The sequence below is a fragment of the Fundulus heteroclitus genome, unplaced genomic scaffold (assembly GCF_011125445.2).
Source record: "Fundulus heteroclitus isolate FHET01 unplaced genomic scaffold, MU-UCD_Fhet_4.1 scaffold_57, whole genome shotgun sequence".
Classification (NCBI taxonomy): Eukaryota; Metazoa; Chordata; class Actinopteri; order Cyprinodontiformes; family Fundulidae; genus Fundulus; species Fundulus heteroclitus.
Genome location: NW_023397000.1, coordinates 2,205,098 through 2,277,186, shown reverse-complemented (window position 1 = coordinate 2,277,186; position 72,089 = coordinate 2,205,098). Strand labels below are relative to the sequence as shown.

The 72,089-nt window shown below is 42.6% G+C and overlaps 1 protein-coding gene across 3 annotated transcripts; it reads right to left on the bottom strand.

Moving 5' to 3' along the window:
- Nucleotides 1–36,068: 36,068 nt before the first annotated feature.
- On the bottom strand, nucleotides 36,069–65,912 carry bnc1 (basonuclin 1). Of its 3 annotated transcripts, none has more exons than XM_012853708.3 (5): nucleotides 65,578–65,912; nucleotides 58,668–58,770; nucleotides 52,533–52,768; nucleotides 42,272–44,331; nucleotides 36,069–37,267 (listed from the first exon to the last, which is right to left on the bottom strand). In XM_012853708.3, the coding sequence occupies exons 1-5, from the start codon at nucleotides 65,584–65,586 to the stop codon at nucleotides 36,466–36,468; spliced, it is 3,210 nt and encodes a 1,069-aa protein (XP_012709162.2). In that variant the 5' UTR covers nucleotides 65,587–65,912; the 3' UTR covers nucleotides 36,069–36,465. The 3 variants fall into 3 exon arrangements, with proteins under 3 accessions (XP_012709162.2, XP_035988979.1, XP_035988978.1); XM_036133086.1 differs by lacking the exon at nucleotides 65,578–65,912 and adding an exon at nucleotides 63,360–63,657 and having other exon boundaries at nucleotides 36,069–37,174; XM_036133085.1 differs by lacking the exon at nucleotides 65,578–65,912 and adding an exon at nucleotides 63,360–63,656.
- Nucleotides 65,913–72,089: the final 6,177 nt, after the last annotated feature.

Genomic DNA, 72,089 nt, shown 5'->3' with positions numbered 1-72,089 from the left:
GGAGGGTCAAGGGATGTATACACACCAAGGTTCATGAGATTAGCTCTTATAGTTTTGGAGCTATTTAGAATGAACAGATTTTTTCAATGAATGGGAGTCAATGGCAGCTATATCTTAGGAATCAGCCACACCCACCAAACTTACAGCGTTTGTGGGTCCCCTCAGACACACTCTCTGGGCCAAGTATGGAACCCGTACCTCTTAGACTTTTGGAGTTATTTTGAATGAACAGACGATTTTTCTGGTTTTCATCCCTTATCCTAGTCTGAAACGTGAAAATGACCCAAAATTGTGTCACCCAGGAATACTTTCTACTGACTCAGGACCCTCTGAAACGCACTCTGGTAAGGTTCCCACAAGCACCTCAAACCAAAACACTTAGCGCAAATTTTCAATCTGGCCTGGTTGAGACCATGTTACAGATTGCCACATGTGTCTTGACTGGACACATTCTCACTTACAGACTCACCCAGACCCTATCCAGACCTTAACCACTCCCACCTGTGACGTCACTCGGGACCCCTTGCAGACCACTCGGGACACTCCAAAACACACCCTGGTCAAGTTCCCCTAGAGACCGCCCACCACAACACTTGGAGCAATTTTTGGTGTTTTGGTCAACTCAATGGACCATGGCAAATGAGGTGTCTGCGGACTCAGGGGGAAGCGCTGAGCACGGGGAAACAACTCCCAGCTCCATCCGACCATCCTAGCCAAACTTCAAAAATGAATGGGAGTCTATGGCAGCTATAGGAAGGGGAGGGGCCAGGACCACCAAACTTGACGGGAAGGTGGGGGGCCCCGGGGGGAGTGTACACACCAAGTTTGGTGAGATTGGCACTTATACTTTTTGACTTATTGAGAGTGCCCAATATTGTCCAATGAATGGGAGTCAATGGCAGCTATGTCAAGGAAAGGAGCCACACCCACCAAACTTTAATAGAATGTGGGTCCCCCCCATGGGTCCCTCTGAGCCCAATATGGGCCCCATACCTCTTTTACTTTTTGACTTATTGAGAGTGCCCGATCGACTTTTCTGGTTTTCATCCCTTATCCTAACCCTAACCCTAACCCTAACTGCCCCTGTCGGCGGACGGGGTGGGGAGAGTTATCGAGAAAGTTTTCTCCACCTAACCCTAACCCTAACCCTAACCCAGCCACGCTTCTTCGGCCGGCTACACCGCTTTCGCTTCACTCTCCACCGGTGTGAGCTCCTCGTCGAGTCCGGTGCCTCACAGGCCCCCGGGACTGGCACCCGTAGTACGCCGAAGCCACGTAAACAGTCGAGCATAGTAGTAGTTAAAAGTCCAAAAACACTACATGACAATAACTCCAACAGGCGCTCGGGGTCAAGTACTGATCGGCTGTGTAGATGAGAGATTTCTAGCGAGTTTGGCGGTATTTTTTTATGAAAAATGTCGAGAGTTGGTCGGAGCTGTATGCGTAGCCCCTGCCCGGGGGCGCCGCTGGAAGTATAAATACTTCCAGTAAATAGTACAAATACTTACAGTTTCTCAGGCAATTGTCACAAGTCACATTGTGACTATTGCCTGAGAAAGTTGATATATAAATAAAATTGACTTACTATCTTTCCCTCAGTGGTGAGAGCATGGCTGAAATTCTACACCCTTGAGCCCATCCCAATTACACACTAATGCTTGCGTCCTGGTAGACTGCAAAGGTTATTTGTTTGAATCCCACAGACTGCCATTCTGGGCAAGCACAGCCCTTAGCCCCACAATGCACATAGTGGCACCCCGCTGTTCCTTAAAAAGGGATGGGTTAAATGCAAATGACAAATTTCATTGGAATGTATGTTGCAATGACAAATAAAGATAATATTTATTAATAATTATTATAATTTGGGTTATATGTCTTGCCCGGACATGCATCGAGAGAATGCACTTGACAGTGGATTTGCACCAGTGACCATCTGAGTGCAGGCCACTGCAAAATATAAAAAATATTTTTGATTCAATTTAATATTTTTGTACTCCTGTGTCCATTTGTAAATTTCTTTCAGCAATAGGTCAAAAGCTATTCCACTTAAATGTTTCTAAAAGTAAGTAAGTTAGTTAATCCTGATATAAAAGCAGCTTGGATGAGTAAGGGAGTGCCGCACCTTTAGAGATCATGCTGCTTTTTTGTTAAATAACGTTGCCTACATACAGTACATAGGAGAGACTAAAATAATACATGAGGCTATCTCTGAGTGGTACTCGATTTCTGACACTTGTCAGAACAGCTTTTTTCTTTTTAGAGTGATAAAGAACAGCTTTGCAGTCATACTAATGTACAGTAAATGTGATAGGTAGGTTGAATCGTTGAGTTATGCAAGGCTTTCAGCTCTCTTTAATGGTATGATACTCAGAAATGTTGTGTAACAGATTTCCTCCCTGCTTTTCCATTTGGGCCCATAGATACTTTCACTGTTATTGGTCCATTTGCATCCATGCTCTTTAACCTTGCCTTGCAGTATTGCAGTGATTAATTCACCTCTTCAGTAACTGTGAGAGCTCTCCCCCTTTTTCATGCTTTTTTTGGTCATTTTAAATATTACATTTTTCAGCAATCCAAATTTGAATCCTTGATAATTGGGACTGTAGTATTAGTCTCCCCTAGTTTTTTGCCAGTCTAATAAAAAGGCTTACCCAGTGGATGTTGCATTTTTGGAAAATTTAATTAAATCAAACTAAATCTTATTGATACATATTGGATTCAAGTAAGTGCTGTAAGATGCTTTTACGTATGACATGTCTGCCTTCCCCACCTGACAAGCTCGTGTAGCATAGCTCAACCCATTTCTGTTCCTGTCAGGAAGATCACATGGAAAGCTACTTAATTTTTAATATACAATGAAAACTATGTTTGGTAAAAAAGGTGTAAAATGAAACCTTGCCAGTTCAACCATACAATTTTTTATGTAACATCAAGAATAAAAAAATATGGGCCACTGTATTGCCCCCAAGGTAGTTACTATGTTTTTGTACTTTATTATAAAGTACAAACACGAGGACACATAAATAAGTTATTCAGTTAAAAAAAACAGTAAAGGATAACAACATTGTTTAAATAATTTTATTTTGTAGGCTAGGCTACCAGTGAAGTCTTTTCATGCTTGAGTTCTCTTCCTGCTTTCTCTGATAGGTCTTTTCCACCGCAAACACTTTATGCTAGAACCAGTGCTGTGAACGTGGGCCACAGATCCGGATTTGTTTGAGAGCAGATTTGTGGGTTAGGGTTAATAATTTTATTTACATTTTTCAAATTCCTTCAAATTCTTCTGATACAATTGATATTACAACTACTACTACTATTACCACTGATACTAATACTACTACTACTGTTACTGATACTACTGATACTGCTACTACTACAAATTCCTTCAAATTCTTCAAATTTTGAAGAATTCAGCGTACTTTCAGCTAGAAAAGCCATTAAACTTTTAAAATGCAGTGATATGTTTTGGCAAATATGGTATATCTCAGCTTTTTCATATGTTTAACCATTTTCATATTCCTCCTTTAAATAATTTTGCATTTTAATAAAATTAAGAAAAATTAATGTGTTGCTATGGTTGCTAGGAAGCTCAGTTAGAGTGGCAGCTCTAGCTTTTCCAATTAATTTTTCTTCTCTGAACAACTTCTTCTCACTCGCTCAATTTTCACTCTATGCACTGTTGAGGAAAATATCTTAGTTGTTATATTAATAAGGCAGTTATATGGAGAATAACAAAACAAACCTCCCAGGCCTCAGGTATGTCTCTCCCCTCTGTGAGTAAGAAAACGTGCAGTTGGGTTTTATGGCAAGGGGTAGGTCATTTGGCTTGATCCTTTGCAGAGTAGAACAGTCTCTTTGTTTAAGGAACATGTAGGCAGGCAAGGCAGATAGCTCACAGACCCCCTCCCTCCCGAACTCAGTGGAGGAGGGCAGTCAGTGTATTAAAAGGATGTCTTTGCAAACTTAGATCAGACAAAAGCTGCAATGCCTGGGAGAAGAATATAGGTACACTGGTAATGTAAACTTTTGTCTCCGTTGGGAATTCCTAATGAATTAAATATGCATATTACAATGTTTACCTCTGATCAATGTTTTTCCTCATATACTGCCGAATCTTAAACCGGGGTAAAAATTGGTCTTCAGAGCTAAACAGGATTAGGCCAGTACTTTGAAATTATTAGCACAGAAGTTTTATACCAAAACGTAGGTATTTTTGTCTGGATTCTGGAAATGTATACGTCATTGGTGTGGGATTTATAGATTTTTCACAAATCACCTCAGAGCACCAAAAATTTCAAACGCTCCCCATTGATTTTCTATGGAGGTGTTGTGATAAGTTACACTTGAAAAATTCCAAACAACACTTTTCGCAGCATCGCTACTCCTAAACTGTTTGATGTACAGGCATGAGACTTTCACACATTCATGTCCAGACAGTGCTGGCACTCACAAAGATGGTGCTGGCACTCACAAAAAAGGAATTTTGTCGATAAATATTACGGTTTTGCCACAGGAACAATTTGTTCGGAAGTAGTGAATGTGCAAAATCCTGAAGACGCTTTGGACCTGCATCCTTCCATATGATCCACTTTTTTACATCATCGCCATGCCTTCACTGATTTTTGTACAAACAAAAATAAGCACAGTTGTCCTCCAAAGCCGTCTGATACTCAAGATGAAAGAATTATTTTGATATCTTTCATACTTTCTCAGCTATAGCAATATATCCGGGACAATGTTTCGGGCATTTTTGCATTTTTGTAAAAATTCCCTTTTATTTCATGATTTTTTTGGGCCTTTATTAAAATATTTCCAGCAAACAAAGACATTTGGTCTTGTTGCCCTATCCGTTCAAAATTAAACGCAGAAACATTTACGTCTCTAGCCCTTATGGATGACGAAATATCAAGTGTTGTTCAAGGCAAAGTATTGCCATTATATTCCAATTAGACCTCCGGCCCAAGCATGTCCCAACTAAAACAGAAGGGAAGCACAAGGAACAGAAACACATCAAAGATGCCCTCCCAACCTGTGGGTACCCTAACTGGGCTTTTGTCAAATCAGCAAGAAAATCCAAAAGACCCTCTGCAGAACATAATGGTGAGAAGAATAAACGCAAAAACATCGTCATCCCATATGTTGCTGGAGTCTCTGAAAAACTCAAGAGGATTTTCTCCAAACACAAAATCCCAGTACATTTCAAACCAAACAGGACCCTCAGAGAGAGGCTTGTGCATCCCAAGGACAAAACACCCAAACCTAAGATGAGTGGAGTGGTTTATGCAGTTCAGTGCAGTGAGGAATGTTCTAATCTTTATATTGGAGAAACCAAACAACCTCTCCACAGACGCATGGCTCAACACAGGAGAGCTACCGAGTCAGGTCAAGACTCTGCTGTTCACCTACACCTTAAGGACAAAGGTCACTCTTTTGAGGACCAAAATGTTCACATTTTGGACAAAGAAGACAGATGGTTTAAAAGGGGTGTGAAGGAAGCCATCTACGTTAAGAGAGAAAAACCAACCTTAAGCAGAGGAGGAGGCCTTAGGTTCCAACTCTCAAAAACTTACAACACAGCTATAGGATTAATTCCAGCCAATCGTCAACTTAACTCTCACCCTCATTCAGGTGATTAAAACATTGTTCCTTTAAGCCAAGCCAATAACACTCTAACGACTCCTCGTTACAGAGGAGTGGACCAGTTTCAGTCCAATCTGCTGGCTTAATGGCTTTAACGACCGCCCATTACTAAGTGGTGGACCTGTTTCTGTTGAATTTGCATGTTATCTAAGCCATTACAAGGCCTTTGTTTGGCAGTAGTATAAAGCTTGTTACTTCACATTACTCCAGACTTTTTGAATTGAGAAAGCTCTCTGGAGAGGAAGCGAAACGTCTTCAACTATGGAAAACAAGTCCAGTTGTTTTGTTTTTTACTTTTTTTGGAATGACCATGACCTGGATGACTGAGAATCTTCACCAGCATTCCAATTAGACATACTCTGACCCAAAGTGTGTGCATGCAGTAGGCAGCGCAGGTATGAGTGAGTTTCCGTGACAACGGCACTCTGCTGGCTGGAGACCAGGGATATGCTCCATTGGCTTAGCATGGCACCTTTTGACGGCCACTGCAGGGGCTGTGATGAACGTAGGAATCTGAAATTCGCAAAATAACTTCCTATCAATATTTTTTAATTTTCCAGTGATTGTGGAGCTTAAGGCGGGATTTCAATCTGAAGAAACTCTATTGCCTACCTCCTATCCAATCAGAGATTCCGCCTTCATCCCATGCCTATCAGCTTTAAACTGCTCCTCCTCGAAGCCAATCAGCATCCTGGGTTCATCTTAAAAGAACTTCACATCCTTGTCTCGGCCTTCTGTACAGCGAACAAGCGGTGGCTCCGCCGTCTCTGGTTTGGACTCTGATGACTGGATTCAACCCACCTCCATCCCTTTTTCCACCATCGCAGCAAGCACCACCTGGCTTTCCTACGGTCCTCCTTCAACTCGTCCCTTTTAGAGTGTAATTCCTCTCGAACTCTTACGGAATTCCCTGTCACTCCTTAAAACGGTCCGGCAGAAGACCGCCATGTTGAGCCTGGTTCTGCCAGAGGTTTCTTCCCAAAGGGGAGTTTTAACTCTCCACAGTCGCTTCATGCTTGCTCATCATGGACCATTCATGTAAACCCTTGTTTATCAAGTTGGACATCTAGCTCAAACAGATCATCACATGGACTGAACAAACTTAGTTTATCTCCACTCCGCCACCAGTTTCAGGCCTGTGGGGGAATATCCCTATTCTCATACACCTGCTTATGCATATTGAAGTATAATTCAGTGTGAATGTGTCTTGCCGAGGTCTGAGCGCCAAAGTCTTAAAATATTGTATCAATAAATTCTTCTAATATCCTTTTCTATCCGTGTGAGTTTTTCAGATTGAAATCACGTGTCTCTCACTTTTCTGTCACTTTTTGGATTTCACTTTCTTTCCTATTGGGCCTTGGACTCCAACAGGACCTGGCAGGATGCCCAGACACGACCCACCCGGCCTATACAGCACCACCCACCTGAGTGAAATGGCGCTACACCCCTTTTGGGTCAGATGTCGATGTTGACTTCTCATTTCTCTCTCTCATTTGCTCCTTCTCTTCCTCTTCCTCTTTCTCTTTCTTCTCCTCTCTCTCTACTTCTCCTAGGCTCCTTCTCCTTTCTCTCTCGTGCTCCTTCTTCTCCTATCTCTCCCTTGCTCCTTCTCCTCTCTCTCTCGCTCCTTCTCCTCCTTTATCTCTCTCTCTCTCGCTCCTTCTTCTCTCTTGCTCTTTCTCCTCTGCTCCTTCTCCTCCTTTCTCTCACACGCTCTTTCTCCTAGGCTCCTAGGCTCCTCTCGCTTGCTCCTTCTCCTCCTCTCTCACTCAGTCCTTTTCCTCTCTCTCTCGCTCGCTCCCTCCTTCTCCTCCTCTCTCGCTCTGTCCTTCTTCTCCTCTCTCGCTTGCTCGCTCGCTCCTTCTCCTCTCTCTTCCTTTCCTCTCTCGCTTGCTCTTTCTACTTCTCTCTCTCCCGCTTGCTCTTTCTACTTCTCTCTCTCCCGCTTGCTCTTTCTACTTCTCTCTCTCCCGCTCCTTCTCCTCCTCTCTCTCTTGATCATTTCTTCTCCTCTCTCTCTCGCTCACTCCTTCTTCTCCTCTCTCTCCCTTGCTCTCTCTCTCTCTCTCTCTGAGTGCATGCTGGGAGTGCAGGACTGTGAGAGTGGGTGCGCGTTTCAGCGTGAGTGTGTTTTCTATGTTTTCTATTCCTTGTTTGTTTGTTTGTTCATTGTTAGTTTTGCTGTTTGTGTGTTTGTGGCGGGTGGTTTCCTGAGCGGTGACGCCCGGTTTTCACCGGGGTCATGCCAACTCCTGGAGTTGGGAGTGTGGGGCTGGAGAAGCTCACATGCCGACACAGAGTTAAACTTTGTCCAGCGTTTAATTGCTCCGTCGAGGATTGCAGTCTAGCAATCTGAGAAACTGTCGGCTTTGAAAGTGTGAAGTCCGCTTCTAGAATGTACAATGGGGTCATAATTTTTCTGGATAGTGTTGATAAAGTTGGCGTGGTTGTTGAGCAAGGTGTGGTTATTCAAGACACCTTTGTTCAGGTGGTTTAGGCTAGTTAATCCGGCCAAAAGGATCATCCTGTCTCAAGTCCCTCCATTTAATAGTAATGAAACATTACAAAGAGAACTGGCGAGGCACGGGCAGCTAATGTCACCCGTTAAACTGATTCCTCTGGACTGTAAATCACCGCACCTTAAACACGTTGTTTCTCTAGAAGGCAGGCCTTTATGGTTTTGAAAAATAACACAGAGGAGCTAAATTTAATATTGAAGTTTAGAGTGGATGACTTTGATTACACTGTTTATGCTTCTTCTGAAACAATGAAGTGCTTTGGCTGTGAAATGGAGGGCCATATAGTCCGTTCCTGTCCACAAAAACAAAATGCTAAGGACAACGGTGGAGACCACTTCATCAGTTTCAGAGCATGAACATCCGCAGAGTTCACAGGAGGGGAATTCACAGAGTTCACAGGAGAGGAACACACAGGGTACACAACAGGCTGGGCATGAAGGGGCAGCTGCTTCTGTTGATGCTGTACTGGGTTCTGATGGTTCAGCAAAAGTTAGTTCAGGTGCTGATGTAGTTTCTGATTGCCCAGAAGATCCTAGTCTAGATACCAGGGACTTTGGTGCTGTTGGTTCTGATGTTGCTTTCTCTGGTTCAGTAGTAGGAATCAGTGAGCAGTCACATACTGATAGCATTACCACACAGACCAAAACAGGGGAGGTAGGATGTTCTCTGGAGGAGGAAATGATGGTAGATAAAGAGTTTTCTAATGATACTAAACAGAGGAAACCAAATGAAAAGCGTCAATCCGCTTGTAAAGTGAAGAAAGTTTCTCCTAATAGTGAATGTCAGCAGTCAGGTGACAGTGAAGGTGATGAGGAGAGTGATATGGAGTCTCTGGCCTCTTCACAGACATGGACTCACAAGAAGAGTGGCTACTCTTTAACGAGTATTAAGAATTTTCTGCAGGACACAAAGGGAGCCAGAAATGTTAAAGTGGAGAAAGTTTTTCCTGACTTGCAGCTCTTCCTTGACTCAGTGAAGGTTTTTCTGAGAAGTCCTGGAGTCCTGGGAGAGAAAGCTTTCACTGACCAGGAAATCTACCGTATTAAAAAATTTGTGCAAAAGGTCAAAAAGCAGTTAGAAGATAACGAATAACGTTCAGAATCTTTCTTTTGTTCTGCTCTTTGGTTTCTGTGTCACTACTATTTTTTTATGCTATGGGAGGTATGCGTATAGGCAGCTTGAACTTAAATGGGGCAAAGGATGATTGGAAAAGAGCTTCTCTTTTCAAGCTGTGCTCTCTAAAAAAGTTAGATATTATTTTTGTACAAGAGACACAGTACTGCTGACAATGAGGCTGACTGGAGGATAGAATGGATTGGTGAATCTTTCTTAAGTCATAAGACAAGTAACAGTGGTGGGGTTCTCTTTGACAAAAACTTTATTCCTCAGTCGGTGGAATCTGAAGAGGTCATTAAAGGCCGTTTGTTGAAAATAAGAACAGTGTATGAAAAAGTAAAAATGGTGTTCATTACGATCTATGCTCCAGTTGTGGGAGTGGAGAGGGTCATATTTCTAGATGCTTTGAATAAAGTTATTGAGAAATGTAGCAGTGATGAATATTTATTTATTGGAGGTGATTTTAACTGAACTGAGGACAGCAGGTTAGACAGGAACCATGCAGAGCCTCATGCCACCTTTCCTCCGTCCGTCCGTTTTCTTCCGCTTATCTGGGGTCGGGTTGAGGGTGTAGCAGCTTCAGTAGGGAGGCCCAGACGTCCCTCTCCCCAGCCACTTGGGCCAGCTCCTCTGGGAGAGTCCCAAAGTGTTCCCAGGCCAGCCAAGAGACATAGTCCCTCCAGCGTGTCCTGGGTCTTCCCCTGGGCCTCCTCTCGGTGGGACGTGCCTGGAACATCTCACCAGGGAGGCATCCTGCCCAGATGCCCGAGCCACCTCAACTGGCTCCTCTCGATGTGGAGGAGCATTGGCTCTATTCTGAGTCCTCCCCGGATGACTGAGCTCCTCACCTTATCTCTAAGGGTGAGCCCAGACACACTACGGAGAAAACTCATTTTGGCCGCTTTTATCAGGGATCTCGTTCTTTCGGTCACGACCCAAAGCTCATGACCATAGATGAGGGTAGGAACGTTGATCGCCCGGTAAATCGAGAGCGTCGCCTTTTGGCTCAGCTCTCTCTTCACCACAACTAACCAGTACAGCGCCCGCTTCACAGCAGATGCCGTACCAATCTGCCTGTTGATCTCCCGCTCCATCTTCCCCCCATTCGTGAACAAGACCCCAAGATACTTGAACTCCTCCACTAGGGGCAGTACATCCTCCCCATCCCGGAGAAGGCACTCTACCCTTTTCCGGTTCAAGACCATGGTCTCGGATTTGGAGGCACTGATTTTCATCCCGGCCGCTTCGCACTCGGCTGCGAACCGCTCCAGTGAGAACTTTAACTTTCCTGCATTTAAATTCTGACAAGACAAAAGCTGTAATCTTTGGACCAGAGTGCTCAAAAAATAAACTTCTAAATCAATCACTTAATCTGGATGGCATTAACTTGGCCTCTGGTAATAAAGTAAAAAAATCTTGGTGTTATTTTTAACCAAGACATGTCATTTAAATCACATATTAAACAGGTTTCCAGAGTTTCCTTTTTTCACCTCCGGAATATCTGCAAAATTTGAAATATATTCTCCAGACTGATGCTGAAAAACTAGTCCATGCATTTGTTACTTCAAGGCTGGACTATTGTAATTCTTTGCTATCAGGAAGTCCACAAAATGCAGTTCAAAGTCTTCATCTGATCCAAAATTCTGTGGCAAGAGTTCTGATCAAAATCAACAAGAGGGATCATATTTCTGCAGTTTTATCTTCCCTTCATTGGCTCCCTGTTAAATCAAGAATATAATTTAAAATTCTTCTAACATATAAAGCCCTTAATAATCAAGCTCCATCATATATCAGAGCTCTGATTACCCCGTATGTTCCTGACAGAGCGCTTTGCTCTCAGACTGCAGGTCTGGTGGTTCCTAGAGTCTCTGTAAGTAGAATGGGAGGCAGATCATTTAGGTATACTCTCCCGTGGAACCAACTCCTAGTTTTGATTTGTGAGGCAGACACCCTGTCTGCTTATAAGACTAACCTTAAAACTTCCCTTTTTGACAGAGCTTATAGTTGTCAGGGTTCTCTGTGTTGGCTGCTCTAACTCTACTCCTCAGGTGTGTCTAGTTGGCTGAGGAGGCGTGGTCCACACCTGCAGCTCGTTGCAGGCGGCTTCCTCTGGCTTCTTAAGCAGAGCACTGGCAGATGGAAGACGCCGGAGCCTTAACCAGTCGTGGTACGACGTGGCCTCTGTCCCAACTCTCGGAAACCAGCTTGTGAGTTTTTTTGTTACTCTTCTTTTTTGAGTAATTTTTTGTACCTCTCTGTTGCTCCAGATTTTGGTGCTTGGATGCACTCACCTGTCTTGACGTCCCGTCCGAAGAAACAGACCAGCAGACCTGTCTGCTCAGATTTTGCTCTGGTGCTCCCCTCATACTTCCTGGAAGTTACCCAGCGAGGCCTGAGATCCCCTTATCCCGGGTTCTGTTGGTTCTGTGCTCACTCTGGTCAATCCATCTGTCAACCGCTGCCGATGAGGTCGCCTCGGATTCCTCGCCAGCTACATCTGCCGCCCTCAGCCACTAGCCACCTATCTCCATCTGAGTAGTCACATAGAGTTCTCCTGACGCTACTTCTTCCCGGTTAGGTCCGCCCAGCCTAATGGTAAGCAGCGCAACTCCTAGCAAGTTTCCTGGCTCTTATTTCAGAAGAACTCACTTGCTCTTTCTTACAGACTCTTCAGCCGTGACGTTCTGACCCAGCCGAGTCACCTGTAGTTCCGTCCATAGACCTGCCTGTTTTCCTTTAATAAAAATCTTTAAACTGTGCATTGCCTCCCGTTCGTATCTGCATGTGGGCTCGTCATCTGAAAACCATGACAGAAGAAGGCTCCGGCCACCAGAGTCCAGCGGATACGTTCGGGCGGCAGATAGCCGCACAGCAGGAACAAATGCAGTCGCTAGGTTTTGCTGTCAATTCTACTCAGGAACAGCTTCAGAGATTAGCCGCTCAGGTTAGCCTACTTGTGGACACAGTCACTTCCGCGAAGACGTCACCTGTCACTCAGGATCACGTTACCCCGCCTTCCGACGCTCCGAGCATGGAGAATCAGGTTTGGACTCCACCACTTGAGGGCGCGTCACCTTGTCCGGAGAAATTCTCCGGTGACGGTGGAAGTTGCGGTGGTTTTCTTTTCCAGTGCAAACTGGTGTTTAACCGTTCTCCCCAGACTTTCGCCTCTGATGAGGTAAGGATATCTTATGTCTTACGTCTACTAACGGGTAGGGCTCTTAGGTGGGCCGAGGCTCGATTCCCTGATTGTCAGTCGTTTGGGATTACTTTTCAGGACTTCATTGCTGAATTTAAGACAATTTTTTCACCTGAGTTGGATTCGGCACAACAGTCTCGTCATCTCCTCACTTTGAAACAGCGCGGTCGACGCGTATCTGATTTTTCCGTGGAGTTTCGTACGTTTGCTGCTGCTGCGGGTTGGCAGCCGAGACCGTTAAAGGCAGCTTTCTTTCAGGCTCTAGACGAGTCGTTAAAGGATGAGTTAGCTCGGGTTGAGGAACCTGAGGATTTTGAGGAGTTTGTAGCACTTGCTATCCGTTTGGATTCTCGATTACGCAGCCGAACCCGTTTTAGATCCAACCTTGCCTTGCAATCATCCACCTCCACCTCTTCTACATTTACCAAGAAGGAACCCCGTTCCTTTACACCTCCTCCTGAACCCATGCAGTTGGGGCAGGTTGGTCTTTCCAATAAGGAACGTCAGCAGCGTGTCTCGGAAAACTTATGTCTTTATTGTGGAGGTGAGGGTCATTACCTCAGAGATTGTCCTGTTCGGCCAAAAGACCGAGTCCGCCGCTCTTAACGGGGGGATCGGTGGACAGGTTGGGATCTATTCCCCGGGAGGCTGTTAAGGCGTCATTTGGTTCTCGTTGTTGTTTACCAGTTACTTTAATATTCGACCAGGAAAGTTTTGATGTTTCAGCTCTAGTAGATTCAGGCTCTGATTTTAATCTCATAGATCAGGCGGTTGTGGACCAGCTTCGAGTACCTGTCGATCTTTTACCCGAGCCACTCCAGGTCTCGTCATTAGATGGGCAGAGATTGACTCTTATTACCCATCGCACCCGACCATTGGTAGTGATAGTTTCCGGTAACCATCGGGAACAGCTTTCCTTCTTTGTCTTCCCGGTAAAGCGTTCACCTGTGGTTTTTGGAATAACCTGGTTAAGGGTCCACAATCCGCAGTTTAATTGGGCTGAGTCCCGACTGGAGTCATGGTCACCTACTTGTCATTCCCGTTGCTTGCAGTCCGCTCGGCCCGTAGCCATCTCCTCTACTTCCTTGACAGATTCCGGAGACATGATTGACCTCTCTCGCATTCCAGAGGATTACCACGACTTACGGCAGGTATTTAGTAAAACTCAGGCTTGTTCTTTGCCCCCACATCGCCCATACGACTGTGCGATTGACTTGTTACCTGGGGCCCCTCTACCGGTGAGTCGGCTCTATAACATCTCCAGGTCAGAACGTCAATCGCTTGAGAAATACATCAGTGAGTCTTTGGCTACGGGGTTAATTCGTCCTTCTTCCTCCCCATTAGGGGCTGGTTTCTTTTTTGTGGGCAAGAAGGACGGAACCCTTCGACCCTGTATAGATTATCGAGGGCTTAACCAGATAACCGTCAAGAATAAGTACCCGCTTCCTCTATTATCATCAGCCCTCGAGCCAGTCCAGAATGCCAAGATTTTTACTAAGCTTGATCTGCGCAACGCTTATCATTTGGTTCGGGTGAGACAGGGGGATGAGTGGAAGACGGCTTTTAAGACTCCGTTAGGTCACTTTGAGTACCTAGTCATGCCCTTCGGCTTGTGTAATGCCCCGGCAGTTTTTCAGGCATTGGTTAACGACGTCCTGCGGGATTTTTTGAATGTTTTTGTTTTTGTCTATTTAGATGACATCCTGATTTACTCTCGTGACCTAGAACAACACAAGCAACATGTGCGACTTGTTCTCCAGCGATTACTAGAAAATCGCCTGTTTGTAAAAGCCGAGAAGTGTGAGTTCCACCAGACTTCAGTTTCGTTCCTCGGTCTTGTTTTGGAAGGCGGTCAAGTGAGGTCAGACCCAGAAAAAATAAAAGCAGTAACGGAGTGGCCAGTTCCTGAGTCACGTAAACAGCTTCAACGTTTCCTTGGGTTCGCTAATTTCTATAGGCGTTTTATCAGGAACTACAGCCAGATAGCTTCCCCGTTACATGCTCTTACCTCCACCAAGGTCCCTTTTATCTGGAGTCCTGAAGCCGATGAGGCATTTAATCGACTTAAGTCCCGTTTTTCCCAGGCTCCCATACTCGTTCACCCTGATCCTGCGAAACAATTCACCCTTGAAATAGACGCTTCAAACACAGGTGTGGGAGCGGTCCTATCCCAACAGTCTGAGATAGATAAAAAGTTACACCCTTGTGCATTCTTCTCCCGTCGCTTGTCCCCTGCCGAGCAGAACTATGATGTAGGTGATCGTGAACTGTTAGCCATTAAGTTAGCCTTGGAGGAGTGGCGGCACTGGCTAGAGGGATCCGAGCAGCCCATCATAATATGGACAGATCACAAGAACCTCTCCTATTTGCAGACAGCCCGTAGACTCAACTCAAGGCAAGCCCGTTGGTCATTATTTTTTTCGCGTTTCAACCTCACCATAACCTACAGACCAGGCTCCAGAAACATTAAACCAGATGCTCTGTCTCGTCAATTTGCCCCATTTGAACAAGAGAAGGAGCCGGAACTTATTCTTCCCCCCACATGCACTGTTGGAGGTCTGCATTGGGATCTGGAGGACAGGATTAACCAGGCCCAACTATTAGATCCGGATCCTGGTACGGGTCCACCGGGACTAAAGTATGTTCCCCAATCTGTTCGTCCGGAGGTTTTACGCTGGTGTCACGATGCTAAGTTTTCCGCCCATCCGGGCATTTATAGAACCCAGTCTCAGGTGTCCCGGCGATTCTGGTGGCCATCGTGGACCAAGGACGTCAGAGACTATGTTTTAGCTTGTCCTGTCTGCGCCCAGAATAAGTCTTCTAACCAGCCACCTTCTGGGTTGTTGAATCCTCTTCCTATCCCCAAACGTCCATGGTCCCACATTGCCATTGATTTCGTTACTGGACTCCCTGTTTCCCAAGGCATGTCAACGATTTTGACTGTTGTTGACCGTTTTTCGAAGTCTTGTCATCTCATTCCCATCCGTAAGCTACCTAACGCCCTCCAGACTGCCCAACTCCTCATTAAACATGTTTTCAAGCTCCATGGTATCCCTGTTGACATTCTCTCTGACCGGGGTCCCCAGTTTATTTCTCAGGTCTGGCGGCACTTTTGCTCCGCTCTGGGTGCCCGTTACACGCTCACCTCCGGATACCATCCTCAAACCAACGGCCAAACTGAACGAATGAATCAACAATTAGAGACCACTCTCCGTTGCCTCACGTCATCTTCACCTACCGACTGGAACAAGTTTTTGCCTTGGGTAGAGTATGCCCTGAACTCTCACATCACCTCAGCCACGGGACGTTCACCTTTTGAAGTTGCCTTAGGATATCAACCTCCACTCCTACCCACAGACGAACTCAGGATTCCCTTCACCCCCGTCAACGACTATATTGCTCGCTGCCAGAATATATGGAAAGAAACGGTTACAGCACTCACTCGCACCGCAGAGCGGAGTAAGAGGTTTGCTGACCAGCACCGCAGACCAGCTCCCCATTATCGCCCCGGTCAGAGGGTTTGGTTATCATCCAGAGATGTATTGACTAACCCATCCGCCAAGAAGCTTGCTCCCCGGTTTACTGGTCCCTATGAAATAGAGACAGTTATCAACCCGACCACCGTCCGCTTACGTCTTCCCCCTCACTCTCGTGTTCATCCCACTTTTCATGTATCCCAGATTAAGCCCGTTTTGGACAATGATTCTTACCCTCCTTCCGGACCCCCTCCACCCTCCCAAGACAGTCAGAATCCTCGCGTCATCAGGGTTGTGGATGCCCGTCGACGAGGTAGGGGTCACCAATACCTCGTCGATTGGGAGGGTCGCAGCTCTGGGGATCGCTCATGGGTGTCTGCAGCTACCATCGCCAATCAGGATTTGATTCGGGATTTCTGGTCTACTCAGCCCAGCACTTCTTCGTCTGGGCCGCCAGGAGGCGGCCGTTGAGGGGGGGGGGGTAGTGTCAGGGTTCTCTGTGTTGGCTGCTCTAACTCTACTCCTCAGGTGTGTCTAGTTGGCTGAGGAGGCGTGGTCCACACCTGCAGCTCGTTGCAGGCGGCTTCCTCTGGCTTCTTAAGCAGAGCACTGGCAGATGGAAGACGCCGGAGCCTTAACCAGTCGTGGTACGACGTGGCCTCTGTCCCAACTCTCGGAAACCAGCTTGTGAGTTTTTTTGTTACTCTTCTTTTTTGAGTAATTTTTTGTACCTCTCTGTTGCTCCAGATTTTGGTGCTTGGATGCACTCACCTGTCTTGACGTCCCGTCCGAAGAAACAGACCAGCAGACCTGTCTGCTCAGATTTTGCTCTGGTGCTCCCCTCATACTTCCTGGAAGTTACCCAGCGAGGCCTGAGATCCCCTTTCCCGGGTTCTGTTGGTTCTGTGCTCACTCTGGTCAATCCATCTGTCAACCGCTGCCGATGAGGTCGCCTCGGATTCCTCGCCAGCTACATCTGCCGCCCTCAGCCACTAGCCACCTATCTCCATCTGAGTAGTCACATAGAGTTCTCCTGACGCTACTTCTTCCCGGTTAGGTCCGCCCAGCCTAATGGTAAGCAGCGCAACTCCTAGCAAGTTTCCTGGCTCTTATTTCAGAAGAACTCACTTGCTCTTTCTTACAGACTCTTCAGCCGTGACGTTCTGACCCAGCCGAGTCACCTGTAGTTCCGTCCATAGACCTGCCTGTTTTCCTTTAATAAAAATCTTTAAACTGTGCATTGCCTCCCGTTCGTATCTGCATGTGGGCTCGTCATCTGAAAACCATGACAATAGTCAGAGTGGCTTATGTTACCTTGAGCTACCTCTATAGTTATGCTGGCATAGGCTTAGGCTGCTGGAGGATATCAAGGTCTATTTTTCTCACTCTACTGTTCTCCAATTTGCATTGCTTGTCATCATTTCAGCTTTTAACATTTTGTTCTCTCTCTTGTTTTTTTTCTTTATAGTAGGTACACCTGGTCTGGTGTTCTGTTAGCTGTGACATCATCCAGGGAAGACAGATCACCTGCTATTACCATCTAATATTGAACAGATTACTGGATCAATGTGTGCTTCTGTGCTTGTTTGTCTCTCTTGTTGTGTCTCTGCTGTGTTTTCTGTAACCCCCAGTTGGTTGAGACAGATGACTGTTTATACTGAGCCTGGTTCCGCTGGAAAGTTTTCCTTCCCGTTAATGGGGAGTTTTTCTTTCCACTGTCGCTTCATGCTTGCTCAGTATGAGGGATTGCAGCAAAGTCATGGACAATTCAATTTTATTTATATAATCTGTATAATCTGACTCAATCTGTATAATTTGATTGAATTTGACTTTGGAAAGTGCTTTGAGATGACATGTTTCATGAATTGGCGCTATATAAATAAAATGTAATCGGAGATTTGCGTCATAAGTTGCGACACACGTTTCTTGCAGCTTGGCGTAGCGCCAAGCTGGTCACTGTTGTAAACAAACCAGTGGAAGGGTTGCCTACATGTTTGCTTTGTAATGAGAAGTTGCTACATGTTTGCTTTGTAATGAGAAGTTGTCAAACAAAAAAAGAGTAATGTGGAAAGACATTCCCAGGTAAGGCATGCTGCATTTGCAGCCGAGTACCCAGCTGGGAGTGAGAGAAAAATTGTAATTGTAATGAACTGAGAAAGCGGACCCAGAATTCAGCCAGACGAGCAGAGGTTTAGTTTGATCTTCTTTATTAACAAAAAGCAAAACAGGAAAAAAAAAACAAAAAGGACCGTCAATCCGAGAGACGGCACAGAAGCGGACGGATTCTCGGGGCAGACCAGGCAGGACCAGACAGAACGGGATGGCACAGATTTCTGAGACAAAGTGGTTCAAAATCCAAAAGCAAAATATAACAAAACTTGCAAGAGGAGAACTCACCTACACTCAACAAGACGACCTGGCACTGATGTCTGGTCTCAACTGTTTATATGGAGGAGGAAGCAGGTGAGACTGGTCAGAGATGATTGCAACAGGGGTGGAGTAAGGCAGGTGTGCAGAGTGGGTAATTAGACCAGACAACAGTGCATAGGATCAAAACAAGAAATAAATCAGAAACCAAAGTGTTAAAGATTGGGTTTACCGGCCTGCTGTTACATGTCTATTGAAAACGCATCTTACCCCAGTTACGGATTTGGCCGCAAGTGAGAAGACATTAATCAAGAGCTAGAACAGTTTAAATGCATATTTAATTAATAGAAATTAAATATGGAGACAGAGTATACATTTACCAATCAAGATGATTTCCCCGCGCGTTCGAAAAGTCTGTCTGAAGTAAGCTTTGGACAAAGACTCTTTTTATCAACTTTAAAACTCCTCCTGCTGTTATTCTACCCAGGGAGACACCCCCACTAAGATATATTTTTTTAATTCTCAACAACTCCCTCTGTTTTGATCATAACTAGATCAAACCAATAACTAGGCTAAACTAAGTCCATGTCTTGAAACCCTTAAACAAAGTGTAAATGGTAAAATGTAATAGTGTAACCCATTGTGTCCTCTGTTGGCGACTTATGAAATCAAATTAAGTTCAAATTTACCCCTTAAATGTAAAGTAACCCAAGTATAAGCTAATAAGCTACTAAACCTATCTGAATCTCTAACCTACTAGAATTAAGAAAAGTAAGCACCTTTATCCGAGAGGTGCATGGCTAAGATAAATATGCAACTACCAGAAACTGTTATATGATCTAAATATGACTTTAAGAGTCCTAACCTGTATTAACAAGATATCTTTTTAGAAATTAATATAACCTATGAAAGCACTACACTCAGATCAAACCACAGAATAAAAACCAGATTATCATGCAATGCAAAACCAAGATTCTATCAGTACTAGCATTTACCATCCAAGGAATATGTAACTCATATGGGAATTACAGTGATTACAAAATTCTTTTTCATTTTTTTTACACAATGCATTCAATTGTTGTCATGATGTCTTGCGTCTCAGAGATGTCTTCTCTTCGCCCTTAAAGAAGATGGGTTATAGAGTCAATGTTCCAACCACGGTCTCCACACAGATGTATGTGAATCGTTTTATTAAAAATAAAAAACAAAAACAAAATAAACATCCAGCTGCCTCATCCGTTGAGTGGCTATCGGCGTCTCGAGCTGCCCTGTCACCCGTTGGTGCAGGTGGGCGGTAGTTGAAAACCCTTCCAGTCAGCCAGTCTGACCCGAAAGCTGGCCAGGTGTTGTTCCCTTTGACCCTCAGGTGGCTGGTACACTTGGCTCCTGGAATGTGATGGGCCCCTGACCTCTTCGGCCCCCACATCTGCCTGTTGATTACCTTAGCGCGCATCCTTCGAGGTTGGGGGTCGGTGGACTCCCCCTCCCATTCCTGGACTCTCCTAATTTTATGTCTCCAATACAACCTGAAACTTCCACGACAATCTTTTAGATATCAAATGTCATGTGCGACCTGTAATTCCGGAGGTTGACTTCGGTCAAGAAAAGCTCCTTTCAGTCATATGGAATCATATCCTATAATGAAATTAACTGAACACTTCCACAAGAAACACACTTCAAAGCTTTTTCACCCCATTTTCAATTTGTACTGTGCACAGAATTTTAGCCAATTGTGTTTAGAATTATCCCCATTAATCCTTACCACCTTCCATTGTTCCATCTCCATCCTATGGGAAACCTATTTTAGAAATGTAATAGTTAATGAGACACTTTATCGCAATTCCACTTTCCCCGTCCTTACGCCGTCCTATAAGAAATGCAGCAACCACACAAATACGTTAATCTCTGGTGAGGATCCCCTTGTCTGTAAAATCAAAAATTAGTTAATGCGGTTTTGAAATCAAAGTACATTCATCCTGTAAGAATGTCAGCATGCTTTTTGGAATTCAAAAATTACCAGACATTGCACACAAAACTTCTCAGCATGTCACCACTCCATTAAATTCTGTACCCTTTACTCCATACTCAGATGTCCATGCTGCAAAAAAGTATTTTTAATCTGAGAGAAAAAGCAAACCCCCATTTTGTTCACCTATCGTTTTATCAAGTGTAAAAAACCCTGATCCAGTTAACTGCGACAGATATATGTGGCTTTGAATCCTATTTTAACAGGGTCTTTAATAAAATTAGTTTAGTTATACATTAAGTTACCCTCTGTTTTTCTCTTTCTCTATTTTAACCAGTTTTTCGTAGTATATATAGTTGTTCTATTTCATTTAACATTCACTTTATTGTACTGCTAAGACTGTGGGCCTGTTTCCAAAACCCCCCCTCGTAAAATCCTCCTCTAGCAGATACGGGCTTTTCCGACACTTCTAATTTATGGTCCAGGCTTGTATCTTTGGGAGTCAACTAAACCAACATTCGGAGAGTCTTTGAAGAATTCTTTTGGGGTTTTTAAACAACTGTTATCTAATTAACAACGCAGTGACATACCTCCCCTTGGGTCCTGCAAAAGAACCCTTCATCCGGGTCAATTAACGGTATCTTCTTTTCCATTCTGTGTAGTTTTTTATTTTATCCTAATTTGCCCATGGAACAAAAATTATTTTGTTACAAAAACTTAACTGCAAGTGCTTATCTGTGTTAAAGTATGCAGAGGTTGCATAAGATCGATGTATCTAGATGGAATAATAACTACGAGTGTATGTTCTCAGTGGCACACAGCAATTTGACTTTATGAGAATGCTGGATGTTCCATTGTATTTACATACTGAGACAGGGTTTGTGTATCTGGGCAAAAAACAGATAAAACTTTGTGTACAACTTAAAAATACCTGGTAATATACAAATCCTGGTGACAAGCTGGTTTATTGTAGCAGGCAACTGCTATATGTACAATAGAAAAATCTCAATACTTGTGAGCTAATAAGGAATAACCTAACTAATTTATGTAACCTAAAAAGTGTGTCTGGTAATGAATAATATTTGGTTTAAAAACAAGACGTCTCACCCAATGCACCGCTGTGCATACAACGAGAGGCCCCACATCGTAAAAGCTGATAACTCCCAGTTTGTAAATTTATGGCATGCAGCTGTAAACCAGAGACAACTCACAGAAACCTAAATGTGAAAGTATCACCTAAAAATATTCCTACCCCAGTGAATTTTCTGCCCATAATTGTGATGGTAAAATACACCTGCTGCTGTTTAATGGTGATCTACATGGTTAAAACTCACGTTTAAAAGGACCCATCAGTTATATAACAGAAAAGTAAATAGACATCACTATATTTTCAAAACCGCAAACCTGTGCGCTGGGGTATGCTCAAGTGGCTGCCTTTAGAAAGTATTAACCAGCTCCAGTTCCGTTTGCCTAGGAGCTCAAACATGGAGAGACAGACAGAATATGAGAATACTGACCATCCAAACACATTCCATTAAATTTGGTCAGTATCATATGGCTAGAAATAACTGTCTGTGTTTTACCTTAAAAATGTTTATCAGTCTGTGGTTCCTGAGATGGACTCAGACTGACATTTTCAGCAGATCAGGCAGAGAGGAGATTGGAGTTTAGACTTCGCACTCACAGCTTCCATGTGTGTAACTCCACATTTCGTCCCCCACGTGTTACAGTGATTCGCTGTCGACGCACCTCAGTGACAAAGTTCCACAACTCAGAAACTGGATGAAGTATGCAGCTCCAATGTATGCAGACAGTTATTTCCCTTGACAGCTTAGGATCTGTGCTGTTCATAGGTGTTGGCCATTGTTCCATGGTGTGTAAACATTGTTCATGGGAGCGTTATCCCCTTGCTGGGGTACTGACCTTCTGGAGGTGAGGTCGTATTGGGACTTCATGCCAGGCTGACTTGCTTGTGATGTGAGACAGCCTCTTGCTCAGTGTCTGGCGTAAGCGACTATAGCAGATGTGATGGGTGTCCCATGGATACACATATCGGCTGTAAATGCTCAGTTTTATTCCTCCAACCCCAAATCGGCACCGATCTGCGCCTTATGTCATCCGTGTCCATACTCCAGAACGAACAGACCTGTAACAAAATAAAAGATAAAAAAAGAAAAATAGGGGGGAGGGAGCTCCCCCTGCTTAAATTAAAGTAGAGACATTTCTAGGTGTAATCTGCTGCTTACTGTTACTCCCATCCTATGTTGTTTTCCAATAACTGTAATTTTACTAACTTTTAGTAATTAACAAACTCAAATATTGTGTTTCACCCCTCCTTTGAGTCACAGGCAAATGGTGTATAAGATATTGTCTCAGCGAGCGTATCAGGATTTAAGTTCATCAGCCGAAACACTGAAGAGGACAGGCTGTCTAACATTATTTCTCTAAATAATCCACCCATAATGGACAGAATTGTTTTAGGATCCACACCTATGTGTTTGATCCATCCTACTGATTGTCATCCGGTAAATGTTGAGAGCCCCAGTCAAACTTTGCTAAAGTGTATAAAGAAAATGTTATGTAACTACATCTATCGAGGAAGAAAGTATAAAAAAACACTAAAGTTACATTTTAAAATAGCTCTAAAATCAGTTTTGTGCCTTTGTTTAGAAAATTATAAGTCAAATTCTGCCAGCCACGATCGATCACCAGCAACTGATGTTGAAAAGTTTATTCACCAGAATTTGCACATTGCCAAATGAACAAAGAAAAAAGATTCCTCTGCCTCTAAATTACTGTGTAACAAGGGCATCTACATTTGTGGGACTATGAAAATATGGTTACATACAATGAATACTTTGGGGACCATCCTGTGATTACCCCACAATATTTTCCATTCCTACTAATTTCTACTGTTCTGTAATATCAGTATCTATGATAAAACGATGCAAACCATTAACATTGGTCATAAATTCCTCAATTGTAGCTGCTTCCTTTGAGGATAACTTCAAAACTGACTCATGACTAAAAGCAGGGTTAACAAAATCTGTCAAATCAGCCGCAATATCCTTTTGCCCACATTATTAAAGTACAGTTTAACCTTAACTTTTAACTCTTTTTGTTCTGCTTACTCATGTTTTCCCAGGCCTGCAAATGAGCAAAAGCTGATAGAGTTTACTACTCTCTATTAATCAGCTAGATTGAAGTCTGACGGATTATATCTATTTATTTATTCATTATAACTAGGGCTATCAAACAATAAAAACCTTTTAATCACTATTTAATCGCAAATTATATTTTATGTTTGAAAGGGTATACATTCATTAGGCATTTTAAAATGCTATTTTGCAATAGGTAATGCTAGTTAGAATTACACTCTAACAGAAGGCATCTTCCCTTTTTTGTTTTTTTCCAATTTATAATGCCTCTGTCATGGTTGGCTTTATGTATGTTGCCCACATACAGAAGCACACTCGGGAGAAACAGGTAAGTTTTAAAGGTTTATTTAAGAACCAGGAAACGGGGGAATTCTGCCACAGCGGAGGCAGCGTCAGGCAGTGGTCAGGGATCAGGAAACCGGGTCGATTACTGGGAGGGAACGAGACAGTAGTTACTTCGGGAAACGTGAGGAGGACCTGATCTGACTAAGCTGGATGTGCTGCTGGACGCAAGCTTACCACTCAGCGGATGGAGAGCCGTCCGGGGAGGAAGCAGTGGGGACTCAGCGCCAGCCGTGTGATGGTGGCCACAGGTGTCCGAGAGACCGGTGGGTCGAAGGTGGGGCCGGGTCCGAGCAGCACCGGGGAATCCAGAGGACCAGGACGGCGAGAGGAACCAGATGACCTTCCGGAGGTGGTTGGGGTCCAGAGGAAGGGAACCAGGAGTAGTGATGTTACGTGATGTGTCGAGGCGTGTGTCGAGTAATGGAGGGGGCGTTTCCGTGAAGCGCGTATCGAGGCTTGCTTCATTTAGGGGAGGAGCCGAAAACGATGACGTCTGAAGCCTCGCTGCCCGGCTGTACCACGTGACTGCTTCGGGAAGGGGCTCAGATTTTGGCGCGGCTTCGACAGCTTTAAAAACCCCACAGGCTCCATTCAAAATGTGGGTTGTTGTAGGCGAGTTGCGGTCAGTTGTGAGAGTGGATAGAGTTTGGATAGTAGAGTTTGGATAGTTTGGATAGCAGAGTTTGGATAGTGGTTATTTAGTTTGAGACAGTTTGGTGTTTAGAGAGTTTAGGAGAGAGATAGATAGACAGGAGATTTAGGAGTGTGAGGACAGGATAGGAGTAGGATGGAGGCGGTGAGAAAGAGGAGGATGTCCCCTATGTGGGAACATTTTGATTTGATAAGCCTTAACAAGGTATGGTGAACTGAACATTTGCAGATGCATTAGGTTTGCTTATGAGGAACTGTATTTTTCACTGTTTCTTATTTTCTGTAAAGGTGAGGTGTTTTACAGACACACTATCACATTTTGTGCATGCTGATGTTTGCTTGTTGTGCAAATAAAGACAGGTAACAGACACTGTATTTATTCCCTTTTAACCAGCCACCAGAAAACAAGAGCTGGATGAAGCTCTAGTCTCCATGATAGTGAAGGATACCCAGCCTTTCACTATTGTGGATGACGTTGGTTTCAGGACATTTGTGTCTAAGCTGGATCCCAGTTATGTTCTCCCTACAAGGCAGGTATGTGTGGGTCCATGCATGAAACGAATGACTACATTATTGTATGTGTCACAATTCAGCAATATATATATATTTATATATTTGTTTGTATATTAGGCTCTGAAGGCCATGGTGGAGGCCAAATATGAGTCTGCTAAGGAGCACGCTAAGGCTAAAGTAGAGAAGGTGGCTGCTGTTAGCCTTACATCAGAAATGTGGACATCCATCAACATGGATGCCTACCTGGCAGTGACATGCCACTTTGTGGAGGAGAACGAAAAGCTGAGCTCGGTGTTGTTGGGAGTGCAGGCATTCCCCCAGTCTCACACTGCTACAAATATTGCTTGTGTGAAAGCCTCCCTGATGGAGGAATGGGGAATCTCAGGCAAGGTGACATGCATGGTCACCGATGGTGCTCCTAATATGGTGGCATGCATGAAAGAGCTGAAGCTTCGCCACCACATTTGTGTTGCTCACACCCTTAATCTTGTTGTGAAGAGGGCGCTTGACCAGCACCCTGTGCTCTCTGGCCTCCGGGCCAAAGCAAGGAAGCTGGTTGGCTACTTTAGAAGCAGCACCACTGCTATGGTATGTTCTTTTCTTTTATTCCAATATATAATGTTAATAGTTTGTCTGTACTCCTACTGCAGTGACCTAATGGTCTACTCTTCTGTATCTTTAAAGGAGAAGCTTACACAAGTGCAGCTTCAGCTGGGCAAGCAAGCAACCAAGCTGATGCAGGAGGTGGAAACCAGATGGAACAGCACCTACTTGATGCTGCAACGTCTGGTGAAGTTGAGGGAGCGAGTAGGAGCGGCATTGGCTGGATTACACACTGACATTCCCTTTTTCACTGCCAGTGAGTTTGACATTGTTGTAGCATGCCTTTCATTACTCTCTCCTTTCTATGACGCCACCACGGAGCTCTCTGCAGAAGAACATGTGTCGGCATCAAAAGTTATCCCCCTCCCGAAGATGATAGAGAATGCCCTTCAGGAGGAAGACACTAAGTCGGCACCTGCAGTAGCAGTGGAAATAAGAGAGCAGCTCATCAGACAGCTCAGGCAGAAGCTGCACATGCTCCAGTCAATGAGCATCTTGTTGCTGGCTACACTCCTGGACCCACGATTTAAATGTATAGCATTTTTCAGCAACACAAAAGCGGCTGAAGCAGTGAAGCGCTTGACTTCAGAGTGTACCACCGTCATCCAACGAAACCTAGAAGAGAACACTCACGAGATTCCCCAGGCTTCCACCTCTCAAGAATTCACTGGAGGTAATCTTTTATATTACATTTTAAGATTACTTATTCAGATTACTTATTCCTATTACAACACTTACTAACATGACCTGTGGTTTCCATTTAGGTAGCAGACTTTGGCAAAGATTGGACACTAGTGTCATGGAGGCAAAGAGGACTCAAAATGTGTCAGCAGATGCCACCGTAGAGGTCCAGCGCTACCTGTCAGAGGCAAACATAAGCAGGCTGGAGAACCCTCTGGAGTACTGGGCTAATCATCGGTCTCTGTACCCCAATCTGTACAAACTTGCACTTATTTATTTATGCACCCTGGCATCATCTGTGCCTTGTGAGCGTGTCTTTTCAAAGGCTGGAGAAGTAGTTTCAAAAAAGAGAAATCGTTTGAAACCAAAAACTGTGGAGAAATTGTTGTTTCTTAATAAAAATGCATGAAATCATCTAAGTTACACAAGCATTAGCGTATTCATTACCCCCTCCCTAGTTCCATAAGCACTTTCACTGTCCTCTGCCTGATTAAGCCCATTCCATATTTTTAGAGTCACAGAAAAACATTATTACACAACATGCCACATCACATGACACTACTATTTAGGGAATAATTACACACAGAATACATTCAAACAATATTTTATTTTACACGTGTATACAAAATGTATTTAGACAAATGATTTCATCCTACACCTTTTGTGAAGTCATTCCCAAGAGCCATAATAGAAAAAAAATCAATGCATCACACATGTTAAGATACAGCTGGCTGTGATTATACACCTCGCCAGTAGGTGGTGTCGTGTGCACATGAAGCATCAAGAAATGAACCCTTTCTCGAACCAGTTGGCTCAAGTGGTTCAATGCCTCATGAGGCTTCATCTCACCATCACTAACCAGGAGGTTAGCAGGTGAGACCAACACCAAACGGAGAATGACGATGTTTGGAACTACTGCCACAAGAGACTTCACTGGGTCACGAGAGGGAGTGGACCGACACGAGGAGGTACCTGGGAGACACAGTGGTGAGTGGTTAATTCTTAGTGGTCGTAGAGAACGAGAGGCCGAGGCTAGTTGCATACCACAAATGATAACAATCCGGCGTCCTCTCGCCGTCTGCGTGGTGTTTAAGTAGTGCCACCCGATGCTGCTCAACTGCCCGCAGGTGTGGGCAGTTGCCCACCAGTCAACTCTGAACACCTGTGGGAAAAGTCTGAGGCAGCAGAGCCGGCAGCAAGCTGCACAGCCCTGCTAGCTGAGTCCTGACAGCCTCAAACAGATGTTTAATGTTCTCCCAAATTTTCAACAACTTTTCCAAAATTCTAACCTCTTTCTAACTTTTAGGCTACAGTTTAAAATAAAATGTTTCTCCAAAACTCACCAAGATGCAGCTGGCCGTGCTCTCTCTCCAATGCAACTCACCCAATCAGCTTGCAGCCAATACCTCAAATGCTTTACTGCATTGAAAGATCTCCTGCACTTCAACAAACATCATTAATGCATCATCCTTTTTTCCAAACCAAAATTAAATCTGCTCCACAGTCACTGCTCTTATTTTAAAGCCCATGCACATGGAGAAATTCACACCATCCTGGAGACATGCACGCACACAGAAATACCCACACACAGACACCCACTCTTTGCAGATCGCAGGCCCCACCAGTTTCTCTTTTACTCACACAGCATGGATCCCAATCACAACCGAGACATTCAAAATATTAGACAATATATAACAAACATAACATTTAAGACAGACAGCTGGCGCGACACAGAAGGACTACCCTTAGACCTTTCCATGGTTTCGACGGAACATTCCTTTTTCTTTAAAATCACCTCAGTCTAACTGTCGTGCTCCAGAACCCAGTTCTGTCGCTAGAGAACAATCCAATTGTCCTCCTGTGGCCCCTTTTAATCCATTTCTCTTTTATAGCAGCTCACCATTTAAGGGTCTTGCTGTCCTAGCCTCAACTTAAAGATGTTACGTATCTTGGCAGTTCCTATCCCCTGATACTTTTTGAGTGTCCCTAATTCTCGAGAGGTAGAACACACCTCAGCCCTAATATCACCAGTTTGACAGGCTGGTTTCCGTGTGGCCAGTCCCCGGACATATTTTTTTGCCTTTATGTTATATCTTTTTTATTTTGTTTTATTGTATTTTTCGACAGCCTCACCACTTACGGCTTCTTGGCTTTTAATCTATTTAAGTTTACATGGACATACACATAATTCCCATTCAATCATTTCTTGGTTTCAACATAAATTCCATTCAAACCTAGTTATACTGTTCAGCCTCTGATATTTTGAGAAGAGAGTATCTTAAACCACAGCACCACTTAATTTAGCCTGTACAAGGTGACAGGACAAGTGGACAGAAACTACACCAAACTTACTAAGAAACAAAATCCCTCTAAAGTACAAATCTAAAAACAGAAGATAAAGCTAAGACTAAAACTGATGAAAAAACTGATGAATACTGTTAGTGTTCACAAACTAACAGTAAATAAAAACCCAGACAAAACAAAAACTCAAAGTAACCAGAGAACCTAAAGCAGGAGAGTAAAATAACTTAAAAATAAAACCAGAACAGAAACCAGAATATTACAGTAATTGCATTGCTGCTGGAGAAATTAGAGGACCGCAAGGATAGATTTAAAAAGTGGATTGCATCTCCAAACTCCACTACAACTGCTAGTTTTGTTGCAACCCGGGAGATAATAAAACGTGGAAAACTGAAAAAAAACACAAACCACCCAGTATGAGAGGATCAGAAAGGGGGTTTGTGGCTTTACTACAGAAAGCGTTGGAGCGAAATCTGCTTGCATTTCATTGCATTTTGCACCAAGAAGCATAGTGTTCACAAACATTCCCACCGGAGTGTGTGGAGGTGATGAAACTTGTCATCAAGATGGTGAACAAGATAATTGCCAAAGCATTAAACCACCATCAGTTCTGTGCATTGCTAGATGAAGTTGACAGCAAATATTCCGATCTCCTGCTGCACAACAAAGTCTAATGGCTGTCCAGGAGTGAAGTTTTACGCTGCTTTGTTGCTTGTTTAGAACACGTGAAAACATTCCTGAAAAGCAAAGTCCTGATCTACCTGCAATTGGAAGATACAGAGTGGCTGGACTTTATGGTTGATATGACAAGTCACCTAAACACGCTGAATAAAAGTCTCCAGGGGCGGGGACACACTGCACTCCAAATGCTCGAAGATGTTTTGTCATTCGAGCGCAAGCTGACTGTATTTGCCAGAGATGTGCAGCGAGGCACACTCTCTCACTTCCCCTCCCTCAGAGAGTTCATAGAAGCCCATCACGATCACACACTCAGCCGTGATTATTTACAAGGTGCAATCGTTGATATGCAAACTGCATTTGGGAGAAGATTCAGCGAGTTCCGAAAGCAAAAAATTACGCTATCTTTCCCTGTCACACCCCTGGAGATTGACCCGTCCTCATTGAACAAATTCCCAGGAGTAAATCAAGCTGACCTTGAAATAGCCGATATAGTTGACAAATATTTATGGGTGTCCATGCTCAAAAGTCTGACAGCCCAGCTTGAAGATGTCACATGCCAGCTTGCCCAGAACCACAAATGGAGCGAAATTAAAAGCGTCCCAACACCTGAGAAACTTGTGTTTGACACATGGAATGCTCTTCCTGACAGTTATAGGAACATGAAGAAGGAGATTTATCCATCTTTATATTAGAGGTGGGCGATACCGGGAATTTTGAATCGATCCGATACCAAGTAAATACAAGGGGCAGTATCGCCGATATCGATCCGATACGATACTTTCAACATTTGATTTTTATTTTATTATTACAATATAATAATAATAATGTTATGTTCAGTGTTTTTTTCCTAATCCACCTCTTATATCTTTCAATCCTCATGTAATTTTGTCTGTATTGTGTGCACCTGCTTGTTGCTTTAATCCTATAATTTTCCCCGTTGTGGGATAAATAAAGGATTAGCTAATGTTATCTTAAATAACACTTTTTAATAGGATATATGTACTGGGTTCTTTCAAGGTCTTAATTACATTTTCTGTGTGGGCTCCAGTAACATATGATAGATAATATCTACTTTGAAAATTAACATGAACTGCTGCTCTGATCTACCTGGATGTCCTCCCAAGGACTGAAACGCCTCAGTCAGTGACGTCAGTCTGTGGGTCTGGTGTGTCGGGGCAATCAGAGAAGTTTCCTCTGTCGCTTTCACTCTTTCCTCTGTTTGTTGTGTTTCCACTAAATTTAACCAGCTTTTTACTAAACATATTTCTCTCTTCAAGTTTTTGCGCTCTGGCGGTCTCTCTCTCTCTCTCTCTCTCCGTGTCTGAACAGGAGCCGCGCGCGGCGGTTGTTTGTGTATGTTGAGTTGAGAGAGCACAGTGGGCGGGACAGGCTGAGCCTGCGTGCTGATTGGTTGGCGCCGCTGAGACATGTACGAGAGGGGAGGGGGAGCAGCCAGCAGCTAGCAGAGCAGAGTGCCGGTGTTGGCACAGAAGGGGAGACTGGTCTGGTGAATCTGCTGCAGTCAGCGCGCGCGGGAGAGAATAAAAAGGATCGATCCTGTTAAAAGAATATTGTTCAATATCAATACCCGGGTTGGTATCGATAGTATCGATCCTAGGATCGATCCGCCCACCTCTACTTTATATCAATATACCTGTTCGAACAGATATTCTCAAACCTGAAGTACATAAAATCCAAATACCGCAACCGCCTCACAGATAAGAGCTTGCGGTACTGAAAATTAAAGTTACATCTTACATGCCCGATGTTGAGAAGCTATTCAGTGATGTCCGAAAACAGAAGTCACATTAAATGGGTAAGAACAAGATCCTGTCATAGGCAAATATTTTGTAACAAAGTGGCTGTTTTACAAATATAAATATTTGTAATGAAATATAATACGTTAATATTGTTATGGAAGTTAAATTTAAAGCCTCATCATACAGCCCATGTTACCTTTATTATAAGGCTTTGAATTTTTTGCGGCTCCAGACAGATCTGTTTTTTGCTTTTTGGTCCAGCATGGCTCTTTAAACATTTTGGGTTGCTGACCCTTGCCCTACGCTCTTTTGCACATGTGCAAAGAGAATAACTTCCAGGGAGGAATTTTTTTAGTTTTTCTTACTTTTTCTTCTTTATCTTATTTTAGGTGGGATGTTTATTTTTGTATTTTGTTGTTTTTGTGTGAATATTGCATGATTCGGAAGGAATAACAAATAAAATGGTTAAATCGGATTTCAATGGACGCTTTGACCGCTTTAATCGTGCACAATGGTCATGTCACATAGAGCAAACATTTTATTTCATTTGAATATTTTTTTACTCTATACTTCACTGTGCAATCCAACAGAGTTGATGAAAAATGGATCTGTTTGCAGTTTTTTTTCACCTGCAGTCATGTTTTTGCAAGAAATAAACAATGTGGCTACCATTGTCTTTGTCTATTGTCTTCGATGGATCCACCCGAGGACGCATTGACAGCATAGATGCGTTAGAGCTCACTCACGTTATTTTCTAATGCAATATGTTTTTCGTGCCAAATAATGACAGTTGTTATAAAGTGAACCATAAAATTTTGTAGGAAAGGATGAAAACTATTTTTTCTGGTCCTTTTATACTAATAAAGTGCATTCAACGGCACGTTATTTTGTTACCACATGGGCAAAGGAGCTGACAGTACAGGTTGTGCAACCAGTACAGATCTGGTAGTGACAGTCATTAAGAAGGTCACGGGTCATAAATCATAGCTTAGGTTATAGGTCTTAGATTATAGGTCATACGTTTTAGGTTTTAGGGTATAAATCATGGTTCATAGGTCACACATCATAAAAAGGTCATGTGGTGATGTCATACTGGAAGGGGGAGGGCTCGGGGGCAAAACTTCCTGTCAGATTGTAATGTGGGTGGGGCTTAATGATTTCATGATGGAACGGGTGGTCTCCTTTAGTATTATTAATAATATTATTATTAGTAGTAGTAGTAGTAGTGGTAGTAGTAGTAGTAGTAGTAGTATAAAATTTTTGGTTTGAATTAAACACAAAAACGTTTTTGCCAAAAGTTTGTTTGTACAATATATAATAGCAGGACATCCATGTTAATGTGTTTCTTTTCACCTTTATTCCTGAAGTTCTATTTAAACTTCAGAACTGGTGGAGGAGCTGTTGCTTAATTCCAGCGGTCAAGAGGCGAGGTACACTGTGGACAGGTTACATATCATAGAACAACACAGAGATATACAAGACAATCATGCACACAGTCACACTTAAGGATAATTTTGAGTAACCAATTAACCTAACAGTCATGTTTTTGGACTTTGGGAGGAAGCTGGAGTGTCCGGAGGGAATCCATGCATGCTCAGGTTGGACCTTGGGTTCAAATTCAGGATCTTCTTGCTCCACTGCGCAGCCCATAATTTTCCATGAAATAACCAAATAAATGAGCTCAACCTCTTCACGTTATGCTCATCCACTAATTCCAAACACTAATAAATTAAATAATTCTTTCGGTCTCATTATCCTCAATAATGTGCAACACTCCTTTCTGCACAATATTAATCTATCTGAACTATTTTTGGTTTGGACACAAACAGTTGAAGCTGGAGTGGCACAAGATGGATTCTCGTGTTTGTGAATGCACAAATACTCTGAGAATTAATTTTGCAGGCAAGGTTAGTCCCAAATCTTCTTTGCAGATAAATGTTTCTGTGATGATATGGTCCACTGCATGTGGCATCCTAAAACATACTAATAATAACGTCCTTGTTTAAAACTCATTGGAGAGATGGACAAGATGGAACAGTTTAGCAGAGGATAAAAGTTTGATGGTAATTCAAGACTAAAAGAAGAGGAATAAGTTAAAACGCACAACAAATCTGGGCATTAATTTTGCAGAACACTATGTTCAATTGACTTGATAAGGAAGATTTTCTATTTTAATGGTGTAGGCGCGTGTGTGTGTGTGTGTGAGAGAGAGGGGGGGGGGGAATTAATCCCTGTTCGCTCCCTATCTAGCATGTTTATTCAGTGATTTGTAGAATCTTATGAAAAATAATTAGAGTGAGTCCTCCAACTTATGGCTCTTTATTTAACTGCAAACAAATGTGACAGTAATTCTAAAGAAATGTCTACTAACACATATCAGCTTTCACTGTTATTTTTAGACAAATCTGTGTAAAGAAAAGAATGGCCCACTGAATTTAAATACATAATACAAAAATGTGTGATACAGAGCAAACTTATTGTGGAAATAAAAGAACAACACAGTGTTCTTGTTTTTTTTTATTCAAGAACAAAATATCAGTGTCAAAATCTTCCTATTTAAAACAATGTTTTTGACTTCCTTGACAACAAATGACTCGTTTACTTAATATCCAGTTCAATAACCATTTTGTTCAACAGATCTGTTTATTTATAGTGTAAGTGGGCCCAGTAAGGAATTGTATGGTCCCTGTATTTATTTTCAGTGTTTGACTCATTCACAGTACATGCTTCTAGCCTCTAGACCTGGCATCATTGTGCAATGTCTACTTAGGCAACTTACTGCAAAACACAAATAATACAAGTGCAACACCTCTGCTAAAACAGTCAGGGGAGCAAATGTATTAACAAGGATGCCACAGAAGCTGAGGATTGTTAACCTTTGAGCCAGTTTTCTATATTATTTTCGTAATTGTATTGTTCTACAGTGATGGCCACACTTTATTATTGCTGTTCATCACAAATTAAATAAGCATTTGCTTTTCATCACAGCCTCTGTGTTCAGGCTTGATTAGTGAAGACCCTGCTGAGCTCCTTGGATACAACATATCCCTCAGAAAATATGAACGGGATTTTGCACCTATTTAGGAAGAGAGGAAATTCTTTGGTTGATATTGGCAGCATATAACACAGAACTGTACAGATCTAACATGTAACAGCAAATATGGTCACACTCACAATACTAGAACTTTTAAACAATGAAACTTATTGAAATACTTTTCTGATTAATTAAATTATACATATAGGGGCTACCTAAAAACTGCTTTTAATAAATCCATAGCAAAAACAAATCCCTTCAATAACATGATTTCCTTATTCGGCTATTGCAAGGAGAAAAGGTGGGAAAATGCAGCACCTAAAAATATATTTTCAGGGATCTTCACTGGAACAGCGGGTTAAAGGAGAACAGAAAGATAAATCAGTTCCACTATACAACAGGACAACATAATGTAGATATTTCTTTACAGACACACTGATTGTACTTTATGCTTCATGAGCGAACACAGAGAGGAATTAAATGATCTGCTTTTATTTTATATGTTGTGCAATCGCCATGTGGAATAACTTTTACAGGCGCCCAGGGACTGCCTCTCACAGGAGTGGGGCTCACTGTATAAAGAGTAGCTGCCCAGGTTTATTGTCCTCTTTTGCCTGCTGCTAAGTTGGAGCAGCATTGGGGAGAACAGTCTCATCTTCCTCTACTAAGTATCCGACTGGAGTTCAGCAAACCACCTCATATGGAGTCTGGATCGAAGCTAAGTCTGCAGCCTAGCTTCTACGTAATCAGATGCTCCAGTAAAGAGTCCGTCCATACTGAAACCAGCCTTACGATTTTTCTCAGCTGTTGCAGGAGAGCTGAGTATGCTGCAGCCTCCAGAGAAAGAACACAGCCATGCCAGGGCGGCCATGCAGAGGTCCCTGATGCTTGAAAGGCTGTGCATAGAACCCTCGGTGCGACCCCCCCCCTTCACTAGCCGAGTGCACCTCTCCCCGGAGCCATGTACAGCTCGCCCAGCCAGACCTGGCTTCCCAAATGCCGGCTGTTTCCCCCTTTCGAGCTAGCTGCCTACTCGCTGCTCAGATAGGCAGCTTTACCTTGGAGTAATTCACTGCAACAGGACACTCCGTCGCCACAACCAGTGATAAAAGCAGAGAAATATACAGGGAAAGTTTAGAATAGCTTACTTAAATGTGTTTTCACAGTGTTTTTAAAGCTTGACCGAGCTTCCGCTAATATTGTGGACACCAAGCTTTGCCTATGTGGTTTGAGTGTGTTTTTACAGCTCTAACAAACTTTATTTCCTGAAAGGTTTTATACACAGATAGAATATTAATGTTTATGTTATCCAGTCCGGTCATTACAACCAGGTAGAGCTTATAAGTGCTTTTAAATTAGCTTTGAAAGTTCGCAAGCATAGCCCTATTTGCTTCCCAGATAACATTAGTGCTACCCCTGAGTCAACACAACTATGGTTCATTTTAAACATAATGCTTGTTTTCGTTTCACTAAGCCATTGTTTGATAATGCTATGAGCGTTAGTATATCATTAATAGGGAACATTGATGTCAGTTTAATGTTGTTTTGTATAACTTTCGGATTAACTCATCAAGTGAGCGATCACAACAGTGCCCCTAGCTTCCCGGAGGAATAATTGCATTAATAAAATCAAGTACCCTAAAGGCATTGATTTTCAATGAGCAAATCATTCTTTAAAATGTTATTTCTCAAATAATGTTTTGTTTAACTCGTGATTTGCATTGTGAATGGGTTGAAACACATATCAAATGTTGTTCTGAATTAGTTAAGCTAATTTGATCTCATTCCACATTCATTAAGATGAACTTTGGTTCTCTAACTTGGATCTGCTGTGAACCAGGATTCACTGAATAATTCTGATGATGGTTTTTTAAACATTTTATTTATCTTCTTGTTTCTTTTGTGTGCACATAGTTCCTTAGCTGCTTTTTATCTTCATTTTGCTTCGTAGTTTTAGTTAAGTTTCACTAGCCAAGTAGAGGGGATTTGTTGATTGAAATATAGTGTTAATTCAGACAAACAACAGTCTATAGTGATGTTCTCTGGATGTTCATTTTATTTCTGTAAATAAATTCTTGAACTTGAAGAGAAGTTGTCACTCATTTATTCCATATGTGTGCAGAGTTTGCTGTTTAAATAATGCAAGTTCTCAAATCATTCTTTCAACTATTGTCCTAATATCAGCTGTTTGGGGTGATATTTACTGGACAATACCTAACAGACCAAGAGTTATTTAATACACATTGGATAATGGTGCATAATGGCACAACATATACAGCAAAATAATTCCTAACTTTATATTTTTTCTTTTGAATTTCCCCTATTCCAAACATGATATTTTAGTGGATTGTGATATTCATCTGTAAAAGGGCTAATTAGTGAGCCTTCTCCCTGATACCCCACCCTCAAAATGAAAAGAAACATGACCAGTTTGCTGCCATGTAAACCCTGCTCTTTACTCCTGTTTGACTGTGGGCACTGAATTAACACATATGTTCTTGTGCAGGTTTGGGTTCTGACTATGTCTGTTTCTGCTCCGCACAGAGGAGAAGGATGTATCACAACCAGGGACCTTACACTTATGAAGCAGTCGGAGATGTACAGTCTTGTAATGAGCTCTAAATGTACCTTTGTTGCTGTACACCTTTTGGCAGATGTGGCATGTAATCGGAGACCCCACTCCCTGAAGTCTTTTTTGTCCGTTCCTGCTACAGCCTTGATTGCTGTGTATGCCAAGTGCTAGTTCCTCAGTCTCAGACCTCCCCACACCCATCCCATCACAGCTTATATCACTGTCCTCCAGGGGGAGGACCTCCTCATCTTCTTCACCTGCCTCCCCCTCATCACTCTCAGCTCCATCTGAGTCCCAGGAAGACTGACCGCTGCCACTTCCACAAGGTAGAACAGAAGTTGAGGTTCTCAGGTCAAGGATTGTCCCATCATTCCCATTTCTACTTTTGTCTCCCTCTCCTAATCCTTCCAACTCTGGTATGGGTGATGTCTCAGCACTGCTAAGTGTAGCAGGCACCTTGCTCATAGGAAACACCAGTCCCATGCGATTATGTCCCCGGAAGATGACAGAAGTCTGACAGGTTGGGTCTTGATGCAGCAGATCCTTATCTTGCAGGTTTTGGCAAGGCTCCAGGCACCGAGAGTCTCTGTCTCTGCAATGTGATAAAGGAGGGAAGGGTGGGGTAACTGGGCTGAGTAAGTCTTTGGCCAGCAGCTTGTGATGCAGCTTCAAATTTGCACTGTGTCTGTAGAATAATAAATAAATGTGATTAATTCAACAATGTCACTATATTACTGTTAAAAGCAGTATTTCTATATTATGCCCAGTATGTACAAACCATATGGAAATAACAGTGCCATAGTTTAGTAGAGTTTTTAGACCCAAGATTCTTTTCACTGCTAACACATTTTTCAGGGGTAAACAGGTGTTCATAGTTTGATTTAGAAAAGGAACATACTCTACCCAATAATAATCATAAAGTTAAGTCTAAAATTATTAATAAACCTTCCAGATTTGTTTATAAAATGTATTTTTATAAAAGATTAATAAAATATTTTTTTCTGACACATAATGGAACTGGTGGTTGCTATAGAGGCGTCCAGAGGTGCAGTGGCTTCTTGAGCTCCCAAGATTAAGCCTTGTTTTAAAACCCATTAGGCTGATTTAGACACTATTTTGGTGCTTTGTTCACAAGTGAGAAACAGCTTAACCGAACTGATGGTCATCAGAGACAGTACATATATTTCTATAGCACCAAAGCTGAAATCTGAACTTGGCAAAAAGTGGCCCCTAAGGACAATGGGCTGGCGCAGCAGAGTGAGGGGATCAACAGTCAAGAGGAAACGTTGTGCCCGAAAACAGATAAGCATCTAGAAAGCTAGAAAGCCACCGATCCCAATTCTCTTTTTGGCCAATGTCCGCTCACTGGATATCAAAGTGGACTTCGTCTGAGGCTGGGTGTTTCTAAAAGGATGAAAAGATGTGCTGTTTTTTTGCCTAACGGAAACCTGGCTTAACAACAACATGCCAGACTTCGCCTTCCAGATCAACGGCCTTCAGCTTTTCCAAGCAGATCGCAATCAATGGTCGGGAAAAACATGGGGTGGAGGACTCTGCATTTACGTGAATGAAGGTTGGTGTACAAACTGTGGACTGGTAAAAACCTTCTGCTCTGAGGCGATAGAACGTATCACTGTGAAATGTTGGCCATACTATCTGCCACGGGAATTTACTGCGGTGTTCGTCACCATTGTTTCCATCCCGCAGGGTGCTAATGCAAGCGACGCACCAAAGGAGCTGTATGACACCATGTATGACACCATTAGCTCACTGCAGATTTTTTGTAATTTCCCTTATTCTAATTAAATAATAAGGGAATTTCCATTATTAAAGTATTTCTGATTCTGATAAAGCACCCTGAGGCATTTTACGTGGTTTCTGGGAACTTTATTCACGGGAAACTGACAGACACTCTGCCCAGTTTTTACCAGCATGTCACCATTCCCACGCGGGAGACAACACTCTGGACAGTGAGTACACTAACATCCACAGTGCATACAGAGCCGTTCCTCGCCCTCATCTTGGCCTCTCCATCCTGCTGGTGCCGGCATACTGTCCACTCATGAGACTGATTAGGCCAACAATGAAGACAGTAACTGTGTGGCCCAGGGATGTAACCTTTGTGCTCCATGACTATTTTCAATGCACAGATTGGCAGATCTTCAGAGAGGTGGCTACATATGATGGTGAGGTAGACTTGGATGAATACACCTGCTCTGTTCCTGGCTTCATCTCCAGGTGTGCTGATGATGCCATCATCACCAGGACAGTAACCTCTTATCCGAACCAGAAACCCCGGCTCAAGTGAGAGCTCTGTTGAAAGCTAGGAATGCAGCGCTCAGGACAGGCGAGGCATCAGCACTCAGAGAGGCAAGGAGAGGACTGACTGCAGGCATTGCGAGGGCCAAAGCCATAAACGCCCAGAAAATTGAGGGTCACATCATCACCAATAACCACTGGTGCATATGGAAGGGCATCAAGTGCATCATAGACTACAACATCAGGGATGTACAATGCCCAAAGGACCCCTCATACCAGATGCACTCAATAAGCTCTTTGCCCTCTTTGAGAATTCTAACACCATCATCAGACTCCAGGTTACCCAGTGACATGCCTTTCTGTGTGACTACAGTACATGTGAAGAAGACTCCAGGGAATCAACCCCCGTAAGGCTGCAGGCCCTGACAATATCCCAGGGCGGGTACTGAGGGACTGTGAACACCAGCTGTCTGAGGTGTTGGCCGACATCTTCAACACCTCACTATTACTAGCATCGGTCCCCACCTGCTTAAAACTGCCACTCGAGCACTTGGGGACATGGTCCCCAAGTGCTCCAGTGACAATAGTGACAATAGTGACAATAGTGACAATCCTAAATGACTACCGACCTATAGCCTTAACCTTTTGTGGTCATGAAGTGCTTCAGAAGGCTGGCCTTGACCCACATCACGGACTCCATTGATGTGACTGTGGACCCCCATCAGTATGCCTACAGGAAGAACCGCTCCACTGCTGATGCAAACCCACACAGCCCTCACCGATCTGGAGAGCAGGGATTCCTACATCAGTCTGCTGTTTCTGGATTTCTCCTTGGCTTTTAATACCATCATCCCATAGACCCTGGTGCAGAAGCTCTTTTCTATTGGACTCGGTCCCACCCTGGGGAACTGAGTCCTGGACTTCCTGACCAAGAGAACTCAGACTGTCAGGACCCATAACGGCATCTCCATTACCCTCAGCACTGGGTCGTGTGCTAAGCCCCCTCTGGTTCACTCTGCTTTCGTATGACTGCTATGCAATACATTCCAGCGGTCATATAATGATATTTGCGGACGGCACAGCAGTGGCTGGATGCATCACAAACAATGATGACTCCATATACAGAGAGGAGGTGGAACACCTGATGCAGTGGAGTAGAGAAAATAACTTCTGCATCCACTTAAAGAAGACCAAGGAGATGGTGATGGATTTCATAAGGGACAAGTTCTCCGTTCCTCCCCTTAAACATCGGAGGAGGAGCTGTGGAGGTGGTTTCGCTCTACAGGTACCTGGGTGTGCCAGTGACCTCACCTGGAGTGCCAACACTTCCCATCTGGTCAGGAAGGCACTCCAGTATTTCTACTTTCTCAGGAATTTGTGGAAGGCTGGACTTAGGAATTCCATCCTGAGGAGCTTCTATCACTGTGTGGTAGAAAGCGTTCTCTAGACCTGCATCACCGTATGGCATGGCAGCTGCACAGCTGCTGAAAGGATGGCTCTGCAGAGGGTAGTTAAGGCAGCACAGAGGACTGTTGGGAGCAGCCTTCCCTCCACCTTGGACCTCTACACATCATGATGCAGGAAGGGAGCACTCTGCATCACGAAGAACTCTACCTGCACTCCAGCTGAACACAGACTGCTTTCATCCCCCCCCCCCCTTAGGCAGACGCCTGAGAAGCATACAGAGCAAGATCACCAGGCTCAGAAAATATTTCTACCCTGCAGCTGTCGCACTCAATGGACTAAATACAGCTCTCACTTTTGACTGAACTATTTAAATATATTTATTTGGCTTCTTAAATCAGGATCTGAGTTTTGATTTCATACCACAAACAGCAAAATGTGAACTGTGTGGAATTAATCTATATAATGTTACAGTATAATGTTACACTTAGTGAGCTGAGTTACTGAAATAATTGAACATTTCAATAATATTCTGGTTTACTGAATTGGTCTGTAGGCCTTGGGTTAGGGTAAGAACCTCTGAGTACATTCAAGCATGTATAGTTAGATCCTTTCAGATTGCACTTTCAATTCCCAAAGAGATGAACTAATTATTTGCTTTATCAATGAGAAAGTGGATTGTACTGCTTTAAATTAAACCTGATAAGCTTTCACGGGTGAATTGATCTTTAATACAGACACTGGCATAGCATAATTTCTAACAACTCCTGTTAGGAATCAGAACAAAACTTCCACGGAGGCAGATGACATAATGTAATGAAATTAGGGCTGGGCAACGATTAAAATATTTAATCGCGATTAATCGCATAATTTGCCTGATTAATCGCGATTAATCGCGATTAATCACATTGTATTTATAAACTCCAAGAATGAATTCAAAAGTAGTGTAAAGAGCACTTTTATTTTAATGTTCTGCTGCCATATGAACAAAAGTGTTGTAACATTTGTAGCACTTATCAGTAACACATATTTAGTGTAAAGCTCAACTTAAACATGTAAAACAAAAAATAGCAATAATAATAAATTAAAGCTTATTGCCACTGACAGGAAATTCTCTTTATGGGGAAAAATCTACCAAAAATAGGCAATTTCTGAGGTAACCGCAGGGAGCAGCATTACCATTTTATGTTCAATACCAAAGTTTAACTTGGCAGTGGTTACAAATAACTTGTTTCTGTCATATTCGATGCTGGAAGAACTTTAAACTGAAATGCTTGCTAACTCGATATGCTTGCGTTTATTTGACGTTGACACACGGTTTTTTGTTGTTGCTTTCTCCCGTGCATATAGTGAATGGCAGGGAAAAACAGGCAAAAACACATGGATACTTTGAAACGAGAAGCGACTTCACCGACGGCGTCGATGCAGACTCCGCTCCGCACAAAACTTGTTCAACTCACCGCCTCGCCTAAGCAAATTGTCGGCTTAGTTTTTTTCCGGCCAGCACCTTTCTTACTCTGAATCCGAGGTTTGGCTGACAGCGAGGTTATTGGCGCATTATCGCCACCTACTGTTCTGATTCAAACCCCTACACCGCAGCAACAGACCTTCACAAAATAAAAGCATGTGAGCAACATGCGGTAATGCGCGTTAAAGAAAATATCGCCGTTAATAGTCTAATGAGTTAACGCGAAATTAACACGTTAACTTGCCCAGCCCTAAATGAAATACATCCCAAAATACTCAAGGGATGGTGGAAGACTGCTAGTGGAAGCCTACTGCAGCTATTCATGTTTCTGTGATTGTTATGTTGCATTGCTGTTCCCATTACAGCTCCTGGACTGGTTTAAATTTATCAGAACATTTATGCATAACCCCATTCTTGCTCTCCCTATTAGCAAGGAATAAGAAGTTTTGTTTACATAATGGGACCTTCAAAACTTGAATGAATATGTTCCCTCTCTATAGACTAAATCATTTGATGTCTTCACTTACAACATACAAAAAAAACATAGAGTCGCCTCACCTGTCTCGGCTTCTGCGGGATGGAAAAGCAGCGTTGCAGCCACCCACTGTGCACATATGCAGCTCCTTCAAGTGGATGTTTTGGTAGTGGCTTTTGACACTGTAATAATTTTTAAAGGTCTTACTGCAAATCTCACAATGTTGTGGAAGGTTAGCATCAGGTTCAAGGTAAGACAACCCGAAGACCCCATAATCTTCTGCACATCTATCAAGCCCTCCCTTCTCATGTAACAGGAGGCCACCCGCATTAGTAACCCTGTTCCCAACTTCATTCCGTTGCTCTAGGATCTTATTGGGTGCATGCAAGGAGTCTGAATTTTCTGTGTCAGCTTTTTCTTCACTGCAAGTGGATTCAATACCAACTGAGATTTTGCCGCATTTCAAGAGTCTCTTTTCTAATGAGGATAGTGAAACGGTGATGACCCCTGTTTCATTTTGCTCTGGTCTGTCATGTTTATCATCCCTTTCAGTTGAGTATCTAGCAAAGGTTTGGTCGATTCGATATTTGCTACAATCCCTTTCCTTTTCTATGTCAGTGTAATCTTCTCTGGCCTCAGTCTGCTTGTCAGGTTTCTTATTACACATATGCTGCTCTTCTTGGTTCCCATCACAGTTATCGTTGTCCCTAGAGTGCAGAGGAACCTCCTCTTCACAGCTGCTTCCATTTTCCATCCGCTCATCTTGCTCTATTACCTCCTTCTCTATTTTTATTGGCATACTTGACTTCCGTGATTTTTTCTTTGGTATAGGATCTGTCAGACAGGGTTCAGGTGCTGTGATGGGTTTGACAGGTACAGATGAAGATACAACTGGAAGAGAAGGTAGTGTTCCTGGGGTGTTCGCAAGTTCTGCTGGGGCTACCAAACTTCGGTAAAAAGGCAAGACTGGCTGTACAGTTTTCAAATTAGGGAAAAGGATGCCAGTCTGGCCCATGCTGGAAAAAGAACTGGTGTGGAGCTTGGAAACAGTGTCTACATTATTCACCATGTAGTTGGGTGCTGACTTGTGGCTATCTGAGGAAGAGATGGAAATTGTATTGCTATATTCGGGCCTCTTTTCTCCTTGTGAACCTTCATCAGCAGACAAGTTTTCCCGTAAATCTTTGTCCCTGTTGTTTCGGTTCATGGGCATGTGTAACCGGGGGTTTGGGTTGGCACTGTGCCGATTGCGACTGCGCAGCGAACTGAACACCATGTTGCAGCCCTCAATTGTACACTTGTGTTTAATCTTTAGGTGAACTGCATTGTAATGAATTTTAAGTGTTCCTTTGTCATAAAATGTTTTCTCACAAGCATTGCAAAATACACGACCCTTCTTCAGAGAGCCTCCACCCCCTGATACCCCTCCAGTGTTGCTCCCATTCCTGTTCATTGACTGCAGCTTTCCCTCAGGTGACATTTGTGGGACATCAGATGTCATGGACGGCGTGCATGGTGTTGATGATCCATCTGAGTAGTTGTCACTGGTGGAAAAATCCTCAGCCTCAATCTTTGTAGTTGTGGAGTGTATGTTTACTGTTCTTTCTCCAGTTTGGTCCAAATTAGATGTGTATAAGACAATGCTAGAACCAAGCAGGCTGCTCTCTGTGGGATGTGAAAGATAGAGGGGGTTGTCCCTACCAAGATTGTCCCTCACTTCATCTTTCCTCCGAATGTGCTGCTCAACTGAAGCACTACATGGCTGATGGTGCTCATGTTGCATTGCCCCTGGTGGTAAGCTTAAATAAGGTGCAGACACAGGGCCTAACAGCTGAAATGGAAGCACAAAGGCCATGCTATTGATGAAGTTCTCAAAGTGGTGCATACTGTTGCCACTAATCTTTTCAACTTCAGTTGTAGAGAGATTGACAGTTGCCTGAGGGCTGTTACGCTCAATAAAGGTGCGGATATCTGAGTTTGCGTGGGTGCTGGGAACCAACACTGCCTGTCCCTCCTTGTCCTGTAAAGCCATAAGCTCCACAATTGATTTTGTTTCACCAAAACGCAGAAACTGCTGGAGAGTAGCAATCTCTTCCTCAAAGGTCATGATAGTCCACCGGTCCAATACCTTACCAGCAACATCCTAAAGACAGAACAGAAGAAAAGGAAAAAGGGTGGATGAGGACAATATGGGTTAGATTGAAGGAAAAAGTGAAGGGGGAGGGTAGAGCAATTTCATCAGCAGCTTCAAAACTGTATGTTGAGTTGCTCATACATATTCATGGAGCTGCTTATATGAGACACCTTATAAAATAGATTGGCAGCAAGGCCTAAAACAGAAATTGGAACAAGTGAAAAGTTTCATCGCAAAACGCGATATGCGCCAAATTTGAATTTTTTAAACTACCCGTACCAATTCATTGCTGATGGAGAGGGCAATGTGGGTGCTGAATCATTTTTCTGCAAAACAAGTTAAATCCCACAGACACGGAGGCTCTAAAACACGGCTTCTTTTCAAAACGCAATACAAGCCTGAACGTTTCCACACAAACAGCAATGCATCCTCTCAGCCAATCAGCACACGCATTGGTCCGCTGCAGAAACAAAGAAGACGAAGCCCGCGCTCGCCGCATTGCTAACAAAACATTGCACAAAACTGGCTCAAACACAAGAAAATGAACACTTTTGACGGCTTTGAGGAACCAATACTACTCGCCCCTCGCCCACGGAAGCGGGGGCGATCTACGGAATTCCACGAACGCGAGAAAAGGCGCAAAATCAGGCATTCTGGTGGCGGAAAAATTCCCCAGATTTCCTGCGCTCACAATGCTAGAGACAATCCTCATCTGTGTCATGCCGATCTCATTACGGACGCCGACCTGGCTCTAAATCATGCTAAATTCTATGACAATCCTAGTAAGGTAGTCCAGGATGCCTTTATTCTGAGTTTAATGGACATTTCTGAACCAAAACGCTGGCATGTGCAAGATGAAAATGTTCGAAAACACAAGGATGTCACTGTGAAGTACACACTTCTCTCTGAGAAAGAACACCCAAAGAAGATTCCAGTTTGCAAGAAAACTTTTGTTAAAGTGTTTGGTAAGTCAGATTTGTTTTCTTGTTTTACGTAGTTAACTTTTTGATAACGTCAGCAGCGCCAATTCTGCAAGCTACTAGCTGCTAGCTAGCTGCTAGCTAGCTACTAGCTGCTCGTATCCCTAGTGCTTAAAGTGGCTGCCTTTCGGTGTTTATTTAGGTTAAGATGATTATGAACATTTAGGCTAAATTTATTTATGTCAAGCTGTCATTGTCTCATGAAGTGTTAGAGAGGATGGGTACACACCATAATATAAAACGTTATTTTGTCACCATCACAAATAAATTTATTTTGTTTTTGTGTATCATAAAATTGAGAAATAAGACAAACACACATTAAACAATACAGACAGGAAAAAATCTTTGTCCTCTTAGTGTCTACTTTTTTGAAAGTACTTAGTTACATTAAAAACAAACACAAAAGATGGGTCAGGAATGATGGGTAAGAAGATGTCACAGTAGCATATCGCAATATTATTATTATTAATATTATTATCATGATTATTTTAGGAGACAAACAATTTAGATGGGGAGGACATTTTCTACATTTATGTTTAGTTCTGTAGGGGAAAGCCGATTGAGTAAGCAGTTATGCATCTGTTTGGATGAAATAGATCTTGGTTTCATGACATGTATATTCTTATTCTAAACTGTGCTTTTCTTGTGTCATTTCAGGCATCAGCAAGGACAGACCATCCCGCATCGCCCAGTATTACTCCACCAATGCAGAGCCTCGTCCTGAAAACCGCAGAGGGCTGCGCAATGCTGAAGAAGCGGTTAGGAAGCGAGAGCAGATCAAGACACACATACAGACTTTCACCTGTCGTGCAAGTCATTATGAATGGAGAGGAGCCCCTGGACGCAAATATTTGCCTTCTGATCTTTCAGTTTGACGCATGCATGAACTATTTAAACAACAGAACCACGACCAAGTCAGCTACTCTCTGTACTACACATTTTTTTCCAAAGAATATAATCTCGGGTTTGGGCACCCAGCAACTGATGCCTGTGCTACCTGCACAAAACATCGACTCTCTATGAAGGATCCAAGTTTGACAGATGAAGAAAAACGAACAAAAAGTGCAATGTTCATCCTGCATCGAAGACAAGCTCTAGTATTTTACGACCAGCTGAATATTGTGGACCCCACTGCACTCACCGTTTGCTTTGACATGATGCAAAACATGGCTCTGCCACGAACACCGATCGGGCAGGCATACTATTCAAGGCAGCTCTACCTGTATCTGTTTGGCGTGATGGTACATCATGGTGAAGGCAGTAATCAAACGAAAAATGATGTCCATCTTCATGTGTGGATGGAGCATGAAAACAAAAAGGACTCAAACACGATTGCCGCTGCACTGGACGACTGCTTTCGAGTTCGGTTGAATGGTATTCTGCATCAAAAAACTAAACTCAGACTGTTCAGTGACTCTATGTCACATTTATGGCACTGATTGGAATGCACGAGACTTTAAATCTGAAACACAAAACTTTGTTAAATCACAAAGGTCATTCAAGCTGAGTGACGCCCGGATGCTGTGTATCAGGAATGATCAGATTGGTTACAAAACGTCCTATTCTGCAGAATATTGCTACCATTCTGTTCTAAAACGTGGAAAGCAATGGAGGAAGTTCAACCCAAAGCCTCTTGAGATGGTGTCTACTGTGAAGGCAGCAAAAAAGACTGATGTTGAAAACCTGTCTGAAATTGGAGCTTCTGCCGATGTCACTGAGTTCTATCGTCAAGCTTTGTCTTGTGCAAGTTATAACACCGATGTTGACAGTGATGTTCATTCTAACCGGGAGACTGAAAATGAGGAATGAGGAGTTTATGAAGGTTGTTTGTTCTGATGATGCACTTTGACTTTGTGTCATTTGTTCTGATGATGCACTATGAATTTGTGCAATTTGCTTATTCTGTTCAGTTAGGATGGTGAAATACTAAGCTACTACAGTTTTACAGTCACTACACAGTGTTTTATATATATATATTGTTTTAAAAACGTAAATCTCAGGAAGTTATGTTGGTTTACTGACAGTTGAATGTCTGGGGGGGGGGGGGGTCATAAAATCAGTTTGAATAATATTCAAGCAGTAGCAATGTGAAGATGCTGTTTTATAATCTATTTTCAATCCAAGATGGATATGTCTCACTTTGTGAAATTATTTGCACTTGGATATGTTGCGTTTTGCAAAAAAGGTTATGAAATTTAAATTTTTCTCAAAAATTGTACATTTTCAATTTATTTTTAATGCAGTATTTTTATGCACTTATGAAATAAAGTCTAAAAAAGATTATATGGTTTTCTTCCTTTGTTATATATGATTATAGTAAAAAAGTAATTTTTCTCAAAAATGCTGAAATGGATATATCTCGTTTTGCGATGAAACTCTTCAAGTGCTAATTCAAGGGGCAGTGCAGAACCCTGAAGAACCCTCATTATACAAACATGTAATTTGTCTTGATCTAATTATTTATTTTGCCTGCAATGTATCTGCAAAGAATGTACACAATGACACACTCGAACAAGGATCCATGTTTATGAACATACACACACCCCCCCAAATACATTAAAAATAAAGCTGTGCATAAAATACCTCACACATACTTGCTACAACACGGGTTATTAGACAGAGCTTTAATGAACCAGTAGGTCTTCTCGCCCTCCCAGGCCAGCATTAATCACATGTGACTTTGATAAGAAACCTTGAAAGGAAAGAGAAGCTTCATGCCATAACCAAGATACATTTTTTATTAGAGAGTATTCGTTGAGGGTTCAGACTCTGCATTTGCTAATAAATGAAACATTCAACATTCAAATCAAACATTTCGATGATGCACAAATAGAAGTGAGATCTTGTGCTGTCACAGAGCCTAAACCCTGGCTCTCAGTCGGATTGGCATTAACCTCAGTGGAATTGTGGAGCAAAATACATTATATTTACAAATCTATCAGCTTACTCTGGAGATTTTTCTGAATTGAGGTTTACACAGCAGTAAACTGGCAGCTTCTATTTAGGACATGAGGAGTTGTTGATATTGGTGGCTACATTTAATCTCCAAAGGCTTTCCTAACTCTCCCTGTGTCTTCCCACCCTTAATCAGATTCATAGTCTTAACTGCTACCTGGTCTCCCACCACGCAAACGTGTTTCCAAGGTATCTGACAAACCCATATTAAACAGAAAAGACGGGATTTTGTTCTACTCTCTCCAAACTTTGTTCCTGTGACTATACAAGAGCCTATTTCATATATAGGGTAAAACTAGAAGTGGAAGTGATGTTTTTGTTCAACATTTTATGATCTTGTAATGATAATTTGTCTATTTTGGAAGTCTTTTTTCCTTTAAATGTCACCAATTTTCCAAAACATGTATTTTGTAGGTCTCCTTTAAATACACGCCACAGGAATAGAGACTTGTTGATATAAAACATTGTTTGGGGAGACAGTAGCACAAGGAGTTTGTCCTGTAACAGCCGGATTATTGGTTCGAACATCAGCTCTGACCATCTCAGGTGTTGTGTCCTTGGGCAAGACACTTCACCTGCATTGCCTGCTGGCGGTGGTCAGAGGGCCCGGTGGCACCGATGTCTGGCAATCTTGCTTCTGTGGAGCCCAGGGCAGCTCTGGTTACAATGTAGCTCACCACTGTCAGCATGGGAAAGTGTGAGTGAATGGGTGAGTAACTGAATGTAGTGTAAGGTGCTTTGGGGTCCTCTGAACTGTATAAGGTGCTATACAAGTACAGGCCATTTACCATATAGAGAAAATAATAAACTAACTTTACAGTAGGAATAATCTGACCCAATCTGTATAATCTGAATGAATTTCACTTTGGAAAGTGCCTTGAGATGACATGTTTCATGAATTGGCGCTATATAAATAAAATTGAATTGAATTGAATAAAGCCCTTAATAATCAAGCTCCATCATATATCAGAGCTCTGATTACTCATACGGAGTAATCACAGAACAGAGCCTAACAGAGCACTTTGCTCTCAGACTGCAGGTCTGCTGGTGGTTCCTAGAGTCTCTAAAAGTAGAATGGGAGGCAGATCCTTTAGCTATCAGGCTCCCAGTTTTGGTCCGTGAGGCAGACACCCTGTCTACTTTTAAGACTAATCTTAAAACTTTCCTTTGTGAGAAAGCTTCTAGTCAGAGTGGCTCATGTTACCCTGAGCTACCTCTATAGTTATGCTGCTATTGGCTTAGGCTACTGGAGGACATCAGGGCCTATTTTTCTCACTCTGAGTTCTACTGTTCTCCAGTCTACTGTTCTCTAGTTTTGCATTGCATTGCATTGAAATGACTGTTGTCATTTCAGCTTTTAACTTTCTGTTATCTCTCTTTTTCTTCATAGTAGGTACACCTGGTCTGTGACATCATCCAGAGAAGACGGCTCACCCGCTATTACCATCTAATGTAGAACAGATTACTAGATCAATGTGTGCTTCTGTGCTTTTTTGTCTCTTTTGTTGTGTCTCTGCTCTGTCTTCTGTAACCCCAGTCGGTCGAGGCAGATGACCGTTCATACTGAGCCCGGTTCTGCCGGAGGTTTTCCTTCCCGTTAATGGGGAGTTTTTCTTCCCACTGTCGCTTCATGCTTGCTCAGTATGAGGGATTGCAGCAAAGCCATGTACAATGCAGATGACTCTCCCTGTGGCTCTACGGTTCCCCAGGAGTGAATGCTGCTTGTCGGGACTTTGATGCAATCAACTGGTTTCCTTATATAGGACTTTTTCGACCAATCTGTATAATCTGACCCAATCTGTATATTATGATTGAACTTGATTTTGTAAAGTGCCTTGAGATGACATGTTTCATGATTTGGCGCTATATAAATAAATTGAATTGAATTGAATTGAATTGAAAAGTGCTATATAAATAAACTTGCCTTGCCTGACCCTTGTTCCACTGAATGTGGGAGCAATTTGGTGCAGGTGCACAGTACCTTCGCACGTGATTGCAGAAACTTTAGTCAGAGTGGTTCCTCCTGGTGTGCTGTGGAGCATTTTTTAACCATCACAGATGCACCAGTGCTTGTTGCTTCTGTAAAATATGTGGCATTTAAATTTTAGCCACTCGCTGCAACGACTCAAAATCAATTTGGAGCAGAGTGTATTGTTTAGGCAGGAAGTCAGTTGATGAAAAGCAGAGTGAATTTGGTCAAGTTTACTAGTAAAAGACTACATGTGCAGACTTTGGATCGCATTTTACTCTGAAACGTCAATACGTCATTACCTGCAGCTCCAGCACCAAGCCACCATAGGATCTCACTTGATATTTGACACATCAACAGATTCTGTTCACAGTTGTTCAACAGCCATAAAAAACATGAGCACTGAATTTAAAATACAAATCTGAAAAACACAATATTTGAACTCATTTACCCATGATAGATCCAAAGAAAACAACGTAAGGTGATTACCTTACGTTGTTTGAAGCACCATAGAGAGCATTCTGACCAGCTGTCTCTCTGTGTGGTGTGGAGGCTGCAGTGCCTCCAACTGGAAGAACGTGAGGAGAGTGGTGAGGGCAGCAGAAGGGATCATAGGGGCTCCTCTTCCCTCCATAAAAGACATTTCATCTCAGCGCTCTGTGTCCCGAGCCCGAAACATCATAAAAGACCCCTCACACCCCCACCATGGACTGTTTTCCCTGCTACCTTCTGGGAAGAGGTTCTGCAGCATCCGCTGCAGGTCCACTAGGTTCTGCAAAAGCTTTTTCCCTGCTGCCATCAGACTGTCGAACTGCTGTTGAACTGCTGAACTACAACCCATAAACGCTGCACAATATTTGCATATTTGCAAATTTTGCATCATTGCATCTCCATCTAGCATTACAAATGCTACCGAACTCTTAGTCATTAAATGCTTTCTTGCACAAATGCCCTTTGCACACTAAAATTCTGTACATACAAATGTTTTTTTTTTAAATACTCACCTGTATACTGTGACTTTCTTCTGCATTGTTTACATTTCAATTGTTTTACTTTTAAATCACTGCTGCACCTTATGCTGTATTTTAAATCTACTATAAATTATAAGCTGTTTTCTTGCACAAATGCCCTTGCACAATCAATTCTGCACATACAAATGGTTTTTCTAAAAAAAAAAAAATAATACTCACCTGTACACTGTGACTTCTCCTGCATTGTCTACATTTAAATTGTTTACCTTTAAATCTCTGCTGCACCTAAAACTGTAATTTATCTTTTACTGCAATTTACAAGCTGTATGCAACAGAATTTCGTTCTGTACGCACTCTGTGCATACAAAATGACAAATTAAGTTGTCTAAGTCTATATAACGAGCAGGCACACAAGACAGGGTTGGTCCTAGCCAAATAACCACATTACTGGTTTAATGTTATTTTTAAAGCCACTACTATCTCACACAGAAGTGCGCTGTTCTGAAACACTCCCATTTGTATAGGGTACCTGGCAGCAGGCACGGTTTAGCCATACCACAGCACACCAACTTCTACATTCAGTGGAACACCGGGGTTAGATCCTCCTCTTCTGTTCACTTCACTGTTCCTACTTCCTGCCTCAGCACCATGGGGAGCAGAGCTTTCACCTGCTATGCTTCCAATCTCTGTAATTCTCTCCCCAGACATCTGCAATATCATTACCCTCTACCAATTCAAATCTAAACTTAAAACTCATCTGTTCACTCTGTTATCGCTTGTTCACTGCAACTTTCATTTTTTGTTTATCTTATGTTTATCTATTGTTCTGCTTGTTCTGTACAGTGTCTTTGAGTGTTCTGAAAGGTGCTTTTTTAAAATAAAATGTATTATTACATTAAACCTTGTTAATGCTTAAACATTATTGTCAATAAAAAGTTGATGCATTACTGACATTACACTGACATGGTTTGATATGTCAACAATAACATTCTGCTTCAAAGCTCTTTTTAAAGTTTACCTTGTTGATTAAAAAGACTAATTGTGATATGTAGTCTTTATCTTTACGCTGTCTTGACTCTGTTCATTCTTTTGAGAAGCAGTTTAAGACCCACTTGTTCCAACTGACTAGTTTTTAACTAGACTTATGCTATGATGTTGTGTTTATGCAGTTTTATCTTTTGATTTTGTCTTGTTTTATGGTTGTTTTAAATTGTGAAACACTGTTTTTTTATTCTGTGAAAGGTGCTATATAAATAAAGTTTACTTACTTACTAATATCCCTCAAAGTGAGGCATTTACACTTTCAGTAGAAAAGGTGTTCTCCACACCACTCACCTGTAGCATGTATCCTCTAATGTAATCCTGCAGTGTCCAGTCGAGTGCATTGAGGATTTGGATAACCTCCTCTTGTTTCAGGACAGAGAAAAGACGGTCTAGAAGGATTTTGAGCCTGATTGGGATGGCTTGGGTGCCATACAGCATCAGACTGCAGATGTCGAACACCACATTGGATTGCACAATCTCCACTTGGCTGCTCTGGAACACATGGTGCACCTTCAGCTTGCTCAGGGCTAGAATATATAAACCAAATTTTACTGGATTAGATGGCATGAAAAACTTCTTTTAAAAATACTGCAATAAAATAGGAGTAAAGGGAGACAAATAATTTTTTTAATAAATAAATGTGTCAGGGATTAGGCTATAAAATAGGATGTTACTAATATCTCAGTTTTTGCAAAAATGTAGGTAATATAAGCTACTAAAATGAAATAAAGAGACCAATTTCAAGGGAGAAGGAACAGATGTTAGTTTCATTAATTAAATTACTAAAACCACTTTGCTGCTAAAAGCAAATAAACAAGTTATTCGAATTAATTTCTGAAGTGTAGTGAAATACAAGCCTTGTGAGCATGACAAAATAAAAGAAATGACAATGATGTATTTAAAATTTTTGTTAAATGAACTGAAAACATAACTATGCCACAGCACAATACCACCTTGTTAATTATAGTTCCAACTATATAACCAGATGCACCATATATCTCAGCTCGGTGAGAACCCAACCAACAAAGTTCCGATGGCAACAGAAGTCCTCTCCATGTGCCTGTTTTTCAAAAGGTTTGTACAATTTAAAACAGGTAAAAAGTGATTCATTTGTGCAAAGCTGATCGTCAAACCAGGAGCAAAGCAATTTGCGTTTATAAAATGAGCAGAACAGTGAGGACAAACTGTGCCTTCGTGAATACGTGCAATATTCCAAAGCTGAAAATGAGGCACAATCTTTGCCTTTATATTAAGTACCTCCGAGAGTCAGGTTCAAATTCACATGCATACAATGCCTGTGGTCCTTTAGGCCAGAAAAGAGGCACTTATATAATGACAGAAGAAAGATAGAGTCTATCCGCAAGTGAACATATTTGAGCTGTCAGAATGACAACAGTAGAATAATTTTAGTGGGAAAAAGGACGGCTGCTAGGCACAGCGTCTGTGGGACCACAGTGGGGGCGGGGGCGGGATGGGGTATTAATCTTCATGGACTTAAACCAAGGCGATAAATACCAAACTTGGTCCTAAACATTGTGGCATGCTTGCAAATAAACAAAGCTGAATATTAATTAATTGAATTAACCATCTCCTAAGAACAGCCTGGAGGCTGTAAAGACATTACAACCTGGAAAAATTTATTTTACATGGAGTCGCTGAGAGGAGAAAAGGGGCTGGAGGGGGGGAGGGCTCTGTGCAGGTCTGACCACGCACTTGTGTCTTTGTGTGTTATTCTGGGACTGGTGGTCATTCTAGAACAGCAGGTCCACAAGTGACCCATAACTCCCTCCCTTGTTGTTCCTATGCGGTCCGTTTATCCATGCAGGATAGCAGGGGAGCTGGTGCCTCTTTCCAGCAGTCAATGGGGGAGAGACGAGGTAAACCATGGACAGACCGTCCGTCCGTCTGTCCGTCCGTCTTCTTCCGCTTATCCGGGGTCGGGTCGCGGGGGCAGCAGCTTCAGTAGGGAGGCCCAGATTTGTTTATGTTATTATTTTCATTTAAATTGTTCTTATCATTGTTACCTCCAAAGACTGGAGGGAATTTTCAGTCAACAGGTGCTGAAGAAGCTCTGATCAGCTGTGACATTTTACATGACCACCATCAGATACCCGAACCAGTGGAATAATGATAAACAGGGATAAATCTGATTTGTAAGTTGTACAATTTTCTTTTTACAGTGAGACATTTTTGGAGAACATCTGCTGACAAAATAAAACTTTTTCTTTATTTTAAATAATAATAATACATTTTATTTCAAGCGCCTTTTAAAACAGTCCATGACACTGTACAGGTAAAAACAATAAGTGGTTAAAGCAACCATTAATTGTTATTGTCTCTAAGACAAGATTTAACAGCAGAAATTCTTGATTCATTAAAAATGGTTTTGTGTGTCCTTGATACCAAGAGAGATTATGTGAAGAAATTTGATCTTCCACTTTCTTTGAAAAAAGCTCCCGAACTGCCAGTAGTAGACGCAGTTTACTCATTTAAATGGGGCAGACTTAATCTGTGTTGTACTTCTCATCCACTTGGGACGTAATCTTTGATGATCAAGTGCAACACGCCCACTTTTTGCTCTTACAGTTTAACGCAATTTAGTGGGCATTATTTTGTATCTTTGAAAATCAGGCCCTATGGGTCAAGATATAAAGTTTAATTTTACATGGCGAATAGAAGAGTTGAGTTATTCACAAGCGTAAATAAGTCAATACAAGATTTTTCTAGGTTAAAATTTGGATCTCCCCAGAATGAGTATTTAGCCTTTAAAATCTCTAAAAGTAAAAACCACTGCTAAACTGACCTTAGAACTAAATAAATTTATGGAAACATGAAAAGAAGTTGTTTGTAATACCAGTGACTCACAGTGGCATGGTGTCATGCGGCTACTTTCCATGATTGACCAAGAAGCAACAAACACAGAGACAACAGTGTAATGTAAAAGGTTTATTGAAGATAGAGAAGATGGGGGATGTGGAAATAGTTCTGGGGTTTGGCTGGCTGGGAGGGCTCTGGTCTTCTACTCTGGGAAGTTAAAGGGTAGAGGTAGTCACTGACAAAAGGCTTATTGGCAAAAGTGTGTGGCTAAGGCTGACTTACTGGCAGGGTGATGAATGGTTAACCAGAGGGACAGAAAAAGGTAGCAGTTGCTGCTGTTGGACTAGAGAGGTGTGGCTCGGAGCTTGTTGGTTCTCCCATGATGAAGGTTGGACAGGCCTGATGGTGTTCAAAGCCATAGACCAGGGGAGGCAGAGGAGCTGCAGCCAACTGGAGTGACAGGAAGGCTCTTGGAGAACTGCCAGAGGGGTGAGTGATCTTTCTGAGGAGAGTTTTATGTGTAGCCAGACATGAACAAGGTTTCATCTGAGAGAGAATCAGAGGAATTAGTTGAGGAAAACATGGACACAAGGAACAACCTGGCACAGGCATCTGGTCAGGCACCACTCAGATGAGCTTATACCTTCCATCTGTTTCCAGTTGCCTTAAGTGCTCCATCTAATTCGTGTGGCTGGAAAATACCTCTGGCTGGCGTCCACCTGTGACACCCTGCTGAAGAAAGATAAGAACAACACCACACCTCAACTGCACCGAACTGCATACCCCCCTAAATAATCATCGACGGACCAGGCAGGTGGAGGGGGTTTGATCAGAAGGCACACGGAACGGGACAGGACAGGCTTGATCTCGGAGACTTGGAAGACAGGATGAGCTTGCAGGAAGTCCAGTGGCTCAAGGCAAACAAAGGATGGTTTGATGATGATGGTTTGCCCTGGGCAAGACCCTTAGCCCCAGATTGTTCCCTGGGCACTGTGATAGCTGCTTACTGCTCCCCAAGGATGGAATAAATGCAGAAGACACATTTCATTGGAATGTACAATTGCAATTAAAAAATAAAGATTTCTTCTTGAGGGGAATTTTCTGAACGGCAGCCACACCAGGCTGGTAGGTAGGGGCCTGGATCCTCTTCCTGTCAAGATGCTTCTTATTTTGAGTTCTGTCCAAAACTGCCTTAGTTTGGTTCCAGATATTCTTGCATACTTTTTGCATAGCTTCTAAGGGTGACTTACTGGTGGTGGTGGAGATGTGGCTGTTGTGGATGTAAAAGCCCAGAGAAGGGGAACAATTGATTGTTGTTGGTTATGAGTAGAGGTGTGGCTCAGGGCTCATTGGTTCTCCCACGATGGAAGGTGGACAGGCCTACTGATTATGAAAGACAGGGATGCCAGTGGAGTCAGAGGAGCAGTGGCTGACTGGAGTGTCGGTAAGGTTCTCGGGACTCAGAACTGCCAGAAGAGTGAGTGATCTTTCCAAGGAGATTTCTAGGTGTAGCCAGACTTGGACAAGGTTTTACCCAAGAGAGGGACAGAGGAATTAGTCGTGGAAAACTTGGAAACAGGGAACAAATTGGAGCAAGGATCTGGTCAGGTACCTGGTCAGCTAATACTGTGATGTCTTTCATCCATCTCCAGTCGCCTCAAGTGCTCCACCTAGATGGAAAACACCTCTGGCTGGCTGGGAATGGTTGTTGAGTCCTTTACTTCTGCTCTTCCGGTCGAACAGGGTATGAGGGGCTGGGTGTGGGAAAGGCAGTGCTTCCAGGTTTAGTGGGGTGGGCTCTGGTTGACTGATCCATTCGGATCGTGTTGGCCCCGTCTCAGGGTGGACGGGCTCTTGGGTCATCAGGGCTGGGATTGATGTGGGGGGGTTGGGGCTGGAGTATGGACTGGACATGTCAGGTTTGGGGTGATCCCCCCTATCCTGATGACGGGGATCACCTACCAGATCTGGGGGCTAGATATCCTTCTGGGGTGCCAGTACCTAGACCTGGGAGTATTGGATGTGTGTGGTGAGTGTGTGTACAGTGTCCATTATTTAGATGGATGCTGTACACACAGCGTCCATCTATTTTTCTTGTGTGGGTAAAACTGTCTGCATGTGGGGGCACTAGGGTGGGAATATGTGAATGTGACTGTGTACCTGTTTTTTGTTTTTCTTTTTGTCATATTGGGTTTTGGTCTGCCCCTCTTCTGGGCCATCATAAGTCTCCATCAAGCATGGAGCCAATCCATCCATCCAGCTCCCCTCTGTTGGCTGACTTGCTGGTGCATTGATAGTTCTCAGCGCCCAGGGCGCTGACACACACCTGGCAGTTGCTTTGTGGGGCCTGGGCTCCATGTGAATTTTTTGGGGGGATGTGTGTGTGTGTGTGTGTGGGGGGGGGGGGGTCCTGGGGCTCTCCTCTGCTCCTTTATGGGATGGGGGAGACAGCTATCGCTGTGTTGGTTCATCTTGGGCTCATCTTGGGTGTCTGGTGTCCTGCCTTGGCGCTCTGAGGGTGGGTCTTTGGCTCCCCACAACCATTATTGATCATTTTTGTTATGGATAAACCTTACATATACAAATGCACTCTTGCAAACACCTACGGGTGCTTGGATCCAGGTGCTTACATATTTTATACAGAGAAAACCCTATCCTATCATTAGCTTTGGCTGTCACTTTAAACATCTTAATGTTTAGTATTAGTATTAATATTAAATAATACTACATATTTTCACTGATGTTAACAAGGCGTTGGTTGTTTGTACCTGTAATACCTTATTGGTTGGTTTTGCTGTTAATTTTATATATCTCTCTGCAGGTGTAGAAACAGACTCAAAGGATGTTATCTTGTACTCTCTTTTTCGTCTACTCTTTTTTGTCACCTTTTCTTCCTTTTAACATTTTGTCTCACCCCTTTCTCTTCCTTTCTTTCTTTTCTACCTTCCGATGTTGTGTCCATTGAATTACAAACAGTCCCAAAAAATATCAAAAAAATCTTTTTGCATCTATCTATCTATCTATCTATCTATCTATCTATCTATCTATCTATCTATCTATCTATCTATCTATCTATCTATCTATCTAGCTAGCTAGCTAGCTAGCTAGCTAGCTCAAAAAAATAAAGGGAATACTTAAACAACACAATGTAACTCCAAGTGTTCCCTTTGTTTTGTCCCTTGTGTGTTTGTTTGTATATGTAGTTGTTTTCTGTTTGTTTTAAAACATAAACATTTTCTAAGGTACAACTTTTGTGGTTTTTAGGGGAATTTGAGGACCTTGAGCATGTCACAGGGCTTGTCTTCAAGCTAAAGCCTGGTGCATGTAAATGCACATTATGATTGGATTAATTAATTGCGTGGCCATAAAAACGTTGTATTTGATTTTTTTTTTTTTTTCAATCCGAAATACATTTCCATCCAATTAAAGAATTTTGTGCATGTAAACATAGCTACTGACAGAAACAGTGAACAATAGAAAAGCTAATTCCCATTCATCCTTCACCTTTTAAAGGCAGACCTCAAAAGCTTTCAAAACATGTATTCTAAATTTATTTATGTCTTTAATGTGTGTGTGTTTCTATGGTAAAACTGTTGTTCCAGGTCTTACCGTGTGCTACCCAGCCATGTTTGCATTTTTCACACTGCCTCCTTTTCAGCTTCCCGGGCTCAAAGCTGTCACAGTTACAGTTCACCAAGGTACAACAGATGGCCTGTAAATTATGAAAATGACAGAAATTTAAAGAGGAAACAAAAAATTCTGTTGGCTCAGTTTCTTTTGTTCAAGAATAAGTACTTGATTATCACTTTTTTATAGAAATGATTTTTTTCTGTTAATCCAGAGGGCAAACATATAAAGATGGAGGATGGAAATATAATAGCATCGTAGATGTGTTTTTGACTGAAATGATGACATGAAAAATTTACAATTGTGAGATTTCCAAAGGACATAAATGCTTGAAGTTATTTAGTTTCTTGGGAGCAGAAGATGACTGATTTACTATAGAACATGTCCTCTCTGTGGCAACAAGACATAAAACCCTGAGCACTCTAACATATATGTTAGAGTGAATTTCTCCATTGTGAGATCAATAAAGACTATCTTATCTTATATATATAGCTCATGGCATATTGGCTTTAAACCTGTCTGCCAATCTATTTTTTGATAAGTGCAAATATTTCAGGAAGTTATTCCAGGAAAGCTAAGTGGTCAGAATAAACAGGATTATTGGTGAGATATACACATCAACAATAATTCCTTTGTGTTGAGCAGAGGTGCATTCAGATGCAATTACAGAAGAACATATTTTGTTTCTGCCTTAGAGAAACAAGACTAGGAGCAGAGAAAGCATCATCAGATTTATGATCAAAGGTGCTGTTCTTATTGGTACATCCTGAAAACCTTGGGATGGCTGTACTCCAGCACCTCTCTCCCGCTGCATCTATAATAGATGATCAGTTGAGTTTTAGTATACATGAGCAGCATGCTTAGCTTCTTGCTCGATCTCTCTTCCCAGGCAGACAATGAATAAGGTGTGGGTGGATTGGTTGGTAGCCTCCGCCTCTTTATTTAGTCACTTGGTTCTATGATTGAAGCTGGGGATGTTCTTGTAATTCTGAGCCACATGAGTTCACCTTGCACTAACCTCTCGTCATTAGTATGAATCAAACTGCCCAGGGATGAAGTTGGTGGCAGCTTCCTGGCTTTGATACACAAGTAACTTTCAGTCATGAGACGTCCTCTGGCATTGCTTTTTTTTTCGATCAGTTTCTGTGTCTGAATTGGAAAACCAAGGTTTCTTCATACAACTGGTGAGGTGTAAAAACACATTTGCTCATATCTCAGACGCTTAATCCCATCATTACAGAGCAGCCAGACCCAACACAGCCCAATTACACTAATCTCATCCCACTGTAAGTGCACACACACCTTTCCTCTGCTCCCCAAGATACATCTCAATCAGGTGAGCTGCACTGCACACACACACACACACACACACACACACACACACACACACACACACACACACACACACACACACACACACACACACACACGGATTATAATTCAGTGTCCTTGCTCTTGTTTTGTCTTAATTAGTAATTCATTTCATGAGTTCCTGAGAGGGAGACAAATAAGAAGTAAAGAAGATGAAGACAGGGATACTGTATGGCAGCGAATGCCCTGCCCCGTCTTTTTCTCTTTGCCGTTGTCACATCAAAGCCATAGCTGTTGGTATGCATCAATGAAGCCAATGACAAGAAGACTAATTGCAGAAAATGATTCAGGTCCTTCAGCACTCTCAATGCCAAAGCTAATGGTGCTGCTTTCTTTACATCACTAAGGTACATCAGCAACCCACCCCCTATTCCCTCAGTAAATCTACATTCGCATGTAGATTCACTAGAAAATGATTGCCATACATGCAAATTTAACAAGGCCTCGCCAGCAGGTCTATAAAGCTTGGAACTCCACACTACTCCAGATAATTTGAATCGAGAAAGCTTCCTGGATGGGAAGCGAAACGTCTTCAGCTTCAGAATAGAAGTCCAGTTGTTTTATTTTTTAACCTTTTTTTGGATTGCTCATGACCTGGATGACTGAGAATCTTCACCAACAAATGTCTCTGATCAACAGTACTACCACTCACTGACATGTCAATGAATTGTTTGTCAAATAATCACTGTCAAAATTAAATCTCTGATAATTGATGGAAAAAAATTAAAAAAAGAAAAATAGAAATAAAAAAATATTATAGGTTCAGCATAGAGTTGAGCTAAGTATCACTTTTTGGAAATGAAAATGGGATTGAAATGTGTGTGAGTGTGTGTGTGTGTGTGTGTGTGTGTGTGTGTGTGTGTGTGTGTGTGTGTGTGTTGAGAACATTTTGCTAATTTTACTAGTAACGTGAGGAATTTGATGTAGTGTGAGGACCTTTTGTTGGTTCTCACTTTTATTCTGGTCTAAGGGTTGGGTTAAGCACTATGGTGTCAATTAGGTAGGCATAAACCAGTAATGGTTGGGGTTAGGGTCAGGGTTAGGCCATAGAAAGGCTTGAAGATGAATGGAAGTCTTTGGAAGACAAGGCACAGTCCTCACTATTGACCTTAAACAAGAATGTGTGTCTGTGTGTTTGCGTTTGTGTGTAGCCACTGAAAAGTCTTATGACTGATACTCTATTTTAAACATGTGGAGAAATAAAATAAAATGTTATGAAGCGTTACAGCCTTGACTTTGTAGAATGTCTTTAACTCGATAGTTTCTTCATGGCAAGTTTTTTAATGCATTGTCAGATTACAGAAGAGGGAAATGTATCCATGTTTTATGTCAGTTTTAATTCTGCTAATCTTGAAGCTGTCAGTTGCAGGCAAAAGCTTCCTTTTTGTAAGACTGCACACAGGTCATGTTGTGTAGGATGGACAGATGGATAGCTAGAGACCATGGTTAATAATGAATAACTGTCAAAGGTGGAAAAAGGTAGGCATGCATGCCATAAAAAGTGCTCACATGTTCATGACCCACCTCTGGTTGATAGCTTACAATCTAAGGGTCTTACTGTGCTCTTTGTAAACAGCTTTGGAGAGTAAAGGGAAGTAAACAGCTACTTGGACAGAGAATGTTAGCGAACGAACAGGAACTTGTGGGCCTAATGTGGTGGAAAGCTAATCAATAAGCAGCATCTTCACACTACCTTTCTCACTGTGGGAAACAGAAGTGATGGTGCCAAAGAAGAAATTATAATAAGACAAACGGCAGTTGAGAGGAAAAGGAAAACGCAGGTGTTTACTGTGAATCAATTGGCAATTAAATACTTAGTAGGAAAATTTAATTATATTCAACTAAGTGATACAAAAAGTTAGTATTAAATTTTGAACAGTTAAAGAATTTAAATACATTTACATTAGTTTGACACAACAAAATATGAAATAGTTAGAATTGCAAAAAAATAACTTATTACTTGTACAGGAGATTGCATACTGACAAATTAGTAACAAATTGTTGTGATTGTTGAAATAAAATGTTCTGAAGTCTATTCTTAGACTATATTGAGACCATTAAAATGTGCTAATCCATAACCAAACGCATTGGACTCCTTCAAAATTCTTCTTGCAACTTATTAGAATGACTCAAGTCAAACATATAAAATAGTAACAGGAATGATAATAGTAATGATTATAATAGAACTTAAAATATAAGCCTTGCAGTTTTGTTTAAATGTGAAAGTTTTTAGTCTGACTCAAAACATTATGTTATTACTTCCATAAAATAAATGAACCAAAATTATATAATGCTTTCCTTGTCATCCTGACCACTTAAAGCATTTGCATCAGACCCACTGTCACCGAATCACACTCACTAACACACATTCATACATCGATACGCAGATAAGCAGGCAACTTGGGGTTAAGTGTTTTTCCTAGGGGCACATTGACATGTGACAAGATGAAGCTGGTATCAAGCCTGTAACTTTCAAATTTAAAGACAACTTCCCTTCTCACTAAGCCACGGTCCGCCCTTGAGGCCATGGTATTTGGATTTTGTGGAGGAAAGTTTTCTATATTTTATGCCATTGCATAACAACAAAATGAGGTGATGAACTGAAAAACATTCATAAACTCAGTTCAATTCAGTTTATTTACATAATACCAATATACATATAATTTCAAGATACTTTACCAAAAAACAAATAACTTCAGTAAAATCATACAGACAGATTTCAAGTCCAGTACATCCATTTCTAAATTAATCCTAGTTATCAAACTAGAAAACATTAATATGATTCTTTAAATGATAAATATAATTACCTCACTGGAAATGGTATTTATTTATTTGTATACAGCTAAAGTGAGGTTACGCCTGTATTTAAAAAAAAAAAACGTTTGTCACAGTAAAGGCATACTAAGGACACAGTAAGAAATGAAAAGGCAGATGAGCTCTAATATTGTTCAATCTCATTGCAAACATTTAAATTTATATACGCATAAGGTCATTAAGCCTGCCTTTCCCTAACCTGCATTAAAACTACTTGAAAGAAATGAGAGAAAAGTTTATTTAATAATATGATGGTAGTAAACAGAAAAGTGAAATACAAAATAAAAGAAGAAAAAGCCAGTAAAAATCTGGAAAATAGCATGCAGTGACAGGCTGTGTTAATACCTGTTAAGAGATCATACAGCCTAAAGACAACATGGGAAAATCCATCATTTAAAACTCCTCCTGTAGTCAATCACAAGCCAACATGCACAAATAAATCCTTAGATGTTCCAAATCTCAAACAGGCAAAAGACAGCACAGATTTACCTGACGATCCATGAGAAAAAAGCTAGCCTCTTCACAAAAATAAGTTTTAAAGAGACAAAGACATGAGCGTGAAGTTGGAAGAAGGCAAACCAAAATTTGGATGGCTTTCCAGGGTTGGTTGGTTGCTGTTAGGCACGCAGAGGGAGTGTTTGGCTCAGAGAAAGAGTAAATGAGGGGAACATGTTAGTACACTGAGTCTGAGAGAGTTTGGCTTCCAGCTATGCTCTGATTAATATCAGATCTCCCTCTCTCCTCGCCTGCCTCTTGAATATCTTGTCACATCTGGCTGACACATCCTTACAAGCCTTTTGGTGGCAGCGCAGAGCAGATGCAACGAATACTACGCACAGTGTAGTATATGTGGGTTTTGGGGTGTTACATGGTAAGTGTAAGGACAGGGTAGGCAGAGCACAGCTCAAGGAGATGCTCACGGGGGTAAAAGTATGGAGCAAATACCCTCCCTGCCCCTCTTCTGTTCAAAAGGCAAACTATCATTAAGCAAATGTTGCTGATGGAGTTTACAGTTGATATCAGCCACCGCACATCCACACCAAGACAACCAACAAATTAGGAAGTTTTAATCCTATCCCCATTTACGTGCGTGTGTGTGTGTGTGTGTGTGTGTGTGTGTGTGTGTGTGTGTATGTGTGTGTAAGAGAGAGAGAGATCACAGCAGTAATAAAATATGGAAGGCAGTTGTAATCACATCACTTACTTTGTCTTACACACGCACACACACACACACACACACACACACACACACACACACACACAAAATTATGTAAACATTGTGTAAATCTGTGGAATAATAGACTCTCATTCAACAAAGTGCAAAGGGCAACGTGGTGAACAGAAAGTATTTTTGGAAACTCTTCAGTATTTCTTCATTTTCATCTGAGATGTTGAAAATGTAATATGAACACTTTCATAAACAAAATTAGGTAAAAAGGAAGTATGCCTGGAACTTCAATTTTTACATTTTAAATTTGTAATTGACAAATTCAATGTATTGAGAGAGAAGTCAGAGATTGAAAACTTTTTTTCAGTTTTTATTCCCAGCTGTTTCCTAATAAATCTGTCATTCCAACAGTTTGTTACCTAGTCATATTCAGTTTATTTAGATTTTTTTGTCCTGGTATGCTCTAATCTGACAGTACATCAAACATTGCTACTTTAAAACACATGAACATATGTAGTGTTTCACTGTGATACAGACAACTCAGATATTTGTTATATTATGTGTGCAAACATGTTTCAAATGCATTCCAATAGGCTGCCCTCAGTGTCCAGAAGGCAATAGAAGGTCAAGGAGCTCTGCTTCCCAAACTGTGTGCAGAGTGACTGACAATCAGCCGGATAAGGAACATACCCAGGTAGGAAGTGTGTGTGTGTGTGTGTGTGTGTGTGTGTGTGTGTGTTACACTCCCTTTTATAACAAAATGAGGCTTTCTTAGTGATGAGCTTTTAAACACTGACTTAAACTGATGTTCACAATAAAACAGGAAATACATAACTACAAAATTATACATTGCATATTTAGTAAATCAATGAATGTAAAAGGAAAACAGTTTGTATGGAGAGAAGATTAAATTCACTGGCAAAAAGAAAGACAACAAGACCTGTTTTTCTCTCATTTTTGGTTACCTAAAAGTTTTTTTTTTTAGAAACTTGGAAAACATATAGCCAATCTGCACATAGTTATTGATCTTACTTTGTTGTACACTTATGAAGTCTAAAATTAAAACATGTGATGAAATCCAATGCATACAGATGTGAGCATCTTAAGAACTTTTTAAAAACTCCTTAATGTCAGCTGCATCCACTAGATGGTTCCTTCTTTTAACATTAATATGACTATTGTTTTTTTTTCTAGTCATATTCAGGAAAACATCAGATATTAAAAGGTGATGCAAGAAAAGTTTTTTTTAATAATTAATGTTTTTCTTTAAACTGAGTATTCTGACATGTCAGAATAATCCCCAGTAGTATTACCTCATCTAGATCACGGACAGATATAAAATCATCAAGTGAGAAATGACTAACTTTCCCCTAAAATACATCCAGACTACATTAAGCATCTTTTCTTTTTCTGATTACTGTTAATGTATTAAACTTAGCCTTGATTGGATTTGTCAAGCAAACCGCAGTCAAGTGTACCGGCATACTAAGAAGTGTCAGAGCTGACAGAGAAAGGAAGTGAAAATAGTCTGTTTCTTACCTCGGCCATTGTCACTTAGTGGGATGTTTCCGAGGATATAGCAGAGTTTGCCATTCTCTGAGATTTCCACGAAACAACTCTCTTGTTCACACAAGTACCAAAGCAAAAGAGCTATATGTCCCAGTAGTGGCTCCTTCAGCAACAGACAAACATGTGCTCTTCTCTCATAAGAACACACCCTCTTACATAGCTATGAGCAATCAAAAGAAGAAAAGTCACTATGCGTTATTTTGGGTGTACAGATGCAAGTGCACATGCGCCTTCTCTGAATTTTTTGCCCCTAATGTTGCAGTGGACTCCTTCTAAACTACTCAAGATGTTCAGTGTGTGAGTGTTTATTGAAACTGGGCACAGGGATTGGAATGAGATCCTGAGATCCTCCCACTCAGCATTCTCACCTTAGGAACTGCCTGCCCCCTCTCTAGTCTACACAGGAAACACACACATTCGTACACACAAATGTGTGTGTGTGTGTGTGTGTCCTTTCACGCACACAGACTCAGACATATCTACCCCCTTCGAGTCACAGGGCAGTCTCCTCACAGCTGGCTGGAAGAGGGCATGACACTCATCTTTCACAGAGATTTGATCAAAAGGAATCACAAAGGCTGGAGGCTCTCCTAATGCAGCCAGGGGAGACTCTCCCTTTCCCCCCTTCTCTCCTTCTCTGTCTGAGTAATGCCCTAAATCAACGCTGCCCCTCTTGATGCACACAGTCCATTGTGTGTGTGCCTGCATTCACCTTAACACAACGCTGTGAAGAGCCTCCATAACAAGTTATGCCTTGTGCCGTCAGGAATGTGTAGGTGTCTGTGCTGGGTATTTCTCAGGAAGAGGGAGACTTCACACATTACAAACACTGTTATCTTTAGGAATATATGTACTATATCTTGTTTAATTTTCGAAATTATGAAATACAAAAATAGGTACAAAACAGTAATTGGCTAAAACCTCAATAAATCTTACACATTTTTTATCCATTGCAACAATAGAATTGTTTGTTGGACAATGGAAAGAAATCTGTAATGAATGATTGTGGAATATATCACAGAGCAGATTGTTAAATGATGACATCCTATCATAACCTGTGCGTTTATGTCACATAAAGTAACACTAAGAACAAAGCAATTAAAGGTGGAAAGAGACAGTATTTGGGTTGTGCAGTGGCAGGACGTATGTCACCTGTTAGGAACAGGGCCTTTATTGTGCTTTCAAAGTGATTACTGAACAGCATTTTTTTGTATTGTGGGTGGCAGTGTTGTGCATAAACATGTTCATGAGTTAAACTGAATTTATTGAGAACCTTAAACTGAATGAAGCTTTCACCTGACAAACTTGAAGTGAGCACAGCTCAACAAACAGCTCTGTTTGGGTGTTAATAATAATGTATACTGCAGTTTTTAAGGGCGAGCATTTGGTATGTGTATGGGTGTCCAGGAACACAGCTCAGCTACAATTTGAATTTAATGCCATTGTCTTCACTTTAAACTTAACAAACTAAACTGCAGGATACAAAGCTTTGCTGTTGTTGTGACAAGGATTGCTCCAGCAGTGACAGGTGGAGGAAACTGCACCTTAAAGATGCATAGCCACGTTATTTGACTTTTTTTTAATATATACGTTAGTAGCTTACTCTCATTGCATACAAAGTTTTTATAAAGATTATCACATCCTACTGTCGTATTAGTTATGTAATGTTTTATGCTTTGTTTTTGCTCAATTTGTTAGTAAATAAAACATTTCATGTTTATTTTTAATAACAGAGGAAGTACAACCCTGTGCATGCGCAGCATGGATTAAAACATGGAAGTGGCTAACAGCTATTAGCATCTCCAAAGGAAACTATGAAGAATGTTTCAAGATTTAGTTAAAACAACTCATAATAAATAAATACGATTCCAAGAGGGAAAAGACTGGAATGTTGCTGGGAATACAGTATGGTGGTGTTCACTGAAGTGGATGCTGAACCTGCCAATTGCTCAGAGCTGAATAATGTGAGTAAATGTTCTGATATGAGAATCTTACAGTTGCTGTTAGAACTGTTTATTTAATTAATAACAGTTGGTCTTCCATAAAGCCGAGCAGCCGCTTTACTGCAATGTATTCAGAGGGTCAGGCTCGGTCTGGCATTATTTAACTTTGATTTATTAATAAAGCAACTAGCAATATGATAGTTCTGTGATACTGTTTCTAGATGGTGCCACATCTGCTTATATCTGCTAATCACACCTGGTGCTGGGGTTATTTCTATCCACAAGGTGTCAGAACCTTGTCAGCAGGGCTGTGCAGCCTGGTGATGGTTCTGCTAGTTTTCTCCACAGGTGTTCGTGGTTGACGGGTGGGCGGAGCCCACACACCTGCGGGCTGTTGAGCAGCACTAGACAGCACTATAAGAACTGTGCTCAGACAGCGGGAGGATGCCAGAGTGTTACCGTCGTGGTATGAAAGCCAGCTTCGGATCTCTAGCCTTGTTAACCTTATCTGCGACTAAGAGCTCCTACCTTTGTGTCTCCCAGGTTCCACCTTTGCATCCGGACGATCATCTCCCGTGTTGACAACTGTCAAGATCCATCGGTCATCCCATCTGTTGCTCACCTCGTGGTCTCCTCTCGTTTCCTCCGGACAACCCAAGAACCCAGCCATCTCCAGGCAAGCAACTGGTTCCTCCCGCTGATCTGGATTCCTGGAATTTACGGTGCTGCTCGGACCCGCTTCCGCATCCACCCGCCATTTTCTCCGGACACCTGTGGTCCCATCATCAGCTCCACACCTAGTTCAAGTCGCCACCTCCCCGGCCTGGGTCCTCCACCATGTGGTAAGCTTACGTCCACGTCCAGCAGCATCCTCCCAGTTACCTCTGCCGAAGATAACAGATCCTCTCGTCTTTTAGAACACACCGGCTTCCCGTCCTCCTGGTCCCAGCCCGAGATTCATCCTGCTGAACAATCCGCTCACGAGTATTGACTTCAATAAACCCATTTACCTATCAACCTGTATTCCCGAGTGTATTCTGCATGTGGGCAAAACATATAAAGCCAAACATGACAGAAGAACACTCTGGCCAAACAAATCCCACAGATACACTCGGGCGAACCATTACAGCGCAACAGGATCAGATTCGGGGTTTGGAAGTTTCGGTAGTTGGCTTACGAGAACAGCTGCAGGGAATAGCCGCCCAGATGAACCAGCTAGCAAGTATGGTCAGCGCTAGCATGCAGCCCGCCGCTTCCGCGTCTCCAAGTCCATCCCCCCAGCCTACGTCAGCGGATACATCCGCGCCGGTTACTGAAACCTCCTCCCCGTCTCCGGAGAAGTACTCCGGGGAGATCGGGGACTGCGGCGGTTTTCTTTTCCAGTGTTCCCTAGTGTTTAACAGATCCCCCCATATTTTTGCCCAAGATCATTCTAAGATCTCTTATGTTTTGCGTCTTCTCACGGGCCGAGCACTGAGGTGGGCAGAAGCCCGCTTCCCTAACTGTGAACAGTTCGGCTGCACTTTTAGTGAATTCATCACCGAGTTCAAGACAGTTTTTGCAGCCGAATCAGACGAAGCTCAGGACTCCCAGCGGTTACTCACCTTACGTCAGCGAGGCAGACGAGTAGCCGATTACGCAATTGAGTTTCGTACTGTGGCGGCGGCGGCTGGATGGGAACAGCGCGCCCTAATTTCCGTCTTTTTACAGTCCTTAGATGAGTCCCTAAAGGATGAGCTGGCGCGCATTGAACGGCCCAACTCATTAAATGAAGTTATAGCGTTGGCAGTACGGTTAGACAACCGTTTACGTGCACGGGGTAAGAGCCGCTCTGAACGGCCGCCAGCTTTCCGGCCGGCTCCCATCGAGCGGCCAATCGAGCGGACCCCAGCCAGACTCGCTGTAGCACCTCCCTCTCCACCAGAGCCCATGCAGCTGGGCCGCATTAGACTCACCCCCGAAGAGAGACAGCAGCGTATGAGCTCTCGGCTCTGCATTTATTGCGCTTCTCCCGATCATTTCATTAAGGATTGTCCCATTCGGCCAAAAGATCAGATCCGTCGGTTGTAGAGGAGAAACCGGCGGATCAAGACAAGTCATCTCCTTCGTCCCCTCCGCGCCTGTGTTTATCCGCTGTTGTTGTCTCAGGCCGAGACACATTTAAACTATCTGCGTTGATAGATTCTGGCTGTGATTTCAATTTGATTGATCGATCTTTTGTGCTGCAGGCCAAAATAGAGACGGTTCCATTAAGTTTCCCCCTTCAGGTTTCTGCCCTAGATGGTGGAATTCTCTCATGAATCACTCATAGAACTACTCCCTTGGAACTCGTGGTTTCTGGAAATCATCGTGAACGTATTACTTTCCTAGTTTTTCCAGTTAAACAAGCCCCTATAGTCTTAGGTTTTCCTTGGTTACAGCATCATAATCCACAAATTAATTGGGTGGACCGGATGGTGGTTACCTGGTCACCCAGCTGCCATGCCAATTGTTTACAGTCGGCTGTTCCATCGTCCCCAACCTCCACCCAGCCCAACGCTCAGATGGACCCCGATGTGTTAAAGTTAGTGCCACGACAATACCATGACCTAGGGCAAGTTTTTAGTAAAGAACAAGCCAGTTCCCTTCCTCCACACCGCCCGTACGACTGTGCAATTGATCTGTTACCTGGTGCCCCACTACCTACTAGCCGCCTGTATAATATTTCCCAGAGTGAACGTCAGGCGCTTGAGAAGTATATAAAGGAATCCTTAGCCGCAGGGCTTATTCGCACTTCCTCTTCACCCCTCGGGGCAGGGTTCTTTTTCGTAGGAAAGAGGGATGGTTCTCTCCGACCTTGTATTGATTACCGGGGGTTAAACGCCATCACCATTAAGAACAAGTATCCTCTCCCGCTCCTTTCTTCTGCGCTAGAACCTGTTCAGTCAGCCACTATTTTCACTAAGCTGGACTTGCGTAACGCTTACCACCTGGTGCGGATCCGCCGGGGAGACGAATGGAAGACAGCCTTCAAGACCCCTTTAGGACACTTCGAGTATCAAGTTATGCCATTCGGTTTGTGCAATGCCCCAGCTGTCTTCCAAGCACTGGTGAATGATGTCTTACGCGACTTTCTCAACGTTTTTGTGTTCGTCTACCTGGATGACATTTTGATCTACTCCCGTGACCCATCCGAGCATTATAAACATGTTCGTCTTGTTCTCCAGCGACTCCTCGAAAACAGGCTCTTCGTGAAAGCAGAAAAATGCGAATTTCATAAATCATCTGTTACCTTTCTGGGATTAATTTTGGAAGGGGGACAAGTGCGGTCTGACCCTGAGAAGATCCGCGCCGTCCTCGACTGGCCCAAACCTGAATCCAGGAAGGAACTCCAGCGTTTCCTCGGCTTCGCCAATTTCTACAGACGGTTCATTCGAGGTTATAGTCAGATCGCCGCCCCCCTTCACGCACTCACCTCAGTCAAGTCACCTTTCATCTGGACTCCCGAGGCCCACTCTGCGTTTGTCGATCTCAAGAACAGATTCTCTCAGGCACCCATTCTCATCTACCCAGACCCCACTAAACAATACATTGTCGAGATTGACGCCTCTGACACTGGTGTTGGGGCCGTCTTATCCCAGGTGTCCGACCAAGACCAGAAGCTCCATCCATGTGCTTTCTTCTCCAGGCGTTTGTCTCCGGCGGAGAGAAATTACGACGTCGGAGACAGAGAGTTACTAGCCATCAAGCTCGCCCTGGAGGAGTGGCGCCACTGGCTGGAGGGGTCCGAGCAGCCCGTCCTCATCTGGACTGACCAAAAGAATTTGGAATACATCCAGACAGCCAGAAGGTTAAACCCCCGCCAAGCCCGTTGGTCCCTCTTCTTCTCACGTTTCAACCTCACCATCTCTTACCGTCCTGGTTCTAAGAACTTGAAGCCCGACGCCCTGTCTAGACTGCACTCCACCCCTGACTCCGAGGACGTACCTGCCACAATTCTACCTCCCTCCTGCGTGCTTGGTGCTCTCCAGTGGGAGGTACAGGACCTCATCGCCCGTGCCCTGCCTTCAGATCCAGATCCAGGAACCGGCCCACCCAATCGCTCCTACGTACCATCCTCCGTCAGATCACAAGTCATCCAGTGGGCCCACGCAGAAAAATTCTCAGCACACCCAGGAATTCATCGAACCCAGACCCTCCTGGCCCGTAGTTTCTGGTGGCCCACCATGTTCCAAGACGTGAAACAGTTTGTCCTCTCATGCCCAGTTTGTGCACAAAACAAGCCATCCAATAGACCACCAGCCGGCCTTCTTCAACCCTTACCAGTTCCTGAACGTCCCTGGTCACACATTGCCCTAGACTTTGTCACCGGACTACCTTCCTCCCAAGGCATGACTGTCATACTCACTGTAGTCGACCGCTTCTCCAAGGCCTGTCATCTCATTCCACTTCGCAAGCTTCCCTCCGCTCTCCTCACGGCCCAGCTCCTGGTAAAACATGTCTTCCGGCTCCATGGTATACCTCGTGAGATCCTGTCTGACCGTGGTCCCCAATTCATAT

Coding starts and splice junctions, on each gene's coding strand:
- bnc1 (XM_036133085.1), bottom strand. Junction 44,332..52,532: donor TTAGAGGATACATGCTACAG/GTGAGTGGTGTG, acceptor TTCTGTCTTTAG/GATGTTGCTGGTAAGGTATT. Junction 37,268..42,271: donor TCCCGCAGAAGCCGAGACAG/GTGAGGCGACTC, acceptor ATTATTCTACAG/ACACAGTGCAAATTTGAAGC.